The sequence below is a fragment of the Dipodomys merriami genome, unplaced genomic scaffold (genome assembly GCF_024711535.1).
Source record: "Dipodomys merriami isolate MVZ:Mamm:240054 unplaced genomic scaffold, mDipMer1.0.p SCAF_1, whole genome shotgun sequence".
NCBI classification, from domain to species: domain Eukaryota; kingdom Metazoa; phylum Chordata; class Mammalia; order Rodentia; family Heteromyidae; genus Dipodomys; species Dipodomys merriami.
In genome coordinates this window covers 51257735-51329823 of record NW_027202270.1, presented here as the reverse complement: position 1 = coordinate 51329823, position 72089 = coordinate 51257735, and positions in this window count along the sequence as shown.

The following is a 72089-nucleotide window of genomic DNA, read 5'->3' as shown; positions in this document are numbered from 1 at the left end:
TAAAAAAAAAAGTGGGTCTATAGCTCTTTCTTTGATGGGTCCCTATCTGGTTTGGGGACGAGGGTTATGCTGGACTTGTAAAATGAGTTTGGCAGTGATCTTTAACTTTCAATTTCATTGAAGAGTTTGAGGAGGATTGCAGTGAGTTCTCCTTTGAAAAGCCTTATAGAATTTGGCTGTGAATCTGTCTTGTTCTGGGCTTTCCTTGAGTACAAGATCTTTTATTGCCATTTCTTTTTCAATATTTGATATGGGTTTATTTAATTGGTTTAGATCTTTTGAGTTTGGTTTGAGTATATCAATATTTGGTAGAAATTCTTCCATTTCTTCCTGATTCTCAATCTTGTTAGCATAGAAGTTTGCAAAGTGTTCCCTTAGAATATCCTGAATCTTGTTTGTTTTTGTGGTGATATTCCCATTTTCATCTCTGATTTTATTTATTTGGGTATGTTCTTTCTATATATTTTATCACATTTACTTAAGGTCTGTCAATTTCTTTTTAAATAACCAAGTCTTTGTTTTGTTGATCTTTGTGATGTTGTTTTTAGACTAATTTAATTTCTGTCTACTAGATTAGAGATTGGCTTGTTGACCCATTTCAAGAAGCTTGAGGTATATCATTAAATTCTTCATTTGAGATTTCTCAGGTTAGTATGTAGGAACTCAGGGCAAAAATCTTTCTCTGAGTACTACCTTTGCTGTGTCACGGAGGAGCTGTTATTTTGTATATTCATTTTTGTTAAATATCTTGAATATTTGAATTTCCTTTCTGATCTCTTCAAAGATCCACTGGTGATTCAACAATGCATAGTTCAATCTCCATGAGCTACAAAGTTTAATTTGTAATTTTAGTTTGAAGCCTATTTTATCTGTGTTTATGGGGCCCAGTTGGTTGATACATTTTATTCCTGCCTCTCACTTTCAGAATATTTTTTTTTTTTGTGGGGCAAGTTGTGCCTCATGGAGACAGAAGATAAACGGATCTTACTTTTTGACCCAACTAGTCAATCTATGTAGTTTAATTGGAGAGTTAAGTCCATTAATGCTGAGAGTTAGGACTGAGAGCTGTTTGGTAGTTCCTGCCATGTTATCTAGTTTCTTAGGGTCTGTGTCTCATCAATTCTTACTATGATTATCTGATTCTCTGTTTAGGGGCGGTTTCTCTGCTTAAAGTGTGTTCTTTATTTTCTATTTATAAGATACCTTTAAGTATCTTTTGTAATGGTGGTTTGGTGGAGATATATTGTTTTTATTTTCCTGTAGCAGTTTATTTGTCCTTTGGTTATGTGGAGAATTTAGCTGGTTACAATATTCTTGCTTGATACTTGTTTGCCATTAGGGCATTGCATACTTAATTTCTGGCTCTTTTTGCTCTCATGGCCTCTGCTAAGAAATTTGTGAGTATTCTGATTGGTTTTTCTTTATACTTGATTGATCTTTTCTACCTGAAAGCTTGGGATCCTTTCCTTGATTTCAATTGATCCTATGCAGATTACAATGTGTCTGTGGGATGTCCTGTTCTGGTCTTTTCTATTTGGGTTTCGAAAGGATTCTTGTATCTGAATGGGACTATTCTTTTGGATGTTCAGGAATTTTTCTGCTGGAACTCTGTTAAGTTTATTTCCCATTCCATTAGCTTCCTTCTCTAGGCCCTCCTCAATATCTATTAGCTTTAAATTAGGCCTTCTGATTGTTTCTTCTATCTCTTGTACAGATGTATCTTGTTTCTTGATTTCTTTTAAATATTTGTTCTTTCTTTAGAAAGAATTTCTGCATTGTCTAATCTACTGTCAGGACTACCTATTTTTCATTTTATTTCTTTCCTTCCAGTTGGTCAGATTTGATGGCTTTGATTTCTTTGTTGAAGCTTTGTTTTAGAGCTTGTATGGACTTGATTTGGTTTTCAGTGTTCTCTCTCAAATTCTTTAACTGGGTGGTTTTACTTCCATCTTTCTGTTTTACTCTTCCATTTTTGTGTATATGTAGTGGTATTGGAGTTGGAACTCAGAGTTTTATGCTTGCTGGGAAGGCACAATACCATTTGAGCCACACCAACAGTCTTTCTTGAAAACTTTCCACAAAATGACATAAATAAATGAATACTTTTCATGCTTTTGAGAACTATTCTGTGATATATTTTTTTAATTGTGAGAATACTGTACAGAGGAGTTACAATTACATGGGCAAGATAACGAGTACATTTCTTATCAAGCATTGTTGCCTCCTCTTTGTTTCCCCTTCCCATCCCTTCCCATACTCCTCCCCTTTCCCCACCCAATCCTCCCCCAACCTCCCCACCAAAGTTGTTAAGTTCATTTTTCGACTTAACGACTTGTGCATCTCCCTGTTGCAATGGGTCCATCTGTATCCCTAGTTAAACGATTTTTTTTTCCCTTCCCCTCCACAAATTATACCAACATCTAAAACAGTGAAAGTATGAGTTGTACTGTGGGGGAGGGACATACAAAGCAACATAGAAATCATCTTATAAATATGTTAGAAACAATTGCATGAAAGGAAAAAAAACAAAAAAAAAACATTTGAATACTTATCTTGGTGTTCATTCCCCTAACATCAACTTATCTGACCTTTTCTGCTTGACTCAGACATTCCCTTATTACAAATAAGGGAAACAATGGGACCTATGTTTCTTTGGGCCTGGCTTACTTAACTTAATATAATTTTTTCCAAGTCTTTCCATTTCCTAACAAATGGGGCAATGTCATTCTTTCTGATGGAGGCATAGAATTCCATTGTGTATATATACCACATTTTTTTGATCCATTCATCTACTGAGGAACATCTGGGTTGGTTCCATCTCTTAGCTATGGTAAATAATGCTGCAATAAACATAGTCGTGCTGGTAGCTTTAGTATGGTCTTTTTTGTGATCACTTGGGTAAATGCCCAAAAACGGGATTGCTGGGTCATAGGGGAGCTCTATGTGGAGTCTTTTGAGGAACCTCCATACTATTTTCCAAAGTGGTTGAACAAGTTTACACTCCCACCAACAATACAGTAAGGTTCCCTTTTTGTCCACATCGCCTCCAACGTCTGTTGTTATTAGAGTTCTTGATGATAGCCATTCTAAATGGGGTGAGGTGGTGTCTCAATGTTGTTTTGATTTGCATTTCTTTTATTGCTAGAAAGGTTGAGCATTTCTTCATGTCTCTCTTGTCCATCCTTCTTTCCTTTTCAGAGAAGTTTCTGTTTAAGTCTTTAACCCACTTATTTATTGGGCAGTTGTTTCTTTGAAGATTTGTTTTGGGGGGATTTAATATTTTAAGTTCCAGGTATATATTAGATATGAGACCCTTGTCTGTTGAATGGCTAGTGAAGATCTTCTCCCAATCCGTGTGCTTTCTATTGATCTTGCTAGCTATGTCCTTTGCCATGCAGAAGCTCTGCAACTTCATGCAATACCATTTGTCCAACCTTTCTTTGATTTGTTGTGTTTCTGGGTCTCTATTAAGAAAATTTTGGCCTGTGCCAAGGAGACCTAGGGTTTCTCCTATTCCATCCTGTAACGTTTTCAGAGTGTCTGCTTTGACTCCGAGGTCTTTGATCCATTTGGAGTTGATTCTGGTGCAAGGTGATATGTAAGGATGTAGCTTTAGTTTTCTACAAGTAGTTAACCAATTTTGCCAGCACCATTTACTGAAGAGGCTGTCTTTCTTCTATTCTATTTTTTTAGCTCCCTCTATAGGTCTTTAGGTCATTTCAGGGTTTTCAATTTTATTCCATTGGACCTGGCGTCTGTTCTTGTGCCAGTACCAAGTTATTTTGATTACTGTGGCTTTATAGTAGAGTTTGAAATTTGATATTGATATTCCACCAGCAGTGTTCTTTCTGTTGAGGATCGTTTTTGCTATTTGGGATCTTTTATTGTTCCATGTGAATTTTTGGATTGCCTCTTCCATTTCCTTTAAGAATGAGGTTGGAATTTTGATAGGTATCGCATTGAATTTGTAGATAGCCTTGGGAATTATTGCCATTTTCACGATGTTGATCTTTCCAATCCAGGAGCATGGGAGTTTTTGCCACTTCCTAAGTTCTGTTTTTATATCCTTTTTTCAGGTTTTTAAAGTTTCATCATAGAAGTCCTTCACTTCTTTGGTTAAGTTAATTCCTAGGTAATTTATTTTCTGTGGGGCTATTACGAATGTAGTTGCTTTCCTGATTTCAGCCACATTGTTGGCATTCAGTTCTCATTGTTGGTATATAGAAAAGCCATTGATTTTTGAGGGTTAATTTTATACCCTGCTACTTTGCAAAGTTTTGAATCACCTTGAGTATTTTGGGAGTGGAGTCCATGTGATTCTTTAAATACAAGATTATGTCATCTGCAAAGAGGGAGAGTTTTAGTTCTTCTTTCCCTATGTGGATCCCCTTTATATTTGAATCTTTCTTATTGCTGTAGCTAGGCATTCTAATATTAGATTGAAGAGTAGTGGAGAGAGTGGCATCCTTGTCTCGTTCCTGAGTTTAGAGGAAATGGCTTTAGTTTTTCACTGTTGAGTATAATACTGGCTGTAGGTTTGTCATATACAGCCTTCATTGTATTGAGGAATGTTCCATGGATTCCTAGTTTTTCCAGAACCTTCATCATAAAGGGGTGTTAGAACTTGTCAAATGCTTTTTCTGTGTCTGTTTAGATAACCATGTGGTTCTTATCCTTGCTCTTATTGATGTGATGAATTATGTTAATTGATTTGCATATATTGAACCAGCTTTGCATCCCTGAAATGAATCCTGTTTGATCGTGGTGTGTGATTTTTTTGGATGAATTGTTGAAGTTGACTGGCCAAAATTTTCTTGAGAAGTTTTGTATCAATGTTCATCAAAGATATGGGTCTATAGCTCTCTTTCTTTGATGAGTCCCTTCCTGGTTTTGGGTGAGGGTTATTATAGCTTCATAGAATTAATTTGGTAGTGAACTTTCTCTTTCAATTTCATTGAACAGTTGAAGGAATACGTGAGTTCTGCTTTGAAGGCCTTGTAGAATTCTGCTGTAAAACCATCTTTTCTTAGATGAGAGGTCTCTTATTGCTGTTTCTATTTCAATGCTTGATATGGGCCTGTTAAGATGGTTTTACTCATCTTGGTCTAGTTTTGGTATGTTGATATTTGCTAGGAAAAGGTCCATTTCTGCCAAGTTCTCAAACTTATTAGCCTAAAGGTTTGAGAAGTATTCCCTTATAATGTTCTGAATCTTGGTTGTTTCTGTGGTGATGGTTCTATTCTCATCTCTGAGTTTATTTATCTGGGTGTGTTCTCTTCTTTTTCTGATAATATTTGCTAAGGGTCTGTCTATTTTGTTAATTTTTTTGAAGAACCAACTCTTTGTTTTGTTGATTCTTTCTATGGTTTTTTTGGATTCTAATTCATTTAATTCTGATTTAATTTTAAATATTTCTTTCCGTCTGGGGTGAAAGTTTTTGAGAATACATATTGTGGTAGTTTCTTATGCTCTGTGTTGCTCTATTTTAATAGAAAACTATAGTTTCTATTTTCAAGAATTGATATTCTACTTAAAGAGGCCAGAGACAAAAAAAATTAAAAAAAAAAGAATAAAATATACAAGGTTAAAAAACGAGATGTACAAGATGTTAGGTTGAAAATGAACTTTACAACTTTGGCCCAGGGGGAGGGGGTGGGCGGTTGTAAGTAGGGAGAGATGGGAAGGGAGGGGAAGAGCAAACAAAGGAGGAGGCTACAATGCTTGATAAGAAAGGCACTCATTAACTTGCCTATGTAATTGTAACCCCTCTGTATGGTAGTTTCACAATAAAAAAAATGAAAAAAAAAACTATTATTCTGGGGCTGAGAAGGTGGCTCAGTGATAGAATGCTTGCCTTGCATGCATGAGGCCCTGGGTTTGCTGGAAGTGCCTCAAGTGGTAGAGCATTAGCCTTAAGCTGAAGAGCTGAGGGACAGCATCCAGGCCCAGAGTTCTGGCCTCATAACAGACAAAAAAAAAAAACAAAAAAAACAAAAAACTATTATTCTTAAGTTCTAAATTGATTTTTTTAAAGCAGATTTTTCAAAATTCTACATTTCCTATTTCTGGATTCAGCCAAGTGAATATCATTTTATTTGATTTAATATGTGAGAAGAAGAATAACCTCAAACTCCACAAAGCTATGCCCCATGACATACTGTGTAATTGAACATATGTTTGGTGGTGGGGTGGGGACCATAGGTTTTACTTTTGTCTTGAGAGGGTGCCAGGAAATCAACAGAAAATATAGGTTTCTTCACATTTTGGAATTCTTTTAAGTAACAAGTAGATTGTATTTTCATACCTTCCAGAACAGCAGTTTTGCTGGTAATAGATAGCTGACTTAGATAAAATCTGTTCCTTGCCTGGGAGGCTCTATCAATATAAAGAAAATGGAAGACATTAGAAAACTATGTATCATTCACATTTTGGGAAAATAGCTGTAGTTAGTTTCAAGTTTCTTCAATTAGAATGAATACTAGTAAAGATGTGATTCCAATCATGTTGGCCTAAGTCCAATTTGGGTAATTGCATTCTGCCTATGTAAATCTTTTCTGGATGCAAGGACATCCTTCATTCTTGCCTCACACTGTTTCAGGATGATAATGCACATTGAAAAATAGATGACACATTTGACCCTGGGCACAGTAGCTTCTATGTAGCAAAAAACTTGATCTTTCTGCATAGTATCAGTGTAAGTTCACTTTTAGGGTAAAGGTTTTATAACATGTAATATAATAAAGCAAAATAAGCCATATGGTAATCTTAACTAAAGATACATTTGTAAAAAAATCCAATAGAACGAATTGTCTCTGACAAGGTCTCTGAAGTAATGAGATATTCTTTTAGCATGTCCTGGCTGCAAAACGTAAGATCATTATCATCAGATCTTTAAAATACCAACAAGGAAAATATGAGGAGATTTAAAGTCACCTTTAAAATCACCCCCAAAGTTCAGTCTCAATTATCTACAATCAATGTCTTTTTCCTTGACTAAAAATTGGTACCAAAGAATAAATTCTTAGAAAAGGAAATTTTAAAAGTACAATTGATGCTGACAGTTTATCAATAGAAGGGCATTTCTAACTCATACTCATTTGTGCATCAAGCCTGTTTATTTTTTTTGCTCCCCCTGATTTGTACTGTGCCACATGTTTGTAAGGACATTAGACGCTGCTCAAGAATAACCTTTACTACAAAAACTTCAAATCCTTTCTTCCAGATTTCATTTGCAGATATAGTTTGAGTTTCATGCACTGTGAAATGGGAAAAAAATACAAAATTTAAAGGTTTCCAAAGAAATCTCCTTCTCTATATAAAAGCTACAAATAAAGTTACAGAGCATTTACATTCCTTAAACTTAAAAGAGTGACAATAAAATAGATGAGGCAATTAACAAATAATAAATTCAATTAAAAATTTAATTAAAATTTTAATTTTTTAAAAAAATGCAATATATAGGTGATTGAACATAAGAAAGGTACAAATGACTTACATAAGGGAAATGACCATGAGAAAATTATGAAAGTTAACAAAGAAAACAAATTTAAAATACAATCTATTTTGGTAACTAAACTGTCAAAAAAATAACAACACTCATTGTTGAAGATATAATAACCAGTGCAGTGCTGGTAAGATTATAAATTATTATAATCCAAATCAGAAAGTTGTTCATTAGTTCTTTCCACAGACTTCAACGCTTTCATTCTAGTCTATTTTGTCTCAGGGAATTCAGTTTAGAAAAATAAACTTATAAGCAGATGAAGCCACAGGGACAAAGGTACTTATGGGGGTAACATATATCATTGCAATCAAACAATTAGTAAAAAAAAAAGACTTTGTGTTCAACAAAAGCCTCCAGAGAGTTGACATTTATTTGGGAGAAATAAACAATAAATAATAAATGTGATGTGTTTCTTTTACAATATGTTGCACAATGACAAGTGATATGAAAACAGAATTCAGAGTAAGAGGGAGTAGACATATCATTCATGGTGAGTGAAAATATGTATGGATATCTGTCATCTTCTGAAAAAATGACAGCCGTGACAGACTCTTGTATCCTTCAGAATCATTTACTAAAACATCCTCCAAGCTCTTCAGTATGTAGACTCTTCATTAAGTAAGAATCCAAAAGTAGAATTCTATACAACATAATAATGTATTATATAAGCAAAATTAGACATTTAAAAATGTATATCATGGAAAAAACTATGACTTTATTTTTACCAAGAACTTGAGTACCAAGGCAGTATCTTATAGTCTTTACAACAATCAAAACAAAACATAACAAAATTGGAATGGTAGTACACTCCTTTAATCCCAGGAATTGGAAGGCTTATTTAGGAAAATGGATTATGTATACTCAATATAATTTAGTTCATATCTCAGTCTGGGATACATAATGAGATAATGTCTCAAAAAGGTTAGTGTTAGGGGCTGGGAAGATGGCTCAGTGGTAGAGTGCTTGCCTTGCATGCATGAGGCCCTGGGTTTGATTCCTCAGCACCACACAAGCAAAAAAAAAAAAAAAAAAAAAAAAAAAGCTGGAAGTGGTGCTGTGGCTCAAGTGGTAGAGTGCTAGCCTTGAGCTGAAGAGCTGACAGACAGCACCCAGGCCCAGAGTTCAGGCCCCACAACCGACCAAAAAAAAAAAATGGTTAGTGTTAGCCAGACATGTTTGTAATCCTAGTTTTTCAACAGGTTGAGATCTGAGGATCACAGTTTACAGTAAGCCTGGGCAGGAAAGTCTTTGAGACTCATCTCACTAAAACTACCCAAAAGGCAGAAGTGGAGCTGTGGCTCCAGTGGTAGGGCACTAGCACTGAGCAAAAGAAGCTCAGGGACAGTGCCCAGATGCTAAGTGCCACTAATAAAAATAAATAAATAAATAAATAAATAAATAAATAGTGTTTTGTGAGATAAGTAAATATTTTCAAAGAAGACAAAATCAAGTCAAAACTTAAGGAAGACTAAATTTGAAGCTAAATTTGGAGCTAATTTTCACTCTCTCTCTCTCTGTGTCTCTTAGGCAAACACTCATATCCATATATGTACACACACCCATAATTCCTTTGCTAAATATAATTGCTTATTTCTGTATCATGGGCTCTTACACTTCTAAGTATCAAAGTTCATTCTTCTTGTGCTTTAGACTAATGAAGTATCCTCCATGTCTAATATTTTACATTATCATGTGACCTAAGGACATTCCTCAAATATATATTTATTTTATGTTATATATAGAATCAATATTAACATAACTAGAATGTACAAGAAACTAAAACATATCATGATTTATTACATTGTCTGATGTCACTGAGATGAGAGACGTTAAAACAGACAACTGAGTAATATAATTTATCTTAAAAACTTTTCATAGAAACAATGTTGGTTGATCGCATTCTTTCTGTTCATTTCACACTCCTGCCAGTTTACTGGACCTATCCAAAAACGGGAAATCTGTTTTGTGAATAAGAGTGTCAGTCAGTTTCTCCAGTTGATCATATGTATTCACAGAATTCTGATACATTTTCACCTATATCTAGCCACCCTTGGTATCAGTGAAAAGTAAAAAACAGAATTTAATGCTGTCATGTAGAATTTAGAAGAAGGCCAGAAATACCAGTGTGGTAGGGAAACAATTAAAGCTATCCAATAATTTTTTTTATTGTGAAAATACTGTACAGAGGGGTTACAATTACATGGGCAAGATAATGAGTACATTTCTTATCAAGCATTGTAGCCTCCTCCTTTGTTTCCCCCTCCCGTCCCTTCCCATCCTCCCCTTGCCCCTCCACCCAATCATCCCGCTCCCCCCCCCTCTGCCCCCGCCCCCGTGCCTGCACCAAAGTTGTAAAGTTCGTTTTCGACATAACGACTTGTACATCTCATTGTTGCAATGGGTCCACCTGCCATCCAATAATTTAAAGAAATACTGACCTAGTAAAATATTTGACATCATATGGTAGAATCAAATCTGCTTATCACACTTAATTTTGTTCCAGTAGTCTTAGTCACTTTCCAGGACCTGATCAAATGGCTTCTCTAAGTCTGCAACTTTTATTGGAGACTCAGACAAAATAAATATTACCTTTTTATGTTCAGACATGACATTATATAGAACACTATTTAGAATACATTCACATTATGATATAGTCTACAACCCACACATATCAAGATTACCTGTGTTCAGAAAGATTTACACCATTCTAGTATATTTTCTCATAGGCAAAGTTTTGGGGTTTTCTTCATAGTAGGTGAGGACAATGTCATGCCTGGGTATCGTGGTCTTATTGCTAGCCATTATGCTTAGCATAGGATTTAAGCTCAATAAAAACTTGTCTCAACATCATTCACATTAGGTGTACTTAAAAGAAAAATGATCCAGGTTCTGGTAGCTCATGCCTGTAAACCTTTCTACTCAGGAGGCTGAGATCTGAGGATCATGGTTCAAAGACAGCCCTGGGCAGAAAAGTCCCCATGAGACTCTTTCTCCAATTAACCACTCAAAAACTGGAAGTGAAGCTGTGGCTCAAAGTGGTAGAGCACTGGCCTTGAGCAAAAGAACTCAGGGACAGCACCCAGGCTCTGAATTCAAGCCCTACAACAACAACGAAAAAGAGAGAGAGAGAGAGAGAGAAGAAAGAAAAGAAAGGAAAGAAAGAAAGAAAGAAAGAAAGAAAGAAAGAAAGAAAGAAAGAAAGAAAGAAAGAAAGAAGACTGTCTGAATAATATTATTATTCACTATAATCCAAAATAATCATTCTAGGTAAACAAAACAGAAACCCGATCTAAAATATATTCATAATGGGGAAATGAAGGAATTAATTACTGCTTGAAACAGAAAGTTTTTTTCTTTTTAAAAATATTTATTTATTTTTATTCTCAAGGGGTTGCAGTTACATAAGTCAAGTAATGAGTATATTTCTTTTTGAACAGTGTCACCTCTTTCCTGTTTTCTCCTACTTTTCCTCTCAACATACCCTACAAGTTGTACAGTTCATTTTCAACATAGTTTCTAGTATCACTGCTGCATTTTTTCACCATTTGTTCCACTATTTCTGTGTTCTCCCTTATATACAAGACAAAAGGTGCAGAAATCATAAACAGAGACAAAGAAGAAAGAAAACAAAAAGCAAAGTAACAAAATATCTCTTGTTTCTATTTATTGGACTTCATTTCAATAAACAGCATTTTATATGATCATATGCACATATCCATTTAAGGTTTGTGATCCTCTTTAAGAGTATTCTCCTGTGTGAATGTTTAGTTCTGTTTAATTTACCATGTTCAAGTATAATTTTTGTCTTTTAATACAATTATACTTAAAAGATCCATGTGCATTTTTGTATCTGTCATGTATTCTGTGGGTTCCCTAAATTTAATTCACTCCTTTTCAAAGAAATAGTACGAAATACTCATAATTATGTAGTGATCAAATGAGATGTGAATTTCAACTGGGAAAAAATAGAGCTGAATGACTTTACATGCTTAACATATAAACTTACTTAAGTTCTATGTTTAAATTTTAAGTCAATATTATTGATGCTAATTTCAGTTCATTATTACTGTTATTATATATTTATGATTATATGTGAGTGGATAAAACCATCAAAGATATAAAAATGCTGATTAACAGTAGATAAAATAAACATAGTAAAATTAAAGTACATCTTAGAAACATTTATGATTATCTGCTTAGAATATTTTTTGTCAAGGTTGTGCTACATAGAAATTTTTCTACTATATTCAATTCCAAATATTCTTTTAGTCACTAAAATATACAGTATAAGATAAAAGTTCTTTTAACTTACCATGAATTATCTATCACATATGCCCCTATTAGAGCATACAGACCACTAGATTATATACTAGTAGAGTTCAAAGTGGTTAGCTGAGTAGAAGTACTTCTAAGATGGAAAAGATGTTGATGTTTTGAAGTCTATAGTGTGAATTCTGAAGTTCTCTAGTCCATTAATGGCCTTCAAGATAGAGCTTCCTGTGAAAACACACTAGTGTTGATGCAAGGATAACTTTTCTCTACAAACTTAAAGTATAATTGTTTTGCTGAACTTACTTTATAATATATATGTATAATATTTTTATATGTATACACATAAAACATGTAGACAACATATTTTAGTATTCTAACTTTTTTGTTGAAATACTTAGCTCCACAATACATATATGAACCACCAAACACTACAAAGTTACAAAAAGCCACATTTAGATTAATTGTTTTTTGTCTGTTAGGGGGCTTGAACTCAGGGTCTGGGTGCTGTCCCTGAGCTTTTTCACTCAAGGCTATCACTCTACCACTTTGAGCCACAGCTCCACTTCTGGTTTTCTTGTGGTGAATTGGAGATAAGAGTCTCATAGACTTTACTCCTGGGGCTGGCTTCAAACCAAGATCCTCTTATCTCAGCTTCCTAAGTGGCTAGGATCACAGGTGTCAGCCACCCTCGAGTGTCCAACTGCTAATTTTTTTAAAAAAGTTTTAAAATTATGCAAGTAATATAGCAGAATTAAGAATGTTTATAGTATGTAAATGACTAGCTACTCTTAATCCTACTAGCTCCAAAACATAACCACTTTTATGTAAGACCATCCCGTTTTTCTTCTTATCAGTGTTGGCATTGTTGGCTACATCATTTTCATTTTTATCCTTTACTTACTTATTTATTTTACTATACCACTACATCTGTGGTTTTTCTGATACAGTTTTTTCTGTTCCTCATGTTCTATTCACTACAAAAGTGCACTAACTGTAAATATATAAATGCATTTTTAAAACAAAAATATAACATTTAAATCCCCACAATGTAAAGACAACCAACCACTGACAGAATTTGGGTGAATTATCTACACATACTTTATGAGCATTATAAAAATATCCTTACTATAATATGTTAAAATACACAATGCAAATAAATACCATATTTTGATATGTGTTGCATTGTGGACCACATTTTGTCTTAAAAAAACTTCACAAATTTTATTTTTCCAATAGTAGTGGATATAGATATGCCACCTATAACAACAGCACTGAATTCCTTTGCATGAATGCCTCAAATTACTTAACCTGACAGACAGATCTTTAAGTAGTTTCCTGTAGTCACATAGAATTACACTAGGAAAAAAGCAAAGCAATGCGAAAGAAAGAAAGTAAGAAAACTAGTTTGAGTTGGTTAGAAAAGGCCTCTCTTAGGAGTGTCACTGGATTTAGGTTGCAGGCAGACAGAAAAGACACGTGAATCCTGCTCTACAACAAGGACAAAGCACTAAAGTGCAAAGTTCTGAAGTTAAGAACAGGCTGGAGCTCAGTGAGAGTAGGTGAGCTGCATGAAATGAAGGTAGAGATGGCTCATAGAGAGAAATTTGCATTCAATGGATAGCCATTAGGGAAGGAAGAGGGAAGAAATGACAAAGGAAAGGAGGAAGGAAGAAAAGGAAGGAAGGAGGAGCAAGAGAGGGAGGAAGAGTAGGAGGGAGGAGGGAGAGAGACAGGAAGAGACAAAGGAAAGAGAGGTAATAAGATTTGTGATTTTTACATTTATACTCTACTCTGGCTTATTTTATTGGAAAAAGTTGTGGTGACCAAAACTGGAAGGTGAAAAGTGTTCTAGAAAATTCTCGTATTTATGTGTTATGGCTTGGACTAGGGACTTGGATTCTATTGTGAATCTGCAAAACAAGAAAGCCTAGCTTCTGCAAGAATTCTAAATTGTTCTAGCTTTTTATTCCCCTTAAACTTTGGAAATATGTGAATAATAGGATGTTATCACTGAAAACTCTGAAAACCAAAGGCCTTCAGAAGATCATAACACAGGTATGAAACCAGAAAAATACCATGTAGAAGGATTCTGGACTAACTCATGGAATGAGGGTGTCACTTGGGAAGAATACAATGGAATTTTCACTTTTAATGGCCACAAAATTTCAAACAAGCACTATGACAAGGAATCTTTCTAGAGGTTGTAGATTGGCAGCATGGAAGAAAAAGATGAAAGTTAATGCTTAGCTCTCTTTGAAAAAGTATGTTAAATTCAAATTTTCAGAGATAATTTTATAAGCAAATAACCACTGTTTGGGTTCTTAATTAAAAATCAATAGATTCAATTTTCTTTAAATCTTGGCCTGCACTTTACATCTATGTGTTAGAGCTCTTTTGGTTGAAATGAAGTTTATTTTGGCCACTTAAATAAGTTAGAAATTTTTTTAAGGACATAACAAATGCATAATTTAGAGGACTTAGAGAGACAACAACATCTTTAGGGTTCAAATATAACTCTATTTGTATGGCAATGCTAATGGAGAAGAAATTTGTAAATTTTCTTTAGAGATAAATTCTTATTTTAATACTTTTTTGAAAACTATATAAAGTTATAGCCCTTCTTTATCTACCTACTACCAATTGACTATTTCTCTACTTTTGTAACTGTTTCTGAGAAAGAAAAATTATTGGGATTGGTATTGACTATTCAATAAGTATAGGATTAAATTTACACTAAAAGACTAATAGTAACTATCAGCTCATGGTTGCCTATTTGGAGTTAAGTATCTGCTTAGCCCAGTGAGTTACATAGTGAAGCTCATGATTCAAATATAAAAGAGAAGCTGGATGCTGGTGGCTCACACCTATAATCTTAGCTACTCAAGATGCTGAGATTTGAGGATTGTGGTTCGAAGACAGCCCAGGCAGAAAAGTCCCCATGAGTCTTTTACCTACAATGTGACTTTTATCTACAGTTAACCACTCAAAAATCGGAAGTGACCCTGGGGCCCCAGTGATAGAATGCTGGCCTTGAGCACAAAGAGGCTCAGGGACAGCACCCAGGCCCTGAGTTCAAGTCCCACAACCACACAACCAACTATATATATATATATATATATATATATATATATATATATATATATATATATATATGCACTTCTAGAACTGCTCTTCAGACAATGATTAGGATAGAATGATGGTTATTAACTGCAATGTTCATAACAGTAACCCAGACAGCTTAGTAGAAGTCAGTTCCTATGATAAGCTGATAGACTTTCATCTTCAGTAATTTAGTGTAAGGATCCAAGAGTCTGTCTTCCTGATACATACTTTTACTTATAAGCTCAAATAAGACACACAATTATATCAAACGGCTCTGTTTTGAAGTCAATTACGTATCAACAGTTTTATGTGATTCAACCTAACCAAGATACTCTCCTTAATAAAGTTATCTTATAGTTTTTCTTCTAATTATTATTAAATCCATGTGTGCCATGCTTACTTTGATATCTAGCTATTTCCCCATACCTCTAAAGCAGTAATTCCCTATATGTGTGTGTATCTGTGCATATGTTGGTGTGTATATACACTATAGATATATAGATATAGATATAAATATGTAATCTTCCTGACCACCAACATCTATTCATTGAAAACTTGGCTCCATATATATATATATATATATATATGTATTATGTATACATATATACTACATATACATTTACACATATATGTAAGTGTATATATAAATACATACATATGCATATATGTATATACAATATATAGTTTGTTTGCACTTGTTTTTATGGTCCTCAGCCATTTCCTTATGCGTGTAGTCTATGCTCTTGACCATACTTCAAGCTTTCTTAAACAAATGAACTTAAGTGCTATCAACACTTCCACAATGTGATATTCCTCACATTTGTTCCTGGCCTGTGCCTGCTCAGGGTACCATGATTGAGTTGACTAAGAGCTGGGAAATCAAATGCAATTTTATGTTCAACATTTATAAATCTTATAATTTACAAATATTTATACATGTTGCACTGAAGAGAAATTCAGAGACACAGAGACAAGATTAAAACTCATGCAAATGTTTTTCTGACTATAGTTAGGACAACTTTTTCATGACATGTGGTGAGTTTTCATTTTATCCATAGATTTCTTCTCCAGATTAGCTTTTCAAGTGCTATTTGGAAATCATCAGGGTGTGGTACTTTATGAGCTTTCAAACTTATCTGTTTTAGATGATATTGGATTTTTAAATACAAATAATGATTCACAGTTTAAAAATACAATTAGCCTGTGGCTAAAGCATGGAAGTCTGAGAATTAGCATGGGCAATTCTTATATTCTCAACATTGAGATTTTTCAATAATACTTTTCAAAAATATGCTTGGCTAACCATGCTGAATATTTCTTGACATGAAATGATATATTTAGAAAAATTTGAGAATGGCTATTTGGTGTCCTTCATTATTTAATTTTGCAAGCTTACTGCCAAAAGGAAAGAGACTGTTAAGCAAAGTATATTAGTCTGATCAGGAAAAAAAGAAATCTTGTCTTGGAACATGCAATTATCCCTTTTCTAGAAGTTTTCTCATTAAGATTTTAGAAAAATAAAGTTGATATTAATATAAATGTATTTAAGAGCACTCTAACCATTTGGCAAGAAAAATAGTCCCTGTCTGGATAGATGCCACTGGAAATCAATTAGGTCTTCATTTAACAGAGCTTCATATTCTCAAAAGGTTTTTTTAAGAAGGATTATTTTTTGAAAATGGCTTATGATGCCAACTATATGAATATTTTTAAAGCATGGGTGATTCTTATCTGGTAACCACACAATTATGCTTGCATAATTTTGAGAAGATGGACATTACTTATTTGAATCTTTGATTAGTCCTGCTAATTGGGAGGAAGTTAGCTGTAGTAACTGGAATTACTTCCAGTTAAAATGTGTAGAAGTTTGTAGCATATAGTTATACGTTAATACGTTTTCCTACAAGCATCTCCAATTGTGTATTCAGTCCTTTTCTTTCATTCTTCCAGCATGATTTCGTACAGTTTCTTGCATATAGCAAATGTGCAATAAACATTTTCTAAAGATAAAAATCAAAGAACATTAAAACATTTTATGATTTTTGCCCAGGTGCTAGTGGCTCACGCTTGAAATCCTAGGTACTCAGAAAGAAGATGGTGATCCAGGAGATTAGTTACAAAGCCAGCTCAGACAGAAAAGTCCAAGAGACTGCATCTCCAAAAGACCAAAATAAAGTTGGGCAAGAAGCATGGTTGAAGTAGTTCAACACAAGCTAGGACCAAACCAGATGAGTAAGACCAATGCTCCAAGTTCAAGTCAGTTTTAAGCAAAACAAACAAACAAACATAACAAACAAACTCTATCTATCTATCTATCTATCTATCTATCTATCTATCTATCTATCTATCTATGTTATATATGCATTATGCATATGATATACACATATACATAATATTTTAAAATTGGCTTTAATGAAAGGGAAATTTGATATATTAAAACATCTTTGATTTATATGCTGGTGATTTTCACATTAAAATGAACAGCATCAAGTTGTCACAATCTTTTAAAAGCAACGATTTTTAAAATTTATTTTTAATTTTATCCTCAAGGTAATGTACAGAGGGGTTAAAGTTATATAAGTAAGGTAGTGAGTACATTTCTTGTTGAACTTGTTACCCCCTATCTCATTATTCTCCCACTCCCCCCGCCGCAACAGCTGTACATACGTTTACAACATATTGTCTTGTGAGTATTTCTATTACATTGGTTCGCCTTTGTTCTTTGTCTCACCATTTTGTTGTTCCTTCCCAAACTCAGATAAATGTATATATAATACCCAAGGTACCAATACCAAGTACAGTGACAACAAGAGATAAACCATAGGGGAAAATACAAAAGAAACAAGAAATCACATAGTACATTAAAAACAACAACAACAAAGAAAAACTTCTTGTGTTCGTGTCTTGGAGTTCATTTCACATTGCATCATCTTATACGGTCATAGGTACCTACGTTTGTGATCATTTGGGTAAATGGTGAGAAGTGGAATTGCTGGGTCATAGGGGAGCTCTATGTTTAGTCTTTTGAGGAACCTCCATACTGGTTTTCAAAGTGGTTAAACAAATTTATACTTCCACCAACAGTGCAGTAGGGTTCCCTTTTAGCCACTTCCCCTCCAGCATCTGTTGTTATTAGATATCTTGACTATAGCCATTCTAACTGATGTGAAGTGTTGTTATGATTCTCAATGTTGTTATGATTTTCATTTTATGATTTTCATTTCTTTTATGGCCAGAGATGTTGAGCATTTCTTCATGTGTCTATTAGCCATTCTTATTTCTTCTTCAGAGAAGTCTCTCTAAATCTTTAGCCCACTTATTAATGGGGTGGTTTTTCTTTGAGGATTTGTTTTCAGAGGATTTAATTTTTTGAATTCTAAATACATTTTAGATATTAGGCCCTTGTCTATTGTATGGCTAGTGAAGATCTTCTCCCAATCCATATGCTTTCTATTGATCTTGCTAGCTATGTCCTTTGCCATGCAGAAGCTCTGTAATTTCATGCAGTCTCATTTGTCCAATCTTTCTTTGATTTGTTGTGTTTCTGGGTCTTTATTAAGAAAATTTCGGCCTGTGCCATGAAGCCCTAGAGTTTCTCCTACTTCTTCCTGAAGTATAAACAATGATTTTTAAAATATTCTTCCCATCCCAAATTTCTCAAAAGACAAGTTCCGATTATGATTTAATTCCATGCTTTTGGGGAAATCCAAACTCCAAATTATAAACTCCCTAAGGAGCATTGTTACTGCTTGATAATGTGGGCTCTCAGTGCTTGCCCTTACCCATAAACACACATAGTAATGTTCTCATGATGTTTACACATCTGTTAGCAACTTCCAGTACCTCTAGTACTTCTAATAACCTTATATATCCAGGAAAATATAATTCTGAAGATCTATTATTTGTATCACCTTCCACGTGAACACATGATTTCTCAGGGAAAATTATTCCATTTGCTGTGTAACATTATTCTCTTGAAATTGAGAAATAAATGAAAACTTTTGGCTTTCAAGTCAAACAGATCCAGTTCCTAATCACTGTTCCTTTAGCAAGGTATTTAATGCCACTGAGCTTTTGTTTCTTCATGTAGAAAGTACAAATTAAATGTCTGATTAAATATATCCTGAAGAAAATCTATGTATATGTACACATATACCTATATGCATATGTTTGCCTAAACAATAAATATAATAGATGCTTCTTAAATATGGAAACAAAGATGTTATGTTTTGAGGGTACAAATACAAGTTAGACTGGATGATAACAATGCCAAGAAAAATATACTTTACTTTGAGATCTTTTAGTAATCTGATTAAGAGCTTATCCAAGACCAAATTTTCCATCATACCATGAAGCACTGAGCTAGACATATATGACTTCAAAAGGCAACTGACCATTTGTATTTACAGCATGCTCATATTATTTTTCTTCTTGCAGCTTTATTTTATAACATCACTCAATATCTGTTATTGTTTTACTCTAAAGAAAAAAATGAAGGTTTCCTCCTGGAGGATAAATTGACATGTTTAAAGACTGTCACTGAGTCATTGACTAAGGATTTTGTGTCTGAGGCACCCTTCAGAATGATTCATTTTCTTTTTTCTTTGTGGAGCAACTATTTTCTGAGGTACTTCATAAACTGTGTTCCAAAAGTAGATTCTTCCATTCCTACTACATTTAGGATATGTTCCAGATCTCATAGAGCAGCACAGTGTGGATCAAGTGTGGATCCCCTGTATCACATCATTCTATTAAGCTTTCACAGTTCTGGACAATTCTTGTGGCAGGTTAATACTAATGCTATGTCTAGATGCAATAGTTTTCTGACAGTGGGCTGTCAGAAGATAATTAGTTGGGCAGGAAAGACAACAAAATTTTTTAGAGTTACTGTATCATTTACCATGTCAGATCACTTAAAAAGTAAAATTATTTATATAAGAAACCATTACCCATATTTGTAATGTGTCTTGTGAGTCTTGAGTACATTACAATTGCTCACTTTGTTGGCTATAAGGAGAAAGACAGGCTTTAGAATCAAGTTCATAGTGCCACATTTGGAGTGAGAGCATCACTTTAATCATCTATACTCTAATTAATCAATTATCTGCTTGTATCATACATAAAGCCCTCTAGTAGAGGTAAATATGCTTGTTTTTTATTCCTTGTATCTGTCACTCATTAGAGATTAAAAATAAGTTTTTCTAATTTTTTGTACTATGTTTTTATTGTAAAAATGCTGTACAAAGGGATTATAGTTACCTGAGCAAGGTAATGAGTACATTTCCTATTGAGCATTGAGAATATGATAATGCTACAAAAGTCTTAATAAAATAGAAATTTGAAGACAGTTTTTACTTTTAAAATTTCTAAGAAAATTATTTTCATCTTTTAATATTATATATCTATTCATTATATATTACATTTAATTATATTGCATACATTTATCTATATTTAATGTATTCTAGGTAATGTATTCTATAATGCTTACTGATGCTAAAGGCAAGTAAAGTACTATAAACAAAATATTGGAACGAAAGTGAGGAACCCAAGATCTCACCCAGGTTCTTTTCTATCAACTCAGTTAATAACAGTAGATATCTTTTCTGCTCCCCGAACCCCGTATTACCCACAGGAAAAACACTGGAAAATTATCTTGACTTATGATATAAGTTAACACAAGAATCAATTGAGATGAATGAAAATTTTTGTTTAATATACCAAACTATTATGATCGACATCTTGTCCTAGAGCAGATATTATCATTGGAAATTACCATGACTATTTCCTTCATGGTAGTATCATGTCACCTATTGGTTATTTATATTTGAAATGATTGTTTTTATTTGTATTTGAAACATTGTTATTTATCTATGAAAATGTATTGGCAGCATTGAACAATTCCTTAACAAAATGATACTAAAGTTCTAAAAGAAGGAAAATGTGAGAAATATTACTCTTGTTCTGTATCTATAATCTGGATCTCCTCAACATATCGCATGTGCTGAAGCAATCCTTTTTGTAGTAGAAAACTTTAGAGAACAAAAATGGATTCAGTCTTTTCACAAATTAGTAAATCTAGGCAATAAACAACGAAATGGTTTTTTTTTAATTTTTGAAATATATATTTTTTATTGTGAAGAACCTGTACAAAGGGGTTACAGTTACATGAGCAAGGTAATGAGTCCATTTCCTATTTAGCATGGTTACCCCCTCCTTTGTTTTTCCCCTACCATTCCTTTCCTCCCCATCCTCCCAACTTCTCCCTACCCCCACAAAGTTGTAAAGTTCCTTTTCAGCTATTGTTTTTTTGTTTTTGTCGGTCGTGGGGCTTGAACTCGGCCTGGGAGCTGTCCCTGTGCTCTTCAGCTCAAGGCAAGCTCACTACCGCTTGAGCCACAGTGCCACTTCCGGTTTTTATTGGAGATAAGAGTCTCATGGACTTTCCTGCCCGGGCTGACTTTGAACTGTCATCCTCAGATCTCAGCCTCGTGAGTAGCTAGGATAACAACCATGAGCCACCGGCGCATGGTGGCATACTGTGTTGTACATGTCATTGTTACAATGGGTCATCCTGTATCCTTATTTTAGGATTTTGTTATTTTCCTTCCCCTCCTGAAATTAGAAAAATGTATGTACAAGATGCAGGGCACCAGAATCAAATAGTGACAACAGGGGTTGTACTAGGGGGGAAGAACATGCAAAGAAACCAAAAAAAAAATCACATAATACATTATAAGTACATTAAAAACAGCAACAACAAAGATAAATCCTCTTGTGTAGCTATTTGAGGTTCATTTCAGTTAGCAACAGGTTATATGGTCATATGTACATAGCTTTTGACCTCTTCTGCTTTGTCCTAGACAAATACTAGTTATTGCAGATAAGGGAAGCTTTGGTAGCTATGTTTCTTTGGGCCTGGCTTACTTTACTTAATGTAATTTTTCCAAGTGTTTGCATTTCCTAACAAATGGGGTCGTGTCCTTCTTTCTGATGAAGGCATAGAATTCCATTGTATATAAATATATTTTACATATATTTTTATTTATATATTTTTATATTTATATATATATATTACATATATAATGGAATTCTATGCATATATAGAGAATATTTATTCTATATATATTCTATATATAGAATATAGATATTTATACATATATACCACATTTTCTTGATATATTTATCTGCTGAGGGGCATCTGGGTTGGTTCCATATCTTAGTTATGGTGAATAATGCTGTGATAAACATAGTTATGCTGGTAGCTTTCGCATGGCCTTGTTTGTGATCATTTGGAGATATTTTTTAAGTGAAAGATTGATTGCTAACTCGTATGGTGGACAAATAAAGAAAATAGTATATTCACAAAAGAACTAACATATAATACTGATCCCCTGGTGTGCCGAAATAGAAAAATACTAGATGTTCTTTATAGACTTCTTGCAAAAATGATAATGAAAATCAAATCAAATTAGAACAAAATTTGAATTAAATAAAAATAGATGCATTGAGCAAAATTAATTACATAGGAAAATTTAACTTCTACCATAAATGAAGTACAACAGAAAAAAACAGGGGATTACTGATTTGAAGAGTGTTATAGCACATTTGAAGCAAATGCAATATTTAAAACTTGTTTGGGTTTAGATTTTAATAAATTAACTGAAAAATGTATTAATAAAGGAACTTTGTACAATGACTGAACATTTATAGGTAATAAAATTTATTTTAAACTTTTAGATGTGCTAATGCTATCATATAAGTAAGTTCTTACATTTTAAAGGAAAAATGAAGTATTTATAGATGAAGTAATATAACACAAAATTTGTTTGAAAATATAATGATGATGATATTGAATAGTTTGACGGGACATTGGGAGGAAGTTTGTTCACCTGGGGATTATTCTATCTGACTAGTGATGCACACAGAGATCACTACATGACTCCCTGTTTATCTGTTTGTTTAAACATTTGACTATTTGCAATTAAAATTTTTTTTTACAATTTAAAAATTAAGATTAACCTTACACAAATAGTAGAACCCAATCACTTGAAATCTCCACAAACAAAAAGATATCTCTCGAAACAAAACACACAATGAGAATGATCTATTCTTATAATTTTATTGTCGACTAGAAAATGAAGAAAAATGTCTAAATATAGAGCAACTAAATGCACTAGAATCAAATTAGAATGACAATGAATAACAAATTCATTATCCACTACAATAAGGACAGTATATTCTTGGAATAAAACACCTATTGTGAAATAATAGAATACTAGAAAAGAACTAATAAACTGAGATAGATGCTTGAAGGGGTCATTTCTGTGGGCGGTTGCATTGTGCATTAGGCAGCTTTTTTTCTCCTGGAGTATGCTTTTCCTACTGTTCAACCTGAGCACTCCTGCAAGGCTCTGCTCAGGTTGCATGTGTGCACAATTAGCTACTGCAGGTTTTATTACATTAATTCCCATTTGACAGAATTTTAAAATCTCTCTTCAAGTGGACAAAAAACAAATTCAGGGCTGAAAGCTAAGCTTTTCCATGACAAGGTAATAAAGATCAGCAATTTCCAGAATGGCTGATTTTCTACTAGAGTCTGCTCCTTTGCATGTACTTTTTGGTTCATTCTTATTGCTGCTGAATTCAGGGAGCACAATAGGAGCTGTTGTTTCAAGATTGAGAGTACAAGTCTGTGTTTTTAAAAAATGACAGGAGGGGAAAAAGAGGTATCTCCATATGCCATCTGTTCCTCATACTGACTAAGGAAACTTTAAGTATAAGTGACTAACAACTATGGTCTAAGTAGTTCTTAAGAAAGGTACTCATATTGCTATCCTGTGCCTTTGTAAACAAGTAACACACACACACACACACACACACACACACACAAACACACACACACACCTGGCTAATGGACAACTATTTTTAAATCACAACATAAACACAAAATGCTAGGAATAGTCAATTGCTCAGGTGTAGCTTGAAATCCATCTGTACCATGTGTTAAAAACACCTAGTCTATATTAAATGTCTGACTCAATCTTTAAGAAACTATAGTTACTTTCTTGAAACTTTCCAATCATCATGTTATTATAATAACAAAATGGGTGTTGGTCTCCATACAACAGGACCTTAAGAAATCAATCTAGAAAATTCAGACCTTAGCATCTGAGAGTGTTGCAGTGTTTTCATGTATCAGAAATCAAGTTGCTCATCCGATTCTCACCACAGAATCCAGTGATTTCAAAGAAATGTGCGACTTAAATCTTAACCCTTTGGCATTTTTCTATGTTATGAATTCTTTCTTAACTTAAACCGTGGTCAAAATGTGTAATGCAACCCAAACTTTTACTCTATTTTTTGTCAGTTTTTGACAGCCTAGGTGCTGTCCCTCAGCTCTTCAGCTCAAGGCTAGCACTCCACCACTTGAGCCATAGTACCACTTCCAGCTTTTTCTGCTTATGTGGTGCTGAGGAATCAAACCCAGGGTCTCATGCATGCAAGGCAAGTACTCTACCACCGAGCCACCTTCCCAATCCCTCTATTTAAATTCTTAATAACTAATTTCTTCCTTTCTTGTAGATGTGAACATCTAACTCTTCTATTCCACTTATGTAAAATTTTACCTTACAAATAAATAATTAAAAGCAAGTTTGATAAAAAGTTTTTTAGAAAAAGAAAAAGAAACTGAATGTATTTACTTTTATCATGCTGAAACAAAGTTAATTGGAGCTTATACACCTGGAATCAAAACCCCAGTGAAAGAAGGTTAATATATATATAACCTTAATCTTGTATTTATGTAATCACTTAAAGTTGTTAACTGTAGTACACTTATGTTCAATGATTTTTGGAAGAATTCATGCAGTTACTAAACATAATGAATAACTTTTTAAAGACATGTCAGAAGAGAAAAGTCAATGCCAGAGTTTCAAGACAGACAAGCTAAGCCTCCCTTTTATTATAATATCAGAGTGTAGTCACAAGCATGACATTCAGAGACTAAGGTGGTCTTCTCTCAGAACACAATATTTAAAAATGAAGCTTGATCTGAGACAGCTAAGCTGACACATAGCTTACAAATGGTAAGGCTTTCAGTGCCTAAATGTTGGGTTATTGTAATGGAAGAAAAGCGTGGGCTTCTATGAACTGTAACTGACATTAATTGCATGTGTCTGTATTTCATCTTCACAGGGTGTTCAGGGGAAAAAAACCTGTCAGACTATAAGAAATCATGAAAAGGAAATATTTACTATTCTATTTCCTGGTAGCCTATTATACTGCAGAGCATTACAGACCAGGCAAAAACTAGTGTTCCTCAGAGATCACGTGATAAAAAAGAGATGTAAATAATTTCACAAATGTTAATTTTAACAAGTGTTAATTTCTGTTGAACAAACAAAAACAATTAGAGCTTCATTTTCTCAAAAATTAGTATAATGCTCACCATGCTAAGGCAATCCAGGATGGAATACTTATCTGTGCAAAAACGTAAATAAATAAAAATGGCAGAAGTAGAGAAAAATAAGCTTTTTAAAATTTTTTCACTTCTTCCCAGGAAACGATATCAATTAGGGTAACCCTTGCATTATATTTTTCAGCTAATATGAATTTATGTTAGAAAATAAATGCTCTGTCCAAATGTAGATGTGCAGAGAGCATTTCCCTTAAAGGTAAGGAGGCTGAATTTGACTTACTGACTCACAGGGCAAGTAATGGCCACAGAAATTGTCTGGTTCCAGTTTCAGCCTCATGACAATAACCTTTGCATGACTGAGGAAACACAGACTCAGACAGGATCTGTGACTCACTTAAGGTCTTCTGGCTACTGCAGAAATGATATTCAAGTTGAACTATGAAATATGCATGCCCCAAATACCCATTTTTTTCAAATAAGTATAGTGAAATACTGATAACATCTTGTCATCAAAAAATTAAGCAGCATTTAATTTCCCCTGAGAACTTAGTAATTTTATAACAGTGAATACATAATAAACGTATAACAAATAGTTTTCAGTAGGTCTAAAACTTTGTGCTAAAACAACTAGAAAATCACAATGGAATTTTATTGATTCTTTTGAATTAAGTGAGATTTTCCCCTGAGTTATACTACAACCACTTTCAATGTTCAGAAACCATATAGCATAAATAAAAATTTACAAGAAGATAGAATCCACATCAAAATAACATGTAACAAGGACATGGAGTATATATAATTTTCATTTATGTTATTGTTTTTTACTTTCAGACAGGGTCCAAAGATGTAGCCATGGCTGACCTCAAACTCATAATTCTCTCTCAGCCTCTTGAGTGCTGGAATTACAAGTATGCTGCACACACACATGCTCACACACATATGTAGGATGTGCACATGTGCATGCATATGTGCACACATGTGCATGCATGCACATGTGGTGTTGAAGATCAAACTCAAAGCTTTATATGTCTATACTCTGCAACTGAGCAACCTCCCCATTCCAACCTGCTATCTATTTATTAAATAAATAGACGTAAAAGACCAATTATTTAATTGAAAGAAGAGCCAAAACAGATTTTAAAATAAATGGTTTATATTGACAATACAAATACAGTCATTTACTCCAAATACATTATTTAAACATTGACTTATATAACTTGAGGTAAGAGATGGGTTGAGGAAAGCTGGGGAAGAATGACGGGAGGGGTGGCATTGATCAACATATGTTCAAGCAAGACATTTGGAACTGAAACTGCTGTGTATAACTACTCAATAAAAATGTTTTAAAGTCCTTTTGACATATAGTTCCGTGGTACAATGCTTGACTAGCATGTTTAAAACATTGTTTTTTTTTTAATACTGAAAAACCATAGCAAGTTGTGGAGTTTTAAATAGATTGTAATCTACTCATGTTGGGATTTCCTGAGAACACGAAGAAGACTCAGAAAACAGGATAGATAGATAGATAGATACCATTCTGGGTTGCTGCAGGATGCAGTGATTTTACATGAATCAAGGAATAAAATGAGAGTTTTAATGAATTTCAATAACTGAAGGACATATTTGTTACTGGAAAATATCCTTTTAAAGCTTAATGTATCTAATGATGATCCAGGCAAAAGAAAAGAGATTAAATTTGGAAACAAATGTTTAATATATGTGAAGGAATTGTGATTGCAGAATATGTGCTGCATTAGTCCTGGTATAGAAAGAAAGGGAAAGAAAGAAGGAGAGAGAAAGAAAGAAAGAAAGAAAGAAGAAAGAAAGAAAGAAAGAAAGAAAGAAAGAAAGAAAGAAAGAAAGAAAGAAAGAAAGAAAGAAAGAAAGAAAGAAAGGAAGGAAGGAAGGAAGGAAGGAAGAAAGAAAGAAAGAAAAAGAAAGAAAGAAAGAAAGAAAGAAAGAAAGAAAAAGAAAGAAAGAAAGGAAGGAAGGAAGGAAGGAAGGAAGGAAGAAAGGAAGGAAGGAAGAAAGAAAGGAAGGAAGAAAGAAAGGAAAGAGAGAGGGAGAGACAGAGACAGAGACAGAGAGACAGAGAGGGAGGGAGGGAGATGGAGGAAGGAGGGAATCAAAGGAAGCATGCAAACAAGCTTGCCATAATTAGATATGTAAGAAGTGCATTGGGTGAGACGCATGTAAATTATAAAGACAATACTAAATAGGAAGAAGTGTGAACAGTTCTCAAGCTGCAGTATATATGGAGGTAGAAGAATCAGGAAGAAGTACAATCCTAAAAAAAATTCAGAATAGCTGATAAGAAGTCCTAGATGGCTATCTCAGAAAATCCTTGTGGTAGGAATGGCCTGACCCTATTACTCTACCTGGTTGAGTCTTTGCTAGGAACAGTCCACAAAGCAAGAAGGATCTGATATTCTGTCTCTTAAGCTGCCTCTCAGATACATCTTTTATAACAGTGTCTCTTTTTTAAAAAAATAATTTTATTGAGATTAAGTGATTACATAAATTTCACAAATTTCACAGTATTGTGGGATAGTGATAAAGTCACAAACACATTCTAACCTTTACAAGGCAAATTGTCATTATCATGGTTTATAAAGTTTGTGAATTTTATGAGGTTTGAAAATACAACTATTTCTTCCACATCAGGTGATATGTACATTTCTTTCCCTTTGCTTAGTATAATTGGTTCCCTGTTTACCTCTCATTCCCTCCCTCCCATTGCTGCCCTTGAGTTGCTTAGTTCATTTTCATCAATCTCCAGTGAAGTTGATGGGCCCCCCAACTCTGTTGCGTATTTTCCCCTGTTTCCCTCTGATTCTGTGCCCTTCTCCTACCTTCCCTCAGATGTGTGTGTGTGTGTATGTGTGTGTCTGTGTGTGTGTGTGTATATATATATATATATATATATATACACACACATATATATATATATACATGCACAAATATGTGGTCAAGAACATGGAGGCATTTAGAAATGATACGACAAATTAAGTAGAGATCCTTTGTTTGAGTCATGTTTACTTTGTATATAGATATTACAAATTTTTGATCCATTCATCTGTAGTGGGGCATCTGGGTTGTTTCCATATCTTGGCTATTGTGAACAGTCCAGCAATGAATTATCTAGACTTCTCTCATTTTATTTTTCTATAAATTAAAAAATATTGCTCAGTCTATATTACATAAGCTTTTCATGACAGCCAATGGATTGAATTAAAAATAAGTTTTAAATCTCACTTGATCACATGCAGAATGCCTTTTATTCTTCTAGATTGATTTAAAGCAAATTGTTCTATGTATTACTGCAATTTAAATCTATTTAAAGTTTTTTTTTCAAATTGAGAATTATGTGAAATCGTCTAACAGTTTAAGTTTAAACGAGGCAATTAGCTGGTTACAACTGGAACTACTAGGCCCTATTTAAAATAATGAGGTCTGACAGTTACGGAATCTGAATTATTCATTGATAACTAGCTTTTCCTCATCTGCAAACCCTGGCAAGCATTAATAACAGAGGTGTAAGTGTGATAACCAAAGAGTCTGACATTAAGAACACACATGCAAACGTGATAAATTCTTATTTAATTAAAAAGGATCATGATAGCAATATTTTTCCCTGAAAGAAAATCATTAAGCCAAATGTGTTTTTTCAGACATTTCATCTTCCCTCTCCTCTTAGGTAGAGTTTGCATAAGAAAATAATTGTTTTTGATTGCTAACAACAGTTATTCCCTCAGTAATGATAGTAAAATATGAAGAAACACAAGTAACTTTTTATAATACCGAATTTAAGATCATCATTTAGATTTTCTATTCCTTTATTTGTAATCCCTTAAAGCAAGTAAATTATCTGCTTCAACTTTTTAATTGAAAGAGAAAAGCAGGCTATAATAAATTACTCATGAAGAAGCAAATAACTCAATTGATGATCATTTAATAGAAGTGAATGCTGTGATTACCCTGAGCCAATTTACTTATTGGCAGTAGAGTTTAAAACTAACAGAATAAATCAAGTTGTTACTCCCCATAATTTTGCAGCAAAGAAAGAAAACTTACATAAGGTCACTAGGCATAAATCCATATTGTCCTTTACAGTCAGAAATGGTGGAACTAGAGGAGGTAATGTGTAGATTGGTGTGTATGTACAAAAATCAAAGGCCTGCGAATGAATGTATCCTTCTATGCTAAAAACAAGTTTTTATGTTTTTTAAAGAAACAAATCCAAGAGTCAGGTGTTGGTGTTTCACACCTGTAACTCAGATAGTTTGCCATCTGAGGATTCTGATTTGAAGGTAGCTCTGGGAGGAAAGTTTGTTGTTAACCTCTTATCTACAATTAACCAGTAAAATGCTGAATTGGAGCTGTGTCTCAAGTAGTTGAGTGCTGCTAGCCTTAAGCAAAACATAACCCAAAAAACTCAAGGACAGAACCCTGAGTACAATCCCAGGGCTACCAAAAGGGGGAAAAAAAAGTAGGAAAGGAAAAAAAAAAGATAAGAAAAGGAAAAGAAAGAAGCAACAAAAAATACAAAAAAAAAAATCAGTTTGTGTGTTATTTCTTTTTTATTTCTTTTTTGTAGCTGTAACCAAAATACCCTTGAGAAAAACAGCATAATGGAGGAGGAAGAACTTGTGGCTCACAGTGTCAGAAGGTTCAGTCCGTGATCTCTTCGCTGGGTGAGCTGGCAGAACGTGACAACAGAGCATGAAGGAGGTTCTTCATCTCAAAGAGAAAGGAGACAGAGAGTGAGGAAGGGACTGAGTACCAGCATAACCTTCAAAAGCTAGCCCCAGAGACTCGCTTCCTCCTCCCAGGCCATCCTTCCCAACATTTCCATCACTTCCTCAAATATTTCTACATGCTCAGTACCACGTGTTACTAAAGGGAGTCTGTGGAGGACAAATCACATTCAATGAGAGTGTTCTCTGATCATTACATCTTTCTCATAATATAAGATCTAAATGAATAATTCAGTATCTCATTTCTTCTGATCAATTCTTAGATTATGACTTTTGGTAATTATGACTCTATACTCTCTATATTCTCAAGGAGTACTGATTTATACCTATGGTTTCAGTATTATTATTCCAAAAACGGGTTCATCTCAAAGAACTCTAATTCAGCCATTGTAGTAGTAGTAATAGTCGTCGTCGTAGTAGTAGTAATTCACAAAAATTAAGATCTTACCATAAAGTGGATAGAAAAAGAAAGAGAAGAGGTAACATTGTTCAAAAAAATATAGTGTTTATACTACTTATGTAACTGAAACCCCTCTGTATACCACCTTTTTAATAACAATAAAAATGAGATAAGAACTTACTATAAGGTAAGAAATGAGTGAAATTCAAGAACTGAGTTTAGGTTTATTATTATTTTTATATAATCATTGACCAAAAAAAAAAAAAGAAAAAGAAAAAACTTCTAAGTGTTTAGGTAATTTGGCTGAATTAGCACATTGAGGCTGAGATCTCAGATTCAGACCAACTTCCTAATCCTTATACTACATTCCTACCATTCTGCAACTCATGGAAATCCACACTGTATCACAGCAAGCCATAAACTGACTGTCATAAATACACTCCAAATATGTGGTGACATCATAAATTCAACACTTGTACAAAGCATTTTAAGTTGAAAAGTTCACACAAATAAATATGTATACCAAAATGAAATAAAAGGTTACAGCCAGCTAGGAGGACCCCCGCATCTCACATTTCAAGCAGTATAACCTAGAAAAAGAGTAAGTGATTCTAGTTAAGCCTGCAGTGTCCCGAGAGTGGAAGTAAAGGATGTCCCAAATTGGGCTTTCAGATGCATCTCTGTTACTGGATTTATGGCTCAGTGCCTATGCATTTGTAACACAGTGGTCTCTTTAGAGAGACTTACAGGAGAAGGATTTGAAAGATGGCTTTTTTTATTAGTGCAGATATATTTGCCATAACCTGATTCTTTTTTTCAGTACAGATGCCAGTTACAGTATACCTATCACGCTCTGAAGATTGTGTCATTGGTCAAGCAGGAGAGAAATCCCAATATAATGATTAATAATCAATGTGTCTGGCCTTTAAGTCCACCCAGAGGAGAAATGAAACACTGATGTAGAATCTCTCCCCAAAGGAAGAAAAACACTAAGGGTGGAAAAAGAGGGCAGGATGAGCCACCCTTGGAGGAATATAAATAGTGGAGCTGTCTAGTCTTGGGTTCTGCTTGGTTTAGTATAAAATCTTGTAAGTGAATGATACATGAAGTTTACATCATAGTTTCTCTTTGTAATAAAACCATTAATATAAAGTAAAATAAGTAAAATAGAAGAATATCATTTTAGTGAGCTTTTTTCTTCTTTTGACAGCTGCCCTGATGCCCCCTTCTTCTCCCAGCTGAGCGACACAGCTTGAAGTAGATGAAGAAAGACTGCCATTAGGTCTGTTACTGATGATATTCAGAGAGGAAATTATTACACTTTATTTTCATGTTAGACTAGTTAGACCAGCTCTTGAAATCTCAATCTATATACTTATTCTTGCCTCTCTTCCTGTTTTTTTTTTTAATTCTTTTTTGCTTCTCTCTTCCTCTGTAACATTTTTCTGCTCACTTCGTTTGTCCTCTAACTGAGAATCTTGGCGAAGGTATTTGAAACTCTAGTACACAATTTCACTGATTATTTTATGCTAATGAAGAAACTATCTCACAATATAATATTTCACTTTGTGTGCCCTCCTGGTGGTAGCATAAGATAAATTCTAGAGTATCTTTAATTAACTAAAGGAAGCAGAAAGAAGTCTCTGCGGATTAATAATATTTATTGCCCTAAAATGAACAAAATAACAGATGGAGGTGGGAGGGGGCACCTAATGGTAGACAAATCTTAGAGAGTTAATTAAAACAAAATTCATGCTTATTTTGTCCTTTTCATCCCCATAAAATATTGGTGCAAAGTACAATGAATAGGAAAAATATTAATGTGCTCATTCTTACTCCTAGTATATGTGGTCTAAATATTCCACCTCCTTTCTTCTTCCTTTTACCTTCCACTACCAATATTTCTCTTTATAACCACTCAGTCTTAAATTGAATGTTTTTGCATTTTTCAAATGATGATAGCCAGGTTCCTCAGGCAAGAACTACCAGTATTTGTAGGATTTGTGGACTGAAATAAATTGCTTGAAATAAATGAAGCCATGTAAACATCAACAGCATGACTGCTTTCTTGTAGATGTAGAACTGGGGAATCATTGAAGACACATTCAGAAAAAAAAAGTCCAAATAATTCATGAAAAGTATTTGATCTAGTTGTTTTTTCCCCTAAAGTCATAATAGATAGTGAATCTTTAATGGACAATTTCATTACCAGAAACAAGCATTGCAAAAATTAGTCCGAATTCATAGCTAGCAAGACTATGGAATATGAATTAAGGTAAAAGAAAAATAATTTGGAAATTCCTAGACTGGCTTGACTGCTCTGTTTAATACATAGTACCCATCTTGGTTCTATTAGCTCAGAGACATCACCTCTTTATTCTTGACTTTAATTATGTAGAATCACAAATAATGACAGACACAAACCTAATCAACCTATGTCTGGTATAAGCCTTGTATCCATTAGTGTGTTTGTACATTAATATTTTCCTCAGTATTTTAAACCTTTAATATAAGGAAATACATTACTTTTGTTACTTATCACTGCTGCTCAATAATTTAAGTTATTACCAGAAAATATCCTTACATAATATGATTAGCAAGTTCAGTAATTATCTATACCTGGTAACTAAAGTGAAACTTAGAGCCCCTTATCTGGGAATTAAAATTGTGCTTTGTTTCCAAAAGACTTTGGATTATTTGATACCTGCTCAAGTAGTCCATGGAACAATGGTAAAATTCTGCAATATGGGGCTGGAAAGATGGCTCAGTAGTAGAGTGCTTGCGTTGCATCCATGACGCCCTGGGTTTGATTCCTCAGTACCCCATAAGCAGAAAAAGCTGTAAGTGTTGCTGTGGCTCAAGTGGTAGAGTGCTAGCCTTGAGCTGAAGAGCAGAGGGACAGCACCCAGGCCCAGAGTTCAGGGCCCACAACTGACCAAAAGTAAAAAAAAAACTGCAATAATTGGTGTTCCTTTAGTGAATTACTGAACTACAGATTCTTTTCTAGGATGCACTGCAGGGATGACATCTTCCTGATAGCATGTTTAAGTATCCACAATTCTATCTAGATCAAATCTAAAATTTTCTACACATTTCCTATAAGATACATTCTTGGTGAACCTCTCCATGCTCTCAGAAACCCTTACACATTAACTATCAGCCCTTATTTAACATAATCACAAGGTTTTCCTCCTCTCTAGAGCCTGAATACACCATGTAATTAATCAGTTTTCTAGAAAAAACTTGGACTTCCAAAATGAGATTGTACCATTTGTGTAAGAAGGTACTAAGTCAACCAACAGGGAATTTGTGAAGCTCAAGTCCAGCTCAGCAACTTTTCTACCTTATCTAGTGGCCATATGAACCTGAGAAAAGGGTGTGTTTTTATAATTTGGCCATTAATAATGGGTGCTATTTTGAAATTTGGCCTTGGCAAAAAAACCTTATTCCATTTACTAATACTTACTGGGTGAGAATACATTTTTCACTCTTCCTTTTCATGCATCCTTAAGTGTGTAAATATTTCAACTACTACTTCAGTTCCTCATCCTTACATTCAATGCCTTCAAGACTCTATTTAGAGGCAGTATCTGAAAAAAATCAGATTAAAAGTATTAGTGGTCAAGATCACAAGTAGAAGTTGTGAATTCTAATTCAAGTCCAAGAAAGCTCAAGGCACCAGAAATTTATTTACTGATGAGGAAAGAGACTATACCTTTAGCTGTATAATCCAAATAAGAAAAAAGTGCCATCATTGATTCATTCTTTCGCTTTGATCCATTACCTCAGCACTTAAAAATGTTTGAGCGTCACAATACACTAAAACATGAATGAGAAAATGTCTAATTGCATAAAAATGATTTTTTAAAATTTCAGTTCACATTCTGAACATTTTTAATATTTATGATGTTAGCCAAGTCACTTGATTCACTATATAGGATTATTCTGAGAAATTAATTAGATATCTGTGGCAAACGCTAATGAAAGGTACATAGTAGCAACACTTGTTGGATATATGAAATTTTATTTATAAATTCAATATTAGTATGTCACCAAAGGATACATTTATCAGATAATTTTACAGAGAAAAAGATAACCAGTCATACAGCAAATGATCATAAATTTTCATTGCTGACTTCATATTTAGTACTAAGTTAGGATGAAAATATACGTGTAGATATGTGTGAAGCATTGTCAATCATTAGCATGGGAAAATATTTCCTTAACATTAGATTGTCTTTTTAGCATCTCCCCTCATGGGACTTGTTCTTTCACTAAATTACTCATTTTAATTGAGAATTATAAAACTGCACCGGGGGTACCATCCAGCTGAGATCAAAATGACTCCAGTTTCCATAGACTTCTTTCTTTGTATGACAGGTTGATGGTAGCAAGCTCCAGCTTAATTTAATAGATAAAACTGTTCTGTTACTTAGCCAAAGAAAAAAATATATGAAACAGCACTTGCTTTTCACAGCCAAGGTCTAAATAATATCACTTACAATTTTCATATTGCAATAAAATAATCATAGTATCTTTCGATAATGTATGTTATTTATTAACAATAATGTCAGCTTGATTTTTAAATTGTTTCTATTAAATTCAGGAAAACACACTCCCACTCATATTTTCTATGGATGTCTTCAGATCCTAAAATTTTCCATGATCCCATTGCCAAATTATAACTGTGAAAAGCCTTTCTCTGTAAGCAAAACAGAAAGTCAGTGAAATGTGTAATGAGAAAGGTTAATGGTATAACAGGAGCAGCTTATATCAAAATATTTAAGCTCAGACTTGGAAATAACACCTCCAAGTACAGAATACAAACATAAACATTTATATCTCAAAACTAATCTGGCACACAGCATGAGGTTGCCCAAAAATGTGATGGCAAATGAAATACTTTTAGAAAATTACTGGGTATTAAGTTCCTAGAATTTCAGACATTTTGAGTAACTGTACTACTGAGAATGGGTTGCAGGAATTATGCAATGTATAGTACATATTTCTTTTTCTCACATATGAGGAAGAGGCTGAATCTTGCTGCAGATCTAAAAACAGAAAGACAACCAGAGCCAAAAGATCTCGGTTCCCTGATTCCTGTTTGAAGCTTTTTTTGTTCGCTGTGAAACTACTTTAAAATTTGATTCTACTTCAGGGAAAAGAAAATGAAAGAGTCTCCAAAAACTTAAGAGGGAGCACTATTGTAGTCTAGACAATTCTTCCACAGACTAGTCATGTGACTTTTTCTCAAACACCTCCCATTCCTTTCTCTAGTTTTTGCAACTGTCCTTTCTTAAAAATCTCTCAGAACTTTGAAACAAGTCCCACTTGCATTAATTATATGTCATAGATAACCCTTCTCTTTTAAAAGCATTCCTAAAATATTACTTTTTATTTGAAAACTACTCATTGTCATATCATAAGTACCTGATAGTTATTGAGCAGTCATCCAGTGCTTCCAAATGAAGACCATCCATTGGTGGCCATATCACCCTCCCATAACCACTCTTCTCTCACAGAGACAAAAACATTCTGGCTGTTTCCCTTTGTGACAATCTCTGTTCTGAAGTATGTGCAGCTTGAAGTCGTGTAGTCTAGCTCCACATCTTAATAGCTGTGCCCTTTTTTGAAAGCTCAGTTCTTGCTTTATTTTCTTCACTCATGGTTCTTGCTTTATTTTCTTCACTCATGGATGGGATGACAATAATAATAATCTTTTTGAATACATAAGTGATTGTAAAGCATTTAAAACCCTGTAGATAGATTTTAAGTTAATATAGATTATCCAATAAAGCTAATATAGGTTATCTAATAGCTAATAAAGTGCTATCATTGTCAATATTTAGTAATTCTACTTTTAGACAGAAAGCTCACTGAAAGTAGGAACTACATTTGAGTCATCTTTGTATGTTGAATACTTAAATAAAAAGTTGTTTTTGTTTTTGTTTTTCACTTGTAACATAATCCCAGTGGCATAGATGCTCACCAAACATACATCTTCTTCCTGGATGTCCTACAAAATTATGGGGTTCTGTCTTCTGTATCAAGGTAGAAGCATATGACATTTTTGCCTTACCAATGAAATGCAAGCTGAAACAAATTGCCACTTATGAGAGGAAGCAGTTAAGAATGGGTGTTATGTCTTTGTGCTTCTCTGTCTGATTTACTGGTCAGATGCTAAATTCCATGCATAGAAAATGATAGAATATTTATAACAGTGAGGCTTCAATCCTCTTTGTTCTGTAAATATACCGTTATGAAACATCTCTCTACCCTCTGCAATATACAGTGTTTTCTAAGATGAGAAAGGTTAGAAGGAGCTCTTGGCATGTTAAGCCACTTAAATTGTGTTGTTTTCATTACAGCAGTTTCCACTCTGGTTAATATCTTCTTGTTATCCAGATATAATATCTTAAAAATGGAAGGAGATATTAGAAAAAAGTTGTGTGGTTTTTTTTTGGTCTTTCTAGCAATATTTCTTCTAGAAACATCTTATCACAAGCATCAAAAGTAAAAGTACTTTAAAATCCCTTAATATATTTTATATGTTAAGTTTCCACTGAAAATCTTATTTGAGGGAAATATTTTCCGTAGGGTTTCTGAACTTTTATATTTTAGAATAAACTGTTTTCTTTGTAGCCATAATATATTTTAGAATGAGTAAATAATGTACCAAGCTTAAAATAAAACTATGTTTTTTCTTTATGCCTTTATGTACTTTCAAAGAGACTTTAGACTCATCCTCTTAAAGCATATGTTATCATGATATGTTCTTTTTTATTTTTTCTCCATAATTTACTTTATTGTTGTTTAGAGGTGATATAGAGTGGGCTTTGCTTTTCATATGTCAGGTAGTAAGTATGTTTCCTTTCACATAGTGTGATCTGTTCCCTCATTCTTTCCCGTTCCCTCCCTCCCATCTCCTCCCATCAGTTGCATAGTTCACTTTCATCAATGCACAGTTCATTCTACTGCTTCACTTTTTCACCCTTTTTCCTTGAATTATGTGTCCTCCCACAGATAGGCACATGAATGCATTGTATATAAGGTAAAGAATACAGAGTCATCAGAAAAAGAAAAAACATATTAAGAAAAAAGTCCTTTGCTTCCTTATCTTTGAAGTTCTTTTCAGCATATACATATATGCACATATATGTATATATCTCACAGGACAACCTGAAGCCCTGATATTCACTGAATCTTGTGTTCTTGTCTTATCTCAGTCAAGATGTGATATTATTGTTAAAAAAACAAACAAGTATAACCAAAAAACAAATACAAATACAAACACCAACAACAGAAAGAACTGGTATTCAGATTTTCCAATTTCAATCCTGTTCTAGCTCTCTTTGTCTAACTTGGAGCAGATTTCATAGCCTCAGTCATTCAATTTATTTATTTATTTATTTTTGGGTCCGGTCGTGGGGCCTGAACTCTGGGCCTGGGCGCTGTCCCTCAGCTCTTCAGCTCAAGGCTAGCACTCTACCACTTGAGCCACAGTGCCACTTCTGGCTTTTTTCTTTTTGCTTATGTGGTGCTGAGGAATCGAACCCAGTGCCTCCAGCATGCAAGGCAAGAGCTCTACAACTGAGCCACCTTCCCAGCCCCTCAGTCATTCAATTTAAAGACAAAAATGTCACATCAAGATTTTAAGAGATATAAATAGACAAATACATTGAACAATCAGTAATAGAAATTATAATAATATAATATAATTATATTATAATAATACTATAGTTCATATTCGAGGAATTATGTGGGCTGTGTAGGAGAAACAATAAACCAAAGATGGAGCTTTTGTCCATAAGACCTCGTGATCAGGCAGAGTATCTCTTAAACTAGGAAAATATACATTTTAGTAGATATACAATGTACTCTTACTATAATTGAAATTGTAATAGGAAGGCTTACTCTATGATTTAAATACATTTCTTCAAAGAAGTCTCATAGCAGAACCCCTTCTCATAAAATGTTTATTAAGTTAGTTTTATTTTTTATTTTAAAAAAAACCTGTGTATTCAGTAGTTACCTAAGGGAGGAAGATTTTTTTATCTTCAGAGATTTAAGAATGTCTAGTATCAAAAACTCATATTTAAGATGGTAAAAATAAATATCAATTAGTCATATCCTCAGTGTGAAACTTGATAAATCTATTAATCTTGCCAATTGTTAAATATGCAAAGATGGAATATACTACACGGTATTTCTCTCAACAAAATTATATTCAATAGTGAGATTTTAAAGCTCTGTTCACGCTGAGATTAAATATGTAAAAGAAAAACCTCTTCCATATCTTATTCCTTTAGAATATTTTAATAAAAGATTAATTTCTCCTATGAACACTTTCATGTTTTTTAACTTTCAATATCTTTCTCCTGATTTTACCTGATTACTTCTGGTTCTATCCTCTTGAATCAGGGTCTTCCCTTGCTATTTTTTCAACTTTTCAAATGCTTGTAGACAATGATGGAGGTAGGGAGAAAGCCAGCAAACACAGTTCCAAGACCTCTTTGCCCCACCAGCACGCAACTCATTTAACAGTATACAAATGATTTAACAGTAATCCCAGCTGAGTTCCCAGAGGAAATCATTTCCATTCCCACCCCTGCTTGCAGATGGAGGTCATGTTTCCTTCTCTCCTTAGTCACTGCTCAGCCAAACTATTCATATTTACATAATTCTCCCAGTAGTGTTAGGTAAACTTTTTGAAATCAGAGCCGTTTGTAGAGTTGCACATGCAAAAAGACATTTGTGATGGAAGGATTGCAGAGATGCTGGGCCAGGGCATGAATGATGATTTTGTACTTGCTCTAGGCTGGATATTCTCCATTCACACCTCCAGATCTTCCTGTGTGACTTGTATCGCCTCATTCTCTGAGTTTCTATAGGTTTAGTGAAGCAGAGAGACTGCGAATATCAGGGCAGTGACTAATTGAAGCTGGGGTATTTAGTATCCAGCTACCTCTCTGTTGTACCTTTAATCAGCAATGACTATATTCTTATTAGTAAACACAAGTTTATATAAGAATAGCTTGTACCTGAGTGTACATTTTACATACACAAGCATTCCCTCCCAAAGACCCATTCCAGTTCCTCTCTCTTTATGACTTATATTGTCTTCTACCATTTCTTTTTTTTTTTGTCGGTCGTGGGGCTTGAACTCTGGGCCTGGGCGCTGTCCTTCAGCTCTTCAGCTCAAGGCGAGTGCTCTACCACTTGAGCTACAGCGCCACTTCCGGTTTTCTGGTGGTTTTATTGGAGATAGGAGTCTCACGGTCTGTCCTGCCCGGGCTGGCTTTGAACCGCGATCCTCAGATCTCAGCCTCCTGAGTAGCTAGGATTACAGGCGTGAGCCACCAGCGCCCGGCTTCTACCATTTCTTATCCCAAAATTCCTTCCTTATCCTTTGTTAGTTTCCGTTAAACCTATCCCCTATTTATAGAAGACTTCCTGGAATGACTTCAACTGGCCTTTCTGAACTGGTATCCTAGCTGACACTGGCTTAAACTGGATTACAGAAAGAGTATCAGGAAGTCTCTACCAGGTCAAAATGAGTGGGCTCTAGAGATGATATTTAAATAACTTAAAAAGAATAAGGTGGTGTGTGTGTGTGTGTGTGTGTGTGTGTGTGTGTGTGTGTGTGTGTGTGGGTGTGGGTGTGGGTGTGTGTGTGTGTGGGTGTGGGTGTGTGTGTGTGAGTGTTAAGTTCAATGTAGTTTGCAATGCTGGAAATCTAGGAGCAATTATAAATTTAGGATGAGGTTGGCCTGACAAAAAAAAAAAAATAAGGTGAATAGAAATCTATTAATTTCAAAACTCCTGAAGAAACTGATCACTTCTATCATGACTTGAGATTGTCCTTCATGCCACTCCACAGGTTAGAACACACCTGTATTTGACAGGACAAGCACTTGGCATGCTCTGTGAGCCACAAATCCTGGATCCAGCCCTAGCTCTAACATTTATAATTGTATCACCTTGAGCAAGTCATTTAGTAGTTTGACATTTGCATCTTTTGTGGGTTTCAATACAACAAAGCACAGTTCCTGTCACGAGTAGGCACATTCTTTTCTGTGTAGGCGTGGTTCATCTTCCAGATAGTAAAAATCCACTAGTGAAGTACAGCCTGGCTATTTTGATTGAAAATTATTGTTGTTGTTATTCTTATTGCTACTGGTATTGGGGTTTGATTTCAGGGCCTCATGCTTATGAGGTGTTCTACCATTTGAGCCACACATCCCCATCCCTTTTTGCTTTAATTATTTTTCAGGTAAGACTTCATGTTTTTGCCCAGGGTAATCATCAAATCACAATTCTTCTACATTGTTCTCCCATGTGGCTGGAATGACAATTAAGTGCTGCTACACTAGGCCTGTTAATTAAGATGGAATCTTGCTAAGTGTTTGCTCAGACTGGCCTCAAACATCTGTCTCCAAAAAAGTTAAAATTAGAGGCCTGACACACCATTTGGAAACTCCTATGTGTACAGTCCTATAGTCCACATTTTGGTGAAGCCCATAAATTATTTTGTGTTGTCTTGAATTGTAGTTATCAAGAAAAGAGGAGCCTGTCCTGCAAAATCTGGAGAGTTGTCTGCTCAGTTTATGCCAGAAATGGCTGTTTCCCCTCTGATCTTTCAAAACGAGAGGATTGATGGGCTGGTGTTTGTGAGCTGAGATTCATATTTGGATCAGGATTCTTCTTTGTCTTGAGAAAGGAGAAACATTCAATGTTCTTTGATTGAAAATTTTGAGTAGCTGATCTAATGCCTTTCAATTCCTTTCCTAGTAAATTAAGCCTTTTTATAATTCTGTTTTTTTAAACTTACTGGTATCTCTTTCCTAAAAGCCCAGAGTCACATTAGCAAACTTCTCTAATCAAATTAAACCCTATGCAAATATCACTTGCTCTTCCCATAACATCATCCTACAGCTCATTTCTTTCTCTGCTCATCTTGCCTCTACTGTCTTCCCATCATGCTTATCCAGTTTCTATTGTTCTCTCCCCTGATTCTCACTAAGTATTCAGCTTTTGGCTCCTAGTTATGCCTATAGCACTGAGCCCAGCATAACAGTCTACATTGAAAATGATAAAAGAAGAAGCATAATTGAATAAATGTAATAAATGAAGTACTTTTCCAAAGATAGAATTGCAAGATGTATTTGCTTTGACCTTTAAAAAAATCCAGAGACTATATCTTAATATGGCTCTACCCTAGAAGCAGAGATGTAACTGACTGGGCCAGAAGCAACATGGCAATAAAACAAGAATGTAGGAATGGTACGATGGCTTAATACACGCACTAGTTGAAGAGAGCTGTTACAGCTCTGAAACAAAGCTTTCCTGTGAGTTGACATATGGCTAGGAATAAGAGACTAGTTAAGAGGAAGGAGCTAAAATGTTGTAAGGAAAATCTTACATGGTTACCATGTGGTGCTGGTGTTGATATTTGTGGATATTGCTTTTCCAAAGCCTCTCACAAGTGATACAGAATAGACTAAGCTGGAATGAAAAACAAGTCTGAAGGCAGCTTGCCTTACCTCTACAAATTCTCACAGACCTGAAGCATACTGCTGCAACTACTGCAGTGCAAAATACCCATGGAAATAAAAAAACTCTTTATTGTAGACTTACATGTTCCAGGTTATTTTTTCCCTAAAAATCTTATCAAGTCACATCACTATCCTTGTTGTTAAGGACCATGTTCCTAGCATAGGAAATATATTCACACACAACTTACCATAATTTAGTGCCATAAATTCTGTAAGAGAGATATGAAGTATCAGACAGACATAGCTAAAGGAATGACATGGTCTCAGAGGTCCAGGCCTATAATCCCAGCTACCCAGGAGATTGAGATCTGAAAGGATTGAAGTCTGAAGCCAGCCAAGGCAAAATGTTGACCATAAGATTCCACCTCCAATTAACTAAGAAAAGCTGAACTGGAGTTACAGCTTGAGAGTAAAGTGATTGTCATGAGCAAACAAGTGGAGAAAATGAGAGGCACTAAGTTCAACTCCTAGAACCAGAATAAAAAAGAAAAAAAATACACATGTAGGAAGAAAGAATAGAAAGACCTTCTCAGGACATAGATCAAAACAAGGAAATTTTAAAGCCCACTTTATGTGTCCTATAAGAGACATGACCAGGAATAAGGTTTAGGAAAGTGGTGTTAGAATGGTGTTGGTAAGCCTCAGGGGCTTGGTTAAAGGGCCTTCTCTGTGTTAGGCTTTCATAATTCAAGCGTAAAAACCCACTCCCATGCCTTACACGCAGTCACAGTATGAATTATGTGATTATTTTTGCTTCTCTTATTTGTGCTTTCCTTGGCTAGGGCCACTTTCTTCAATTACATATTCACTTTTCAGTCTTAATCATAAGCCTTCTTACCAATGTATCCTCGCTCCATACTTCAACTGCTCTTAGGTCTGTTGATTATACAAATTTCATTTTTTAAGTTTTATTGTAAAGATGTTGTACAGAGGGGTTACAGTTGCATGAGTAAAGCAATGAGTTACCCCCTCCCTTGTTGTTCTCCCACTATCCCTTCCCTCTCCGGCCTCTCTTACTCCTCCTCCCACCATAGGTTGTAAAGTTCATTTCCAATATACTGTCTTGTGGGTATCATTGTTGCAATGGTTCATCCTGTGTCCTTGTTTCAGCATTTTATTATTCCACTTCCCTTCCCCAAATTACACAAATGTATATACAGGATGCAGAGTACTAAAATCAAGTACAGTGACAACAGGGGATATACCATAGGGGGAAGAACACACAAAGGAAACAACAACAATGACAACAAAAACACATAGTATAACAACAAAGAAAGAGCTCTTGTGTCCATATCTTGGGGTTCATTTCACTTAGCATCATCTTATATGGTCATATGTGCATTGACTTTTCTGCTCATCTGATAAAATTATTCTGGATGTATACTAATTACTGCAAATGAGGGAAACCATGGGACCTATATTTTTTAAATTTAATTTAATTTTATTTGTGAACATACTGTACAGAGGAGTTACAATTACATGGGCAGGATAATGCGTACATTTCTTAACAAGCATTGCAGCCTCCTCCTTTGTTTACCCTTCACATCCCTTCCCAGCCTCCCCCCTCCCCCCAATCCCAATCCTTCTCCTTCCCCCCCCTTCCCCCCCCCCCCCCCCCCGCACCAACGTTGTAAAGCTCGTTTTGGACATGACAACTTGTACTTCTCATTGTTGCAACAGGTCCTTATCCTTAAACAACTGTATCCTTAAACAACTGGTTTTTCCCCATCTCCTCCACAAGTTATACTGACATCAAATATAGTGAAAGCAGGGGTTATACTGTGGGGGAGGGACATACAAAGCAACAAAGAGATAATCTTATAAATGCGTTAGAAACACATGCATGAAAGAAAAAAACATTAAAATACACATCTAAGGGTCTTGCTTACTTCACTTAGTATGATTTTTTCCAAGTCTTTCCATTTCCTAACAAATGGGGTGGTGTCATTCTTTCTGAAGGAAGCTTAAAATTAATTGTGTGTGTGTGTGTGTGTGTGTGTGTGTGTGAAATTTTCTTGATCCATTCACCTACTGGGGGCATCCGGGTTGGGTCCATATCTTACCTATGGTGCAAATTTCATTTTTGAAGTGCAAAAGATTGTAAGAATACTCCTCCAGTGACATTATTTTACAGTTTGGAGGGATGAATCCAAACCAATAAGTGACAGAATTATTAGTTTGTAAGGTTTTCAAGGGTAGGAATTCAAGTGTTTAGTATAATAATGAATCCTAAAACCTAAGCTTGAATTTTATTTTTAGCTTGAATTTTTATGTGACTGAATATTCTTTGCTGAACTAAAACAGAATTTTGAGTTACATTATGTAAATACTAAGTCTTTTAAATAAAAACATGTAGGGTTTATTAATAATTTCAAAATAAATCTATACTTCATATCTTGTGATGCTTTTGAAAGTTTCTCTTTTCCATTTTGTATAATTTTTTTTCATTTTCTGCATTATTGCTGTTATTGCCATTGTATGTTTGTAAAAGGAAAGAAAAACCTTTTATTCTTTTATTGGTGCTAATCTGTGAAAGATAATGAGAGATACTACTTGGAACCCTACCTTAATTTTATGGGTTTTCTTTTCTTTTTAGGAATATTTTAAGACCACCAGAAAAAAATAAGCTTATAGTCTGCCCCAATTTTTGCCTTATATTATATTTTAATGTAATAGTGTACAACTTGAAGAAGCAAACTAAAAACTGTCAGAGTATTGTCAGGGGCAAGGCATGCAGAAACCAATCTAGTTTCACCACCCCTATTAGCTCTTCTGCTATCCATGAAAAAATTATTTCTGTCAATATTTTAATTTCAACTAGATGGGGTGGAAGGAGTGAGTGACATCTAAGCAGATAGTTGTCAGAAAACTGATGACTGCATACAGTGTTGTGATTAAGAATTAGGAAATAAATATATGCAGCTAAGTGTAATATCTGGCATCTATATATCTTACTCCAAGGAATTCAATCTTATAGTGTATATTATGATTGATTAATAAAATGCATATATAGATAGTATATGTTAATACATTGCTAAACTATTACATTGTCTATTCCCTCAAGAACAGAAAAAATTGACTTGGGTAGACAAAAATGGGACTTTAAAATAATTATTCAGCTTCCCTATTAACTTTCTAAGCACCTTGAAAGATGTATGTCAGCTGCCCAAATAAAAAGAAGGATAATTAGAATCATAGAAATTATTTGCCTGTGGTTGTTAGGGTCAGAAAGGACCATCCTAAATCAGTACTCTACAGCATGTTGCATCTTCAAATCAATATGCAATTTTACCCATTTTGAATAGCTTGGTTTTAGGGGTCAAAGACTGGTGTGGACAAAGAATGCCTGTAGTGAAGTTTTGAAACTATTTGACCATGACCCATGTTGTGGGTTGAATTTGGAACTCTGAAGAAATATTGTAGTCCTAGTACTCACTATCTGTGATGTGGTCTTATTGGGAATAGGGGTTTTGAAAATAATCTAGCTAAAATTAGAACATTAGGATGGGTGGACCCAAATTCAGTTTAAACGTGCCCTTCTAATAAAGGGAAACCTTGGACACAGAGAGAAGCATGCAACCAGGCAAGGCCATGTGAATATGGATCAGAGGAGTGGATGCATGTACAAACTAAGAATACCAAGGGCTAGCAAGGCACAAGAAGGGAGCAAAGTACGAGGGAATGGATTCTCCCTCTGAGTCCTAAAGTGGAACAAAATGTGTGCATGCCTTAGTAACAGACTTCTAGACTGCAGAATATAAGAAAATGTATTTCTGTTGTTTATACCATCAATTTATGGTGTTTATTAAACTACAACCCTAGAAAACTGATAGAGCACATATCTAAAAGGCATCATAAAACATTATCTCCATAGACAGATAAAAGTTTTCACAATCATTTTCAAATGTGATGCACTTTATAGTTCTTCCCCCTTTTTAGTTTTTGTTTTTTTTCTGAGACAAAGACTCCCTATACAACACAAACTGATCTTGAACTTACTGTGCAGCTGAGACTGGTCTAGACCTTATTATCTTAAGCCTCACTCCTCTCAGTGATAGGATCAGAGGTATGTACACCATGCCTGCATTATCTGACTTTTTTTTTTTTTTGTCATGGGTCTGAACTCAGGGCCTGGGCGCTGTCCCTCAGCTCTTCAGCTAAAGGCTAGCACTCTACTACTTGAACCACAGCACTACTTCCGATTTTTTCTGCTTATGTGGTGCTGAGGAATCGAATCCAGGGCCTCATGCATGCAAAGCAAACACTCTACCACTGAGCCACCTTCCCAGCTCCAGTCTGACATATTTTGTTTCACTATTTTAAAATTGTTTCAGGGATAACTCACCAAATAATTCACTGATATCTAATAGACCAAGACATACAACTTGTAATATATTAACTACTCAAATAAGAAAAACAATATTTGTTTTTAATACTATGACTGGAAAAAGTTGTGTAAAGAGATAGCAGAAAAGAGACCTGAGATGTACTACTAATGAAAAACAGTTTTTAGTCTCCAAAACGTTCATATGAGAAGTTATTTACTAGAACACTTTAAAGTAAGCACTTCAGATTTCCTGCCTGGGATTGAGCAGATTTTAAGTAGCCCTTAATTACATATTGTTCTGATCTCAGCAGCTGCAGTCCTATAACAAATTCTTTCCTCATCATTTTCACTGAAGATTACCTTGAACAGTGTTGAGTAGGTTTAAGTACGTGAAAATTTGAGAACAGCGGCTTACATCATTAATCAAATGTTGAGAATCTGAACTGATTTTAATCTTGTAGCTCACAATCGAAGAGATAGGTCTCATGGAAGTTTTGTTTTTATCTTTCAGATTCTCAGAATCCTCTCTCTTTGTCTTCTCTCAGCTATTTGAATTTCTCTACTCTTGATAGATCTTTTTATTTTCCACTATAAATAAGAATTTATAAATTTCTCCCTCATGTTAAGTGAACCCTATTCACATATCTTTTTTCACTGCTCCCTGTCCTGCTCTGAGAAATAGTTTTGTTTTTTCTTCATCATCGGTCATCTGTCTTTCAGTTTCTCTTGTTAATTTTTGTGTGAATTCTTTACATTTCATTGATATCAAGTTGAGTCTCTTAAGGTTGTATGCATAAACTAATATTTACAATTTTTATTAAAGTTATAATAAGCCAATTTATTAAGTATCTTGTTTTTTTCTGTTGTATAATTTTGAAATATAAATAGTTCACGTGTGTGTGTGTGTGTGTGTGTGTGTGTGTGTGTGTGTGTGTGTGTGTGTGTGTGTGTGCCAGAACTGGGGCTTGAAATCAGGGCCTGGTTGCTATCCTTGAACTTTGTTCTCAAGACTAGTACTGTATCACTGGAGCAGCAGCTCTATTTCTGGCTTTTTCGTCTTTAATTGAAGATAAGAATCTCATGGAGTTTCCTGTCCAGGCTAGCTTCAAACAATAATCCTGAGATCTAAGCCTCCTGTGTGGCTAGGATTATAGGCCTGAGCCACTGGCACCAGGCTTTATATTGTTCATTTTTATAATGCAATCTTTAATTGATTTATTCCAATGATCAGGAGCTTTTGATAGAGCAATTAAAACAAAGTTCCTAGGCCTCCTATAGCAAGTAATCTCTCCTTTCAGTGGCTTTAAAATGCTGCTTATACATTATTTACTTCTTTGGCAGGGAAGGGGAAAGACAAGGGAAAGTGATAAGAATTGTGCTGCCAACTAAAATCAATCAGAAATATTTGCTATTTTAATTGAAGCCAAGGAAAGTTGAATTTGATTTTCAAAATATGATTTTGCATACATGTTTAAAATGAGATGTATACAACTTTAAATTAGCAATAAAGTTTTACTATAGGGAATATTTTATATTGCTTATCAAAAAACTCAGAATACTAGGGTATATAACATTTCATCAAAGAAAGCCACTCAATGACTCTTTACTATCAGAACAATTCCCCTCCTTATATCTAATTTTCTTAAGTTTCTCTAAAGCTGGTAAACTTACATTTCCTTTCCACATCCTAAAGCAACCCCAAATTTGTTATAGGTTGTTCTATTACTGTAAACTTGCTCATTCTTCCAATATTCCAAATTACAATGCTCATTCTCAGAAGTTTCAGAACATAAGCCATAAATCTATAGAAAAGTTTGGAATATTACCCAGATATAAAGAATTTCCACTCAAGTATTAACATGGGACACTGATTACCATGTATAACTCATCAAAGAAATATAAAAAAATGAAAGTTAAAGAAAACTATCTTGAGCTGAATTCCAACATTCTTGACTAAAAAAAAAATCCCTATGTGTCACATAATTCATCAGGGGAGAAATTGAGGAACTTACTATGGGCTAGTTCTCATACTGGGGTCCATATAGATATTGTAATCTTTCAAGTCAGTAAAAATACATATTTTAACTTGGTTTATATAGAAAGAGGTTGTGGTAAATTGAATGTGTACTTCACCATTTCACAGTGTTCACATTTTAACCTTGTAATTTTGCAATTTCTCCCACAAAAACAAACAAACAATAACAACAACAAAAGAAACATGCACACAACTCTAGACATTTAGTTCATTGTTAGGTCTTGCTTTAGTTATGATCTCTTAGCAGAATCATTCAAGAAAGCGAGCCACAAAATTAAACATATTCCTTATGCTTCTGCCATTGCTAAAAGTAGACTTACTTGTGAGTAGGTACCATATTGCAAGGAAAGGAAAGGAAAGAAAGAAAAGAAAAAGTATACAAAAGAGGAAAAAAAGCAAAACAGAATGGAAATGAAATGAAGAAAAGCAATATTATTCTCTTGGAAAGTTCTAAAACAGACAAATGAACCAGTAGGGATAAGTGTTAAGATAGTAGCTATCATTAATCAATTACCAAGAAAGCAAAAGGAATCTGAATTATGTATTAGTTGTTGGCCTAGAAGGCTAGCTACAAATATGTGTTTGCCTTATGCAATTATAAGTGTAACTCATGTTATTCACTTACCTGTATATATGCTATAATATGAAAAGAATGTTCATTTAAATTAAGTATTCAATTTTAATATATTATTTTGTAATGCTAGCAAGTGAACCAAACATGTCAGGCAAGAACATTAACATGGAGCTGTCAACTAAACCAGTCCTTAAAAATAAAAATTTTCAATAATTAACCCATATATTGATTTCTGATAAGCATTAAACTATAACTTCAAAAAAATCTTCATCTTCTCATTATTCCTATTTGCATATTACAGCCACATGTGTATAAATTTAATATGAGTTTTTAATAATTATTGATAACTTCTGTGTTCAAATATATTCCATGTGTTCACACATTAAATTACTGAAATTATGCTATGAATAAATATCTTTCTTATTCTCATTTCATACATTATAAAATTGTACTTTAGAGTAGGTACATGATTTGCTCAAGGTCAGGGTAAGTGGTATGTCAATATACTCCTTAGTTCAATGTTCTGATCCTAATAGAGTTATTAATTAGTGCAGGTAGTCATGTAAATAGAAGAGCGAAACATTGTGGCAGACAGAGCCATTGGTCTTGAGGAGATAAAGACAGAGAGGAGGTGACGTTTGGTTTTGCTCCACTTTCATCTGAATTCCAAGCCTTAAAAAAATGACTCTATCTGACATAACAAATATGAGATCAGAGGAAAATAGACAGGAGAATCCGTTAGGGTGTCCTATTTATTTGCCTCCTGGGTTTCTCTTGTGGATGAGTAACAGATGCAAAATTTATTCCTCTTATTAACTAAATCATATTGAAGATATGGTGAGGTTCTAACATTCTCTAGTTCTTCACAAATGTATAAGTGGGAGAATTGCTATCATCTTTCTTAAAAAAAAAAGAATGAACAAGCACTCCAGTAAAAATGCTGAATGCAATATTTTCTGAAGTTTTCTCTGCAGTGAAACAAATGATACACACTAAATGGGGAAAAATAGTTTTAGGGATGCATCTTTTCTGTTTCTTCAGCCACAAGATTCAAGGGGTTTCCAACATTCTGATTCACAGATTTTTTTTTTCTAGGAACTTTATAACAGTATTAGACTTGGAACACTTCCACAAGGCAATGGTACAATATATGACTGATGAAAACTGGATTGTCATATCTTCTTCAATATAGTCAGTCCTTAATATCACAGGGGATGCTCTAATCTCTAGAAATATCATCTCATTGCTGGCCCAAATCTAATTTCCTTCCTATTTTCAAATCAGAAACTCTGATGAAATAAAATGAGCAAGAGAGTACAAGACAGAGAATTTAATTTATTTAGAATAAAGAGAATTAAAATCATCTAAAAAATTTAATTTGTGAAAGTTCTCTAACAGTATAGAAAGAGTTTGCCAAAAAACAAATGTAATGAGAAGTTATTCACATTGAACATCATCCTGGGAGTTCATTACAAAGAAACAAACTTCTTTGGAAAAAAAGATTGATTTGAAGAACACAGTTTGAAATGATTAAGAGTCACACAATCATTTTGGAGGCAGAAAATAAAAGGAAAATGTAGTATTTGATCTTAGAAAAACATAAGAGAAGTTTGAGGTTAGTTTTTTGGCATTTTCAAATTCTTGCAATAGTAGTAACTCAGGTGTTCAATATTTTAAATGACAATTTTAAGTTCTAAGAAGTAACAACAGTTACTGTTTACTTCACAGAAATGAAAAACCAAACTAGAGCAGGTGTAGAATTCACCTTGTTAAAACTGTAGCTGAAGTTGTGATATTAAAAGAACTTGCAGAGTTGTTTCTTTTTTTTATTAAGAAGAAAATGCCAGACATAAAAACATGTTCTCAATGAGAAATAAGGCCCTTGCATTCAAACATGGTGTTGGGAAGAAAGGAATGTAGTTCTATGACACCACTGGAGGCTTCATATGTATTGCCATGCTATGGAGCTATTACAACTAGGTAACATCAAGTTAATTAAATAACAAAATTTGGAAATGAAATAGTTTGATTATTCATAAATAATAACTACTTCATTAGATTGATGGGAAAATTCAATGAAATAATTCATGTAAAGTCTAACCCACATAGAAACCACTAAATACAATTTAAGTTTATTACTAAGATCTTATTTATTTCTTCCCAGAAAAGACTCAAGAGCAAATAACAAAATACTTATAGTCATGTGTATTCCAATAATATTTTAGAATGCCAGTGAATTCTTATTGCAATAGCTTGTGCTTTTGTGTGATGTAATTAAATATGATAGAGAAGAATTCAGGATTTGTGAAGTTATATTTTTAAAGAATATGTGGTGCCATTAGAGGATCACATTTATTAATGTGAAGTACAGTTCTGTTAAAGTTTGTGTCAGTAACTCAATACTGAGAATCTGAAAGTCATTACTACTTGGAATGTCACTTAACTCTGAGAATTTTATTGAGGTCCTCCAAGAAAACATGTTTCTTCAATAGGCTTTCTAACCACTATCACCACCATCACCCTTTATGATGGCTGGATTTAAAAAGGAAATTCTCATTTTAAACACTGTGTTTTTATAGCAACTTACCAAGCAGTGGCCTTTAGCTGTTGTTCTGTGACAGCCACTCCATTAAAATCCTGATGTAAACAAGTAGAGAAGGTGAACTAGATGTGCAAATATTTGCACGGCATTAGTGTCAGGTAAAATTTTAAAGATACATTTATATGAACCCATTATTTGCAGTCAAGGCTTTGGACTATGGCATCTGAAATCATTTAGGGAAACAAAATGTTTGTCAAAACATACTGCTGGGAGTCAGTGTGGAGCTTCTTTTATGTAATTCAATTTACTTCTGTTGTTTGCATGAAAGAAAAATTCTAGCTGGGCAGTCACAGCAATCTAGTAAAACGTGACAATATGGTGAGCATCAGAGGCAATTAAAATTAAATGTTCTTGGTCTTCATTTTATTTTTTTAATAAATCAGTAACTGCATTATAGTGTGCCTGGTGCCAGGAGGAATTAGGAAGATTCTGGGCATGTTTGCTAGCTTTATCCTCCAAATTCAAACTTATTTCACTGTTCTACATCAAGCAGAGGAAAATTCTAAGCAATTTTTCTTTCCAGAACATATGTCTGTGAAATATTAGCACTGTAATTTCAGTTGGAGCTATTGTGACAAAGATGAGGACTTAGCTTAGAAAAAGCAAATGTTGGATTGAGATATATAAGCAGTCCTCTAGACAAAGATGTGAATGGAGTTGAGTTCAATAGAGCTGGTACTTGTGCTGGTATAAACATCCCCAGGATAGCTGCTCTAGCTGGCAGGCAGTCCAGAATTCTCTTGGGCTCCCAATGACAAACTTCCAAACTTCTTCCTAGAAAAAGCATTAGTTTCTTTTTGATATTACATAAAGTCAAATGTTAATATGAAGGTAAAGAAGTGTGAGGAAATGCATACATGACCATTTGGCTATGAATTCATTACACAATTTGCATGTCTTTGTTACATGCCTGTCACATGCCACACATATTCTCAGGATGTAAAAATACATGCAAAATTAAATGCTACATTAGTTCCCCCCACCAAGAATATATTTTCTGGTGGGGGAGAGACTTGTAAGTAAATGCAAGGGAAGATTAAGATATTAGGATATTAGCATGTGAAGTTGGCAATCAGGCCTTTAAATTTTTTCTGTCTGTTCTGAAAGGTGCTTGGAAGTGCTTTTGGAGAATGAGTGAGATTTGGAGAGTGAGACTTGGAGAGTGACAGTGATTTTGGAGGAGAGAAATGAGGAGTAATTTTGGAATGAGTGAGATTTGGAGAGTGAGAGTGATTTTGGAGGTGAGTGATTTTTGAAGCTTGGAAGGAGAAGCCTTGACATGAAGAGTACACAAAGAAGAAATGTCAGAGTATGGAATAGTTGAAGAAATAAAATCCTAGAAGCATATGGATGGGACTTGGGGGAAAACTATAATGTTAATAGCTGGGAATTTGTTAGGAAGAAATTTATGCAGAGGTCATGCTGTATCCAAGACCAGGCTAAGAATTTTAGATTTCAATTCCTAAATAATGTAGGAACAATTATGAAAGAAGAAAAGTAAAATTTGTGTATTCATAACATTACTCTAGAAATACTAGTAAATATTAAAAAAAGCAAAATATAATCTTACACAGGAATGTCAATGGTACTGTAAGTAGAAAAAGAAGATTTGGACAAAGGAAATAGTGCATAGAGTTAGAGAAGAGATAATAGGGAAGATTATGTTTTAGACTAAGGGATTAGAAAATGATACTAAAGAATTTCCCTGGTGGTTTTGCTCACTTGGGAACCTAAGTTATAGTAGAGGGTTCCCAGTCCACTAAAAGCATATGAAGAGTAACAACAACCAACACTGACAGTGCAATTATCCTTTACCTCATTCATTTTTCACAATGGCTAATTAGACACAATAGCTATTTGATTCAGGATTAGAGAAAGTCAGCTTTACTCTCAGTAGCTTGCTCAAAGTTAGTAATGTTTAAAAAAATCTACACTCAATATACTTAGAAGTGAAGGATTGTCAGTTGAAGCTGTACACTCAGAAGACAGAGGCAAGAGGGTCCACACTGTGAGGCTGGTCTGGACCACACAGGATGCTCAATGACAACTTAGCTTCATAGTGATACCCTATTTTGCAAAATATGTACTGAAGGTGTAGCTCACTTGCTTAACTTGGGCAAGTGTCTGGGTTTGATCCACAGTACAGAAAAAAGTAAATTATTTGAGGCATTTTAAAATACCTAATGAATTGGAGCTATTTTTGTTATATACATTCAGTTCTATTTTGAAAGCAGGTGAAGAGAATAGTCTGCAGTTCTCAACACGAGCTTGTTGTTGAAATAATGAAGTATGTATTGGGAATGACAATAAAAAAATCAGGAGAGGCCAATAATTGTATAATTTAAAGGCATGCAAATGATGAGGATTCAAAGGTGTTTGAGAGGTCAAAAGGGATTCCAGGAAAACTGAAATCCTGCAACCAATTATGTATTGCCTTGTCCTCAACTTTCCAAACTGCCAAATCTTCCAGTCATTCAAGACATAACTCAATAATTGTCTCCAACTATTGCCTCCTCCAAGAAGTCATTTGTGTGTTCTATCATAACTGATGTATTGTCTGAACTCGTGATTTTCTCCACTCTCCTCCCAGTACTATCTACATCTGTATATATACATACATCTAAATAATCTATTTCTATCTATATACATATGTATATATCTCTATGTATCTGGATATATAGATATATATGTATACATACAATGTATATGTACACATATTCATATATGTATACATATGTCTATATATGTATATATAATATACAATGTAAGTATCTATTTATGTATGTGTGTATGTATGTATATATGTATAATCCATAATTCCATAGATGGCAAAGTGAATCTTTCTCAGCTTTTGTATCCCCATAATAAGTGATTGGTATTGGGTATATAAGTTAATGGACAATCTTATCAGTTTCAATGAAATTTTAGCATCCAGTAGCCCTTAAGAAAACAAAGTAATAAGACTATGTTCTTTCAGGTAATAAAAATAGTTTTATATAAACTATAAGCATTTTTAAAAATCTTATTTTTTCTGTAAATAGTTGTACAAAGGAGTTGCCACTCAACAAAGTAGCATATGAATACAATGACTCTTTTTTTAATTGTGAAAATACCGTACAGAGGAGTTGCAATTACATGGGCAAGGTAATAAGTACATTTTTTTATAAAGCATTATTCCCTTCTCCTTTATTTCCCCTTCCCATCCCTTCCCATCTCCCCCCGCCTCACTGCCCCCCACTCCCCACCCCCACCAAAGTTGTGAAGTTTATTGTACATTTCATTGTTGCATTGGGTCCACCTGTATCCCTATTTAAACAATATGTTTTTTCCCTTCCCCTCCACAAAGTATACCAGCATCAAATACAGTGAAAGCAGGGATTATACCATGGGGGAGGGACATACAAAGCAACAAAGAAATAATCTTATAAATACGTTCAAACAATCACAAGAGAGAAAAAAAAACATTTGAATCCTTATCTTGGGGTTCATTTCGCCTAACATCAACATGTCTGACCGTTTCTGCTTGTCTCAAACATATACTAGTTATTGCAAATAACTAGGGAAAGCATGGGACCTATGTTTCTTTGGGCCTGGCTTACTTCACTTAATATAATTTTTCCCAAGTCTTTCCACTTCCTAACAAATGGGGCAATATCATTCTTTCTGATGGAGGCATAGAATTTCATTGTGTATATATACCACGTTTTCTTGATCCATTCATCTCCTGAGGGGCATCTGGATTGGTACTGGCACAAGAACAGACCTCAGGACCAATGGAATAGAATTGAAAACCCAGAAATGAACCCACAGACCTATAGACATCTAATCTTCGATAAGGGTGCTAAAAAAAAAAAATAGAATGGAAGAAAGACAGCCTCTTCAGTAAATGGTGCTGGCAAAATTGGTTAATCACTTGTAGAAAACTAAAGCTAGATCCTTACATATCACCCTGCACCAGAATCAACTACAATGACTCTTAATCAATTCATGCCTTTTCATCATTCTTCCCATCCCTCTCAACCTCATCCCTTCAAATACAAGCATAAACAAAGAAAAACAGAGAAGAGACAAATCTTCCTTGTAAAAGAAATGTATATTAAATTTATAAAGATTCTGTACAGTTGAGGAAATGGTAAGGGTTTCCCACTCATTAAGTGCTAGATATTAATAGCAACTTTCTTCCAAAACAAATTTAAAAAATACAGTAGGAAATCGATACAAGAAAAATAGCAAACACACAGTGAAGAAATCCAACAAATACACCTCAACTAAGTGATCATTGTGAACATTTACATTGACAAGTCATCTTTATTGAGGTATATGTTATGCCTTTGATATGAGAACACATTAGCTGGTGTCAGTGGCTGACACCTGTAACCACAGTTACAAGAGGCAGTGATCTGAAGGTATGTAATTTCAATCCAACCTTGGTAAAGAAGCTAACTAGTCTTGGTCTCCAAAATAATCATCAAAAGCAGGTCTGGAAGAGTGGCTCAAATATATAGTACCAGCAGAGCAAGCAAATTGAATAAACATAAAACATTAAATTGAAATTACATTAAAAATAAGAAATCTGACTTTTATTTTTTGTTGTTTTACTTTGTATTTATTTATTATTTTATTTATTTTTAATATATATTTTTGTAAAGATACTGTACATAGGGGTTACAGTTACACGAGTAAGGTAATGAGTATGAAGCCTTGTTACCTCCTCCTTTTGGTTTCCCCTGCCATCCCTTCTCGCCCCACCTCCTCACCTCCTACCTCTCCCCGTCTCCCCCCCCAAAGTTGTAAAGTTTGTTTTCAATATAGTGTCTTGTACATCTCATTGTTACAATGGGTCAACCTGTTAAGGTCATTAACTTGGGGAATGTCCGAGAATCAATCAAGAAGAGCCAAAGACCTAAATGCAATGTGTTATTCTGGATAGGAACTTGGAGCAAAAATGGGATGTAAAGGAGCAACTGGAGAAATCTGAGTGAAGTATGAATTTCAGTTAATGATGTTGCATTTAAGTTTTATGAATATTTGTAAAGGTCGGTAGCAAGGAAAAAGCACTATGGAACAAATGTGAATTCTCTTTACAATTTTGAAATAATTTACTTAAGAAAACCAAGTTACAAAACATTGACTTTACCCAATAGTATATCAATTTGGGTTCAATGAGAATAACAAGTGCACTGTGACAATATGAAATGATTTGAATATGGAAAACCAGGTATCAGGATGTAGGAACTCTTTGAACTATCTTTGCAGTTTTTCTGTAACTCTAAAACCATCCTAAGATAAGAATATGTTTTAAAGCATGAATGCAAATGAAGCATTTTACTTGAAATATTTTCTTCAATATCAAAAGCTGTCTTACTTGGAAATTTCATAGTTTATGACTCAATTATTTCCTTATAATTTTAAACAGACAAGAAAAAGTTAAAATAATTCAATGACTCGGATACATAGTTAATTTTTATTTTAAGTTGTACAAATCTATGAAACACTATGGTTAATGTAATGATCAGCAAGGAAACATCAGACATAAAAGGAGACTGCCTGCATAAATATATGAATATGGCAAGGTTATCTTCTCTTCTGGGTTCAACAAGACCATCTATATCTTATAACACTGAGATGAGAGAGAATGATTACTTTAGGATGCTGTAAACTGTAGTAATACCAAAGAAATTTACTTATCTTGTTTTTTTTCTTGTACTTGCATGTTTATTGCTGTACTTTGTAAATAGGTTAGCCTTGACATGAAAATCTAGAGGTGGATTTTTCTTGTGGTGTTTCTTTCTAAGCATAGAAAACCATGGAGTGTGTGTATCTGCTTTGGATAAGAATTTCATTCCTTCACATCACAAGCTCCCAATATAACCTTGGCATTGAAATTTCTCAGACTATATAATCTTTGTGAGCTATGTATCTCTGAAAAGTCTTTATTTCTTAAAAGACCAAGGTGGGAAATGCAAATGTGGTCCAAAGAAATTTTTATTCATAGAAAACTATAGATAACATCAGTTTGTAAGACATGAAAAAAAAAACATTTTAAGGGGAATGCTATAGTTTCCATTGTATTTAGTGCTTGAAATGTCCACAAAATGAAACTGATCTTCTGGTTAAATAATAAATAGCTTTCAATAATTACTACCATTTACATGTCAGCTTGGCAAAAAACTTTTATGATAGAAGTTTCTATATTAATCCTCATGGAAGAGTACTAGAGTGATATGATACATGATGGGTGGATAGATGATAGATACATTGGTGATGAATAGATGATAAATACATAGATAAACAGATAATAATGTTAGAATATGGTTATAGAGAGTACCTTGTAAATGCCTCTCATAGCTCACCATTTTAAATATATAGATCCTATGTTCTATTTACATTTGTAAGTTGCTTTTAGAATACCCATTTCTTCCATTATTTCCTCTCTTCCCCTTCCTTCTTCCTCCCCTCCACCCCTCAGTTTCATGCTAGGGTTTGAACTGAACAACCTGAGCCAGGCTTCCATCCTTTTTCATTCTTGTTTTGAAATAGGGTCTTATTTTTTGTCATGCAGGCTTGCACCCTGATACTCCTTTTTATGCTTCTAACTGTAGCTGGGATTATAGGAGTAATCCATTGAATCTAACCTTTTCTGTTGAGGTGGGGGGGGGGTCTCATAAACTTTTCCTTCCTTCCTTCCTTTCTTCCTTCCTTCCTTCCTTCCTTCCTTCCTTCCTTCCTTCCTCTTTCTTTCTTTCTTTCTTTCTTCTTTCTTTCTTTCTTTCTTTTTCTTTCTTTCTTTCTTTCTTTCTTTCTTTCTTTCTTTCTTTCTTTCTTTCATTATTTCCTTCTCTCTTTCTTTCTTTCTCTCATTTTTTCTTTATTTCTTCCTTCCTTCCTCCCTTTTTTTGCAGACTGATGTGGAAAGTCGATATTCCCAATCTCAGCTTCCTATGTGGCTGGCATGACAGATGAGAGCAACTGCAGCTGGTGGCTTTCTTTTCATTCTTGAATGTAAACACAGAAGAATTATTCTCTGATGCTATTGTCATCCTTCTTGGGGTGACAGAACACTAAGCCCAAAGTAAAATAAGTTCTTAGTGACAACACTGCACAAATAAATCAAGCTTTCCCTGAAGCAAATGCTATTTCTGGTATAATTATGTGAACCAGTAAATTGTTTCTTCCACCTTAGGTTAAGTTAATTCTTGCAACTGAAGGCACACTAACTGGTGTAACACTTTTTTTTTTGTCTTCTTAAAAAAAGTTATTGTCATGGTATTGTACAGAGGGGTTACAGTTATATACTATGGTAGTGAGTACATGTTGTACCCCCTCCTTCATTTTTCTCCCAATTTAACACCCCCAGCTAAGTTGTACTGATGTTTCCAACATACTCTCTTGTGAATATCGTTGTTGCAATGGTTCCCTCTTTGTCCTTTGTCTCACCACTTTGTTGTTCCCCTTCCCTTCCCTTCCCTTCCCTTCCCTTCCCTTCCCTTCCCTTCCCTTCCTTCCCTTCCCTTCCCTTCCCTTCCCTTCCCTTCCCTTCCTTCCCTTCCCTTCCTTTCCCTTCCCTTCCCTTCCCTTCCCTTCCCTTCCCTTATTCAGATAAATGCATATACAATACCCAAATGTACCAAATACAAATACAGTGACAACAAGGGATAAACCATAGTGAAAAAAAGACCACAAGAGAAAAGAGAAATCACATAGTACCTTAAAAATAACAACAACAAAGTGTGACATTCTAGATCAAAACACAGTATTAGTATAACTCAGCGGTCCAGAACTTATTCACTGTAGCCAAACTGCCTGAGTTCAAATCTCTGCCCAAACTCACCTAGTTTGTGAATCAGTTTCTCCTCTGATAAAGGGGATAATATGAAAATATTTTCCTAGGGTGACTGTGAGGTTTAAAGGAAATGTTGCATACAGAACATAGTGTCTGCCAGGGTTTGCTATTATTATTATTATTATTATTATTATTATTATTATTATTATTATTATTATTATTATTATTATTATACAATTCCAAGTTAATACTTCTTGACAAAATTAAAATGTGTTTATTACATATTCTGAATAGCCTACATTTACAGTTGGTCTGATGTAATTGTAGGAAACTGTTGACATTAAAATATAATACATGATATACATTTATTCCCTAGAAAATAAAGATTGTAAGTAAAAATAAAATAAGCTAAGCCCTCCCAGATCTTTCTGTTCCATAACTACCTATAATGCTGCATTCATTCTTTCAAAGTTCATGACTATATTTCTAGTATTTATATATTTGATAGCTGCCTAACCTGCTCATATTTTTAGGAGATGGAGTTAATTAATTGCAGTCACTTCTTAGGTAGACTAAGTTATATTGGTGTTCAACCTGTTTGATGATAGGGAGAACACTCCCTAATCATGAACCACTTAGAATAAAAATGTATTAACATCATAATTCTGAAACTATTTTAAATTATAACTCTAAGAAGCCAGTAGCAGGCATCAAACTAGAAAAACATGGAAAGAAAAGCAGGGAAAAAATCAAAACTTATAACACTCTAAGCACTTAACTATATTATAGAAACTGGGAAAATTGCCTTTATTTTATTTCATTAGTAATATCCACTCAGCCCTGCTTAACACACACCAGGAGCATAGTTTAAGAATAATGGCAGAAACCAAACTCTACACTTAATTTTGTTCTTTGCAAATGGAGGGCACATAATAAATGTATTTGATTGGATGACTAGGTAAATTCAGTTTAACATTTATTCTTCATCTAAGCACTGCAACTTGCAAAGAACCCACAGAGATGATGTACTTTCAGATATTACACATGGCCCACTGAGTACAATTGTAGTGGTGCCCTTTCATAATATCTTCCATTATAATCTTCTATCAAAGCTGAAAGAAATATTCAAGTGAAGTATGCATGTGGTGATTAGTGATCTAGCCTTTTCATTTCCTGAAGATTTGGGAGTGATTTGACTACTTGTATAAATCCAAAAGGGAGGATTAGCTACTATTGCAGACTAAAGAAATCAATGTACAATATTCAAAAGCATTTTCCACATGCCTTCTGAATAGGAACAAGTCCAAATCATTGTATTTGTTGGAGATAATATTTTCCTGATGGGCAATGCTTACACCTTTTAAATTTTATGTTAAACATAACAATAAAAGAAAAGCTGTGAGTGGTGAGTTCAACATCTTTGATATATTTCTTTCTGGCAGATAATGCCCAGTTTCATGATAATTGTTTAAGTCACTAAAGTAGAACAGAGAGAAGTTCCTGCTAAATTATGCAGTAGATTGCAGATTGCAGATTTAAATTACAGCATGACATGTTCTGTTGTTTTGTACTCTCAGAGAAAACTGGAATCAAGTCTTCACTGATCAGAAGATAATTATTGCTTTACCAATATCAATAATGATCAAAGTGCAAATGTAATGTTTAAATTACCAATAAAGCTGTGAGACAATACTTGTCAACACAGGTAGTTGTTAATTTTAATGCCAAAGAGGAAAAGTATGTAGATGTGAAATTGTAAAGCATCTATGCTGGAATTCAAAATGCCTCCTATCATAAATTAATGAAAATCTTAAATGTAAATTATAATAGTTTTCAAAAAGAAAAAAAGTAAATATTGATTTCCAAAGATTCCTGATCAGGCATGTTGCTAGTGAATCCATATTAAGACAAAATGCTTATTTTTTTCCAAAATTTTGTTTAATAATCAATAGACCCAAGAACCAAAACAAATATGTAGTTTAAAAATGTCAGAAATAATTACAATTTATATTGGTTCAGGTTTTCTGGTTTTGCTTTCTTTTAGTTTTAGTTTGGCGGGGGGCGAGGGGGGCGGGAAGGAGGGGGGCATTTACACTTATTCATTTACTTGTTTATTTTTAGATGGAGGATATCCATGTAGCCCAGGCTGGCCTCACACTCACAATCCTGTATCAGCCTCCAGGGAGCTGAAACTACAGGTAATTGACACTATTACTGGATGTAATTATGTCATAAAAGCACACGATGTCAAGCAGATCACATGTTTCCAAGGTTTATTTGGGTGTAGATTTTATTTTGTATTTTTCAGTGAATGAACCCAGAAGCACTCACTTATTGAGTAAAACCTTTGTTAATTAAAGCCTGGCACCAGTGGCTCACTCTTGTAATCCTAGTACTCTGAAGGCTCTCTACCTGAAATCCTATTAAGACTACTGGAAGTCTATTGAAATATGTTGATGGCTGGACTCAATACACAATGAATTAAATCACAATTTCTAAAGTTCATTACTCACACACAAACTCTAATCCTCCAGTGCTTACACACTTACAATCTTACTTTATGCCTCCATCTCCGTCCTTCTAGAAGGCCCAGAACTTATGTGCATTATTAGCAAAATATGTATTCTTAAATTCTACTAAGCAATAACATTGTTTCATGAGGTAGAAACTGGAGCAACTTCTTCAAACAATTTACCACCAGTGGATGGAAAATTGCTAGATGCGTGTAAATTGTTAGTATGCCTCCTGTTGTAAATGTTGTCCCTCCAATGTGGCAGCCCTATGCAGAGCAAGGTGCTTTGCTCTGAAACTCTCTTGACAGCTTGGCTCTGCACAGAGCTCTGTTCACTATGGTCTTTTCAAGGGTTGTCCCCCTGCTCTTCTGCCATTAAGCCAGAAAATTTGGTAAGTGCATTCCCTTTCTTTGCTATGCCTTTCATTTCAGCCTCTCTTCCTTTAAACACAATCCATACTTTTCAATCTCTTTTCAGACTATATTAGACACTACAGATCCTTTTCACTGTGTACCAGCCACCTTTTCCAGACTTTCTCTGACGGTTTTCCTCTAGTACATTCTTACAGTAATCCTCTAATAATTACAATTATGATATATATCGTTCCTTCCAGAACTCACTTTGCTGAAGCTCAGTGACATCTTCTCTTAAACTGATCTTGTCACCTACTTTTTCTCACTTCCCAAGATAAAGCTTGTCCTTCTAGTTGCAGCCCTCTTCACTGTCTTATTCCCTGAGGTCTCATCTCCTTCCTTAAATTGGTTTTTCATAATTATTCCCTTACACACTCACTTACCTCCCTTCTCTCCTCTTGTTTCATTATACAACCAAGTCCAAACTTCAGCCCTGATTAAATTAAACTACTTTTATAATCTTCACCTTTACTCCTCAAATCAATGTGAATGAATGAAAATGGGAAATCAATTTGAACACTCTTACTTTAACTTTATGATCACTAATTTCAAATACTCCCTTAGTGCTACTCTCAGTAAGAACACATTTTCCTAATTCCTTCATTCCATCAGTATACCACTCTATTGTATGAATGCATTCAAGAATATAAGAATAAATGCACTTTTTAAGGATGCAGTAATTTCAACTGGATTGTCATATCTTCTTCAATATAGTCAGTCCTTAATATCACAGGGGATGCTATAATTTCTAGAAATATCATCTCAATGCTGGCCGAAATCTAATTTCCTTCCTATTTTCAAATCAGAAACTCTGATGAAATAAAATTAGCAAGAGAGAACAAGACATATAATTTAATTTATTTACAATAAAAGAGAATTAAAATCATCCCAAAACTTTAATCTGTGAAAATTCTCTAACAGTATAGAGAAGTTCAACAAGAAATGTCCTCACTACCTTACTTATGTAACTGTAACCCATCATCTTGACAATAAAATTTAAATTTAAATAAAAATAAAAAAGTGAAGATGAATACAACAGCCTTTTTATACCTCATGTTTCTAATTTTTCAGGCTGGTATTATACTGTGATACTTATGAGTAGTAGATCTTCCAAAATTTTGATTAGGAGATTCAGAGGGAACACATAAATAGTAGGTACCTCATACTTATCCCAATGAAAGACCTTACAAAGAGTTCACAGTCTTCTCTGCACTGGTGATCACAATCATTCTTAGCCACTTAACCTGAATCTGTATTCATTTAGGGTCCTTGAAGTGGATGAGAATTTTCTTAGATGAAACTTATCTGGAAAGTTTAGTAAAATTATTAGAATGATTAAAGAAACTATTTTGTTTACTTTTTGGAATTGGAGGTAACATTCCAGTGTCCAGCTCAGAATGGGTTCAAGCATAAAAGAGGTTTAAAACCTCATCAAATGTTATTGCTTTCTTTTTCTTTTTTTCTTTTTTTTTCTTTTTTTTTTTTGGGTCTGGTCGTGGGGCCTGAACTCTGGGCCTGGGCACTGTCCCTCAGCTCTTCAGCTCAAGGCTAGTGCTTTACCACTTGAGCCACAGTGCCACTTCCAGCTTTTTTCTTTTTGCTTATGTGGTGCTGAGGAATCAAACCTAGAGCCTCAGGCATGCAAGGCAAGTTCTCTACCACTGAGCCACCTTCTCAGCCCCTTGCTTTATTTTTCTATAGAGGAAAGGTGAGCATAAGATTAGCAAAGAGGGTTTGTCTTTAATCCTGGCTACTCAGGATGCTGAGACCTAAGGATGACTGTTCAAAGCCAGCCTAGGCAAAAAAGTTCTAGACTCCTAGACCCAATTAACCACCAGAAAACGCCAGAAGTGACACTGTGGCTCAAAGTGGTAAAGTGCTAGCCTTGAGCAAAAGAGATCTGGGACAGTGTGCAGTCCCTGAGTTCAAGCCCCATGACCGACCAAAAAAAAAATTAGTAAAGGGATCTCCACAGTGAAACACATCAGAATGGAATGACAGCAGGAAAACTTGCTCTGCTCCTTTGTCTACTTCTACTGAAGAACTTCAGTTCTGTAGAATACAGACTCTGACAATGTATATTTGTTTGTCCTTTCTGATATGCATTTGAGTAAGGAAGAATTGGGAGAAAGAGAAGGGAAAGGAGGGGAAGATGAATGAATAGGGAGAAAATGTCAAGAAAAAGAGAGTGAGAAGATGAAGAAATCTAAAGAATAAGAAAAAGGAAAAAAATCTATCTAGTTAGTGTGTGTGTGAGAGACAGACAGTGTGTGTGTATACACATCCACAAGCATATGTGTGCGTATATGTGTACCCTCAATCAGTATTTCCAGTCAGAGCTTGTTCCTTACCCCTGGAGCCACCATTGGCTTTTGGTTAGTTACTTAGAGACAAAATTCTTGGATTTACCTGTCTATACTGGATCCACACCTTGATTTTCAGATCTCAACCTCTTGAGGAGCTAGGATTATAGGCATAAGCAACCAGCACCAGCCTTATCCTGGCTCTTGGTCTCATATATTTAAATATCCACTCATCAGCTAAATTCATATCAGAAGATCTCAATCATTTAAAAAGAGTAAAAACTGTAAAGAAAGTATGGACTAACATCCAATCCTCTTAACACCCTACAATGGACTTAGATAAGCTATCCTAATAATGGACATTATAGGACCCAGTATCTTCATTTGAACAATACTTGCAATCTAATATAGTATTACTCCAACAAAACAGTGGAAAAAATCAAGGTAAGTTTCTCTCTTAATCAGATTGGAAAACAGAAGATTTGAAAGATATTAGAACTACGTAAGATGATTTTCTTTGGAACACCCCTCCTTTTTTACTGACAAATTGCTGTTTAAAATTAAAGAATAAAAGAGGTCTCCTTTTTTGCTGTGCATATTTAATAGACCTGAAGCCAAAATAAGTAAGACTAAATTATGAGAGTAAATGACCTCCAGGGAGGTATTGTACAAAATTCCCAAATACAGCAAAGACTTTCCTTTGATCATTTAGCCTTTCAGCCTGAAATTCACAAAAATCTGTATTTAATTGTCAATTGCGTATACTAGCTTTTAAATTTTCTTTTCAAAGTGATATATCATTTTAAATTATAAGACACCTTTACCTTGTATTCCTTTAAACTGCTGATGGTCATTTCTTTATTCTTTTGCGCTATAAAAACAGATATAGATATAATTAATTGCTGCAAGTATGTGGGAGTTGGGTACTATAATGAATAAAACACTGACCTTCACTTCAGAGCCAGCATTTTAAACTCAGTCTTAGTTTCTATATAAAATGACTGATCCAAAAAGGAGTTTTTGCTTCATGTCAGATAAAGCTGGTGAATACAGGAAAAAGAAGAAGATGGAAAGAGATAAATATTTCAAATTCTGATTTTAAGACTGTTTTGGATAACTGCATCTCATTCTCAATATATCTTATACTAGGTTGCAGACAGGTGCACGCATTTCCAACACAGCCCTTTCTATAGCTTCACAGATACCTGATTAAACCACATTTTAACACTAATACATGTCCATTAACACCTGTAAATCACTCCATATTCTTACCCATACACATAACTCTCTAGTAGAGAATCTCTTGTACCTTTTCTGTACATGCTGACTGCAGATGTCTTTGCCACCGGCTTTGCAGAAATTTGTACTACATCTGCTAAGATTAGAAGAAAAAGACTACACAATAATCGTTTGATTTCCTAACTAAGGCTTGTTAAGGTAAAGACAGAATTTAAGTACCATCTGTTAATTCAAGTTTAAGTCTGATTGGTGTGGAAGAGATAGACAAGAACAGAGACAAGAAGCAACAAGAAGCAATAGGATGGATGTTTGACACCAGAGACTAGAGACTATTCTTTCAGACCATGAAGTGTACTGAAGGTATGAGGACTGATCCTGTGAAATTTATTTCTCTTATTAGTTTTATAAAGCACTCACTTAGCTATAATGTAAATTTTAATAATATTCCATGTGTTTTTTCTGATATCTTCATCCAAACTAGATTTTTCTATCTAATAGAATATACATCCTAACAGAAATTTTCTCGATCAGTTTTCTAGGTTCCAGGAGACATTATGGAAATCATACTAACTTTGTATGCCTTCTAGAAGTACAAAATTATGAAAAGACATATTGTTCAACTCACTTTATTGCTAAAGTTTACAAGTAGAATGAAGTACCTGGTGTACAACATTTGGGGTAGATGCGCTCCCCCAGGTTCATGCCAGTAGGGTACTGGCACTTGAGTGTATCTGTTGCTTAGCACAAATTCTGAATATAGTACAATATTTAATTTGTTCAAAATGTTTACTGAGTGCTAAATATGAGTCCTGAAACTAGCTACATTTTGGTGTCACTTGTTTCAAATTATTTTCCTAAGCACAACCACAAAAGTTGACCAACACACACACACACACACACACACACACACACACACACACACACACACACACACACACACAAGGTATTAATTTAAAATATATGTTTATAGCCACAGAATTTGAATTTGAGAAGCTGATTACTTGAGGAATGAAAACTAATTGGGGAATTCTTCCTGAGACATTGTCAATTCAGTAAAAAGAAAGGAAGGCATTCCTATCAATAGGCATAAAATAAAATGTAAATGACAAAAATAGCAAATTTTTCACAGAATTTAAATCTATTATTTTTAAAAACAACAGAATTTCTAAAGGAAAAAAATAAGAAACTAGCACATGTATTCTAAAGCCAGTTTATTACAACAATAGAAAACAGAAAATTTAGAATCATACACTCAGAGGGATAAAAAAGTATTTTTTGTATAATACCATAGGAAGCAGTGACTCATGGAAGGGACATTTAACATATATAACTGGAGTGCAAGGAGATAGGCAAGTAAACTAAAAGTAGTATTTCCAGAAATGCTGTGTTTTTCTTCTAATAGAAGAATAAATATATATTAACTCTAGTATGCATAATTACAAAGCAATTATCAAATATTAATAAAAGATACAAAGCACATAGAGAAATCATTGAATGTAGGTAAAGAAAAAAGAAACTTGAAAACTAATAACAAAAAATATTTAACTTTTCTATACGAACAATAAAATCCAGCAGAAAAGAAATGACATCATCATTTTAAACAACAAAATAAAATTGCACCCAATTGGCCATTATGTGGTACTTGGCTAACAAATGAAATATTCAAAGGCTTACTGTCATTGCAGACTATATTTTCTAATAAAATTTTTATTTTATAATTTCTAATTTTTATGCTGCTTTTCTATAAAATTTAATTATTGAGATGAATGCTGAGTTATCATGGTAATTGCTTAAAATGCAGAACTTTACCATCTTCTTTAATAAAATAATAATAACAACACCAATAATATTCTATACTGTGCATTTAAATCACAGCAATTAAGCTCACTTTTCTATTTTTTCTTCTTTTGCAATGTTTGTGTGTAAGTATATATATGCGTGTGTGTGGATATATATATATATATTTATTTATTTATTTATTTATTTATAGAGAGAGATGCACATTTTGATTTTTGAATATGTGAAAGCAGTGGCCCAGACTTTCTAAATTATTTGATATTCATAGTTGTTTCTCCCACTTTACAGACAATTTTGGACAGTGCCTGAAAGCAATGTGATCTGACCCTATGAAATGCACTGCAGTGTGTTTTCTAACAATCAGAACTGATGGTCTAAGTTCAGAACTACTGGATAATGAAAATTCCACAGCCTCCATCTCTAATAGGAGAGTTGAAACACTTGTAGAGGTTTCTAAGCATTGAACCAGCAGGGAGAGTAAATAGATCTCTTAGTTCCTCTTCAACCAATGGAGAACTCAGTACTGGGTTTGCAGCTTCCACTCTCTGAGGCATTCAAGGGTCATCCCAAGGCATGGATGCTTATCAGCCCTGAAGACACAAACCAGGAGGCCTGTAAAGCAATAGAATCATTCCCATCCCACAGACACTAAGGATCCCTGAAGCCAACAACTCCCAGTAACCAAAGGAATTTCTCTAGTTAAAGCATTGTAAAAGCCGAAGACCAATTTACCATAATTTGAGCAATTCTGAGTATCAGAAACTTACATTTCTGCTGAGCTATACCCAGAAGTTCATTGGTGACAAGTAGCACCACAATATTGGTATTAACAATGCTCTGCTTGAACATTGACTATTGGCAATTAAAACATCAAACCAATGATTTTACCTGAAAGGCATTAATCTTAGTATTTAAGCACAAGTAATATGATAAAGAATATACTATTTCTTTTCAGAAACTAAAAAATTATGCAAAGGAAGACTTCAACAAACTGAAGTGGATGTAATTTCAAACAATGCACTCAAAAGAATAATAATCATGTGCTGCCCCATGGATTCCACACCCAAGATACTTGAGCCAATTTGAAGCTTGGCAAAGTAGCAGGGTATAAAATTATCCCTCAAAAATCAATGGCTTTCCTATGAGAAGAGCACAGATTAAATCAGAAAAGCAACTCCTTTTGTAATAACCCCCCCAAAAAATAAAATACCTAGGAATTAACTTAACTAAAGAAGTGAAGGAACTCTAGGATGAAAAATTGGAAAACCTGAAAAAGGAAATTAAATCAGGTCTAAGAAAGTGGAAAACCTCTCATATTCCTGGATAGGAAGGATTAACATCGTGAAAACGGCAATACTGCCAAAGGCTATTTATAAATTCAATGCAGTATCAATCAATATCCCAAACTCATTCTTCAATGAAATAGAAGTAATCCAAAAATTCATATGGAACAACAAAGACCCTAAATAGCAAAAATAATGCTTAGCAGAAAGAACAGTGCTGGAAGAATAACAATTCCAGACTACACGGCCGTAGTAATCAAACTAGCTTGGTACTGGCACAAGAACTGACATGAGGGCCAATGGAAAAGAATTGAAGTCCCAGAAATGAACTCACAGGTCTATACCAACATAATCTTCAATAAGGGAGAAAAAAAATATAATGGAAGAAAGACAGCCTCTTCAGTAAATGGTGCTGGCAAAATTGGTTTAACACCTGTAGAAAACTAAAGCTAGAACCTTATATATGAACCTGCAACAGAATCAACTCTAAATTAATCAAAGACCTTACAGTAAAAGCAGACACTGAAAACATTACAGGAAGGAATAAGACAAACTTTAGGGCTCTTGCCACAGGCTGGGATTTTCTTAATAAAGACTCAGAAACAACAAATCAAAGAAAGGTTGAACAAATGGGATTGCATGAAACTGTAGAGCTTCTGCATGGCAAAGGAAACTAGTAAGATCAATAGAAAGCCCACATACTGGGAGAAAATGTTCACTAGCCATACAACGGACAAAGGTCTCATATCTAAAATATACTTAGAACTAAAAAATTAAATTCCCCAACAACAAATCTTAAAAGAAATAACTGTTTAATAGGTGGGCTGAAGACTTAAGGAGAAATTTCTCTGATGAGGAAATAAGAATGGCCAATAGACACATGAAGAAATGTTCAACTTCTCTGGCCATAAAAGAAATGCAAATCAAAACAACATTGAGATTCCACCTCACCCCAGTTAGAATGGCTACAATCAAGAAATCTAATAACAACAAATGCTGGAGGGGATGTGGCCAGAAGGGAACCCTACTGCATTGTTGTTGGCAGTGTAAACTTGTTCAACCACTCTGGAAAGCAGTATGGAGAGTCCTCAAAAGACTCCACATAGAGCTCCCCTATGACTCAGCAATCCCACTTTTGGGCATTTAACCAAATGAAAGCTACCATCACAACTATGTTTATTGCAGCATTATTTACCATAGGTAAGATACAGAACCATCCAACCAAGATGCCCCTCAGTAGATGGATGGATCAATAAAATGTGGTAACTATCTATCTACATATACATATATATACACATATATATATACCTACATATATATGTATATATATGTGTATATATATATGTACATATATATGTATATATATATATATGTATGAATTCTATGCTTCCATCAGAAAGAACACTGCCCCATTTATTAGGAAATGTAAAAGCTTGGAAAAATCATATTAAGTGAAGGAACCCAATTTCAAAGAAATTTAGGTCCCATGGTTTCCCTTACTTGCAATAATTAGCATACATACAGGATAATCTTACCAGATGAGCTGAAAAGCTCAAAAACTATGTACAAATGACCATATATGATGATGCTAAGTGAAATGAACCCCAAGGTACAAACACAAGAGTTATGTCTTTTTTGTTATTGTTTTAAATGTACCATGTGATTTTTTTTCCTTTGTATGTTCTTCCCCCTATGGCATAGCCCCTGTTGTCACTGTACTTGATTTTGGTACTCTGCATCTTTTATATACAGTTGTCTAATCTGGGGAGAGGAAGGGGAATAAGAGAAAGCTGAAATAAAGACACAGGATGACAGATTGCAACAATGATACTACAGGACAGTTCATTGGAATTGAACTTTAAAAGTTTGGGAGGGGCAGAGGTGTTGAGGAAGGATAAGGAGGAGCATAGGAGGTGGGAGAGGGAAGGGATAGTGGGACAACAACAATGAAAGGGGAATAATAATCGATATGTAATGTATTCATTGCCTTACTCATGTAACTGTAACCCCTCTGTTCAGCATCTTTACAATAAACAACAACAACAAAAATAATAATAATCAGGTGCTGGTTGCTCCAATCAGTAATGCTAGCTACCTCAGGTAAACTCAGGGTAATACAGTATTCATTACAAAGACTAAACAAATGCAGCATGGTATTCAGTGGAGACTATGTTGAGAATGAACTGTAAAAGTTGTGGTTGGGATCAGGGAGAGAACAAGGGAGGGGTGAGATTGTGCAAAAAGAAATGTACTCATAAAGGTCCTGAGGAAGATGGCAGAGGAGAAGCTGGAGGCTAAACAAGCTCTCACACAGAAAGCAGTTTTAGTGTTCCAGTGAAAAGTCCTAGGCTAGAGAATCCCACCAAGTGTGCCATCATAGTGCAGAGAGTTTGGCAAAAGCGAGAAAATCCAGGCAGTTTGGTCAAGAAGACAGATCTGAGTACTTGTAGGTAGTGGCTGCCATATCAACAGAGTCTGGGACAAAGGCACCAGACTAGGGGTACTAGTATATTCTACTCAGCAAGAACTGACAAGGAGCAGAAATCTTCATCCTGCTGATGGAAAAACAGGGACGGCCCAGGAACCAAGAGTCTGGAGTAAGTAGAACCTTGACATCCTCACACCTTCTCAAGAAGCAGTGGTGGAAAGGCAACCCCTCGCCCACCCCCAGAAAAGATCTCCATCTTTGATACTGACAAAGGCCTAGCTGAGCAGCTAACTACAACTCAGGCCTTGGAGGAAAACAATAGGAGCCATACAGCATGTCACAGGAACCTGACCTGATCTGCCAGCTCAACACAGAGGGAAGTCATTCTGCCCAGGCAGAGAAAGCCCCAGCCCTGGAGGAGTGACTTTCTTCATTGGGTAAACAGAGCCAAAGGCTGCCCCTCCCTACTGCAGCCTAGACAAACAATTGAAACTCAGTAAACATAAATCCTGAGAATGGCTCCAGGCCGGACTCTGTGAGTGTCTCAGGAGCTAACCTCTCAGGGAAAAGCTATTGATTGCTAATAGGCCCCAACTCTACCCAGAACCTAGCCTAATCACAGAAACTCCAAGCTAGAGGAAATAGCCATCTCCCCCTTTTGTGAATCTAAAAACAGATCTCCCTCTCACTGAACTAACCTAGGAGGAGGATCACAAAGTCCTGGGTAAGGCAGAGCATTTTTCTGCCTGCTCAAACAAACTGACTTAAGAAACCAATCAAGCCAC